Source organism: Thermobia domestica, chromosome 7 (assembly GCF_964235325.1).
Source record: "Thermobia domestica chromosome 7, izTheDome1.hap1.1, whole genome shotgun sequence".
Lineage (NCBI taxonomy): Eukaryota > Metazoa > Arthropoda > Insecta > Zygentoma > Lepismatidae > Thermobia > Thermobia domestica.
Window position 1 is genome coordinate 31,694,622 of NC_137460.1, and position 72,089 is coordinate 31,766,710.

A 72,089-nucleotide genomic window follows, 5' to 3' on the forward strand; every position below is an offset into this window, starting at 1 on the left:
TAAACTACAACCCACAACAGATATAACAATCTTAAGAACAAACGAAACGTAACAATCAAGAATCCAGAAATTATCCTACACCTGACACACAATCATAGTCGTACGTCTTGCAAATAAAATCAGAAAAATAAACACACTGCTGAACAAAACTGCACTTACTTAAAATAAAAACACATTTACACGTGACGTTTCGATCTTCTAGCCAAGATCCTCATCAGACGTACACTCTGATGAGGATGAGTGCACGTCTGATGAAGATCTTGGGTAGAAGATCGAAACGTCACGTGTAAATGTGTTTCTATCTTAAATAAGTGCAGTCTTGTTGAGCAGTGTGTTTATTTATCCTACACCTATACTATCGTAGTATCAACGTGTACTGTAAGTAGATGGAATAGTGGAAGTAATGATCCTAATAATACAATTAGAGACAAATTTACGTACAAAACGTAACAATGAGCTGATATTGTAAAAGTTGCAAATAATAATATAACCGATGCGATTCTTAAATGTATGCTCTATGTTTTCTAGAATATTTTTGTTCGGTTCATATTCATATTCATATTGTCTTTATTGCAGAAACTTCAGAGGACATCTAAAGCATTACAATTGTCAGATCTTAAGTTACAGATTAAAATGCATATACAATATTTACAAAAGGAAAAAATTGGATACATAATATTTACAAATATGGATACAGAAAAGAAAGAAAGAAAAAAGAAAAAAAAAATATATAAAAATGTATATATATATATATATATAAAGATATAACTGTAATACATATCAATTGTAATTCTAATACAAAGAATAACGATCACAACACAATACAATAGATAACTACTCGTACTATACATGTCTATTTATTTCTCTCATAGTTCTTCAATTTTTCACTTTAATTGCTTTGTAATTTCGTAAAACTCTTCTATATCATATATTGGATTATCTAATAAGAGTGATTTGAGTTTACTTTTAAAAGTACCCACTTCGGTATCTCTCAGTGCTTTTGGGAGAGAGTTAAATAATTTTGCGGACGTGCCAATAAAACTCTTTTGTGTTTTGGTATAATTGTAATACACTGCCATTATATTATCTTTGTATCTTGTGTTATATGAATGATACCTGGAATGTTCAGGGAAGTTATCTCTATTCTCTTTTACATACATTAAACATTGAAAAACAAAAATAGCAGGAAGAGTCATTATTTTGAGTAGCTTGAAACTAGGTTTGCAGTGACTACGAGAAGGAAGACTACATAACAATCTGACAGCTTTCTTTTGCAGCTTTAAAAGCTTATAAATGTGACTAGATCCACCCCAAAGAATAGTACCATATGATAGAAAGCTGTGGATTTGGGCAGAGTAAACAATTCTTAAGATTTTCAAACTAACGCAACTTCTTAATTTTCTCAACATGTATATACCCTTTGTTACACTAGCTGCTGTGATTTCAATGTGATTATACCAGTTTAATTTTGAATCAAGTTCAAATCCCAAAAATTTAACTGTAGAATATTTTTCTGTGTAATCTAGATTGTTATATGTAACATTAAGATCTTGTATTTTACTCAGGTTTAAACACAAAAGGTTTGCAGTACACCAATCCTCAACTACGGTTGTTATATTTTGGGTTAACTGTTCTCTTTCGATAGTTGATTTAGAACTTACACAGACTCCAAAGTCATCAGCAAAAAGATAGCCTTTAGCGGGAAAAGTAGCTACTTTGGGAAGGTAATTGATATAAATAAGGAATAAAATGGGACCCAGAACAGATCCCTGTGGTACCCCAGAACCCACTTGTAAGTATTTGGAGTTCGAATTATGGAATTCTACTTTTTGATATCTGTCTGATAAATATGATTTTATAAGGTTTAACGCATCATGTTGAAAACCGTAGTATTTTAATTTACTTAAAATAATCTTATGAGATACCGTGTTGAACGCTTTTGACAAGTCATAAAATCTAACTTTAGTAAAGTATTTACTTTCTAAACTGTCTAAAAGAACTTTAACTAAAGAAGTTGTTGCTTTAATTGTACCTAATCCTTCTCTATACCCAAATTGGGAGCTACTAAACAATGAATTACTCTCAAAATATTTAACTATTTGATCATTGAGTAATATTTCAACAAGCTTGGCAACTACAGGGATTATAGATATAGGTCTATAGTTGTCACATTCTGAATTATTGCCCTTTTTGTGTACTGGAATTACTTTAACATATTTTAACATATCAGGAAATATCGACTCTAATATGCAACTGTTGACAATGTGTGTTAAAGGTTCAGCAATAAAATGTATGTCACTTTTAAGTATAATAGAATTAAGACCATATACATCACAGGTACTACTATTTTCTATCTTCAAAATTGCTTTTTCAACGTCCTTAACAGTTACTAATTTGAAGCTAAAAGTACAAGATGGTTGAGGAATAGAATTCAGATAATTATAAAAATTTCTACTAGGAGTTTTTGCCTTAATCTTCTTTACTATTTCATTTATTTTATTAATGAAAAAATCATTCAAATCAGTAGCGGTAATTGAAATAGGTTCATTTTCATTTTTCCTATTTAAATTGCATTCCCTTCTTACAATATTCCACATGGCCTTACTTTTGTTTCCAGCATTATTTATTAGTGAGTCATTATTTTTTATCCTGGTCTCTTTCAATAACTTCCTAAATTGCTTTTTATATTTTATATGAAGTTCTTTAAATGACTTATCGCCAGTGCTTATGTAGAAATCATAATACATGTTACATAGATCTTTAACTCGATCTAGTTCTATGCTTTTAACTTTGTTAGCTTTAGGCATCGTCGATTTGTCTTTTAATGGCTTTAAGGGAAATGCAGTCTCAGCTGCGTAAATCAATGAATTTAACAAAAACGTAATTTTAAAATCAATTGAAGGTTCTAAATACATATTGGTCCAATTAACGTTACTTAAGAGATGTCTGAAAGTAACTTTACTATCATCAGTGATGTTGCGTACCAGTTGCTTAGTATGAACTTGAGGAATAGAACTAGATTTTTTGTACCTGTCATTTTTCGTAACAATTAAATTTAAGCTACCTATTACTGGCCAATGGTCTGAAATCCAAGTTTTTATCACATAACAACCCATACTACTACTACTGTTAGTAACAATATTGTCTATGCAACTCCCTCCATTAGGTGGGTTAGGTCTAGTCACTTGTGTTGTTGATATGCTTAGGCCGAAAGAGGATATGATATTATTTAAGTCTTGGCACTCTATACTTTCTCTTTTTCTAAAATCAACATTAAAATCAGCACACAGAAATATTCTACAATTGTTCTCACCTTTGGTGTTTCTCCTGCGCAATTTCTCATATGGTTAAGATTATTCATGGTATCTCACCTGTCTGAATTTAAGTCAGATGGGTTTTATTTGATTAGATTTGTCTTCCTACAATTAGCCCCATTCACTTTAACATTCGGTGTCTCTCCAGTGATAATGTACGATCTATTTAGTCCCGCTGCTTTTGCGGAAATATCAATGATTAGTTAAGCACTAGAATATTTCTCTTCTGCTTGTCTTTTTTACTATTGTTTCCAGATTTCGCACTTGTAATATGATTATATTTGTATTTAATAATTCAGTTATGTTTATATTCTGTCACTTATGACTATTTCCATTAACATTTACTAACATACTTAATATTAGAATATATTATAACAAAAACCCTGATTATATTGAATAATTGAGGGTATTATAGATTAAATATGTGAGCACAGAATTCTACTACGGGTTATACCATCCTACTCTTCATTACCACCTATCACCAGTCAATTGACAAATCTTGACAGTTTTTTATTACTCCTTTAGTACTTTCGGGAGCACGGTAGCTCAGTGGTAGAGCGTTCACTTCCGGTGCTTGGGGTCCCTGGTTCGATCCCAGCTTGCGCCGTGTGGAGTTTGTGGTGAACAAAAACCATGCTCGTGGGTTTTCTCCCACCTTCTTCATTCCACCTTTTTATTCATTTCTCATCACCGCCGTCCCCTTTAGCCTAACCAGCATATCCGTGGGACGTAAAACAAAGATTTCATTTTCTTTGGGTACTTTTGTATTTTTATTGCGTTTACTTGAAACATGAAACTACTTTCGACAGTAGTTTCACTACCACATTAGCCTATGTTCCACCAACATTCAGAATGATACCTTCCTTGCTTTGGTAGCAACGAAACTCTCAACTATATTATCAGAATCCAGTGGATGCTATTTCATTTTCGATAGAAAGAATGGCCAGATTCGTGATGTAACACTATGGATTGACTTGGATTTTTAAATCAACCCTCGTATTTCCCCAGCGTCAATTCTTAGAAATGATACGCAACCAGTTAACATTTGAAGGAGAACAATGCTCAGAAATTTGTCACCCAAAAGGTGCCTCACTTTTCCAGACAGTCCTGCTTCCTCCCGTCAGCCCATATAAGGAAGAGGAATTTTGCTACTCTCGAAATAAACGCCCACGCATCAAGCCCTCATGACGACGATAGATTTTTACGTGACAATGTAATATCTATCAATAATCGTCAATCCTACGACTTATTGAAACTATCAGTGTTTTTAATGTGATTTCTATTAACCTATGAACCATTCATTATATATTATTAACAATATAATAAAGCAAAAACTTAATGTTTTCTACGAACTATATTTTAATTTGTTAGTATATTCTTGCGCTGCTAACTGGCAACTATGCGACGCAGGAAGAGGACCGGGGAAAGGACATCCTCCTTTCAAGATGTGATGATAAGAGCGTTTGTACCTTGAGAACAAGCAAAAAACGTTCTACAGTTGTTCTCAAAAAGAGAGAGTCCAGAAAGTTGCTACATGAATTGAGTGTATCAAGTATTTGTTTCCACCAAGATTAGAAGAGTCTCCAAAATTATAGTGTTTAAATTATTAAAGCATCACAAGATGACTTTAGCAACGTAATACTAAAACTTAGCCGGACAGACCATGAAAACCGCAAGATGAAACAATGGAAAATGATCAATCGCAACCCCTTGCAGCTTAATTGAAGTGAAGTGTCTGTAGTGAATTTCATACTCACTAACCGATTCATTATATTGGTTCGGTTGTAAACTTCGCGTATTATTTCGGGATCGTATCGGTTCGTATACCACAGTGATTGGGCCATCTTTTTCTATGTGAAATCTTGTGTTTTGTGTTCTTATACGTGTGTAAATGCTTTATTTTCATTGAAGTTAAAATTTAAATATAAATGTTTTGCAAAATAGTTCTTTCTTTAATACGCAATGAAAATTAATCTTTAATAATTTCAACGTGTGTGATCTACATTGTCTTTTTCGCAGCGAATGGAGGATATTACCTTCTAATAGTGTACATGGCTTAGAGTAGAATTAAACAGGTAAGGTATTTGTGAAATGGTGAAATTCAAATGTTTACTTTCGAATCGACCCACTATCCATCTGGCGTAAATCATGCATTGCTGTCCCACCTTGTATTTTTTACAGGTATTGACCGGTGTATCTTGGAGCTGACGTACCAGCGACGGTGGGTATACGGCTTATGCCTCTGACATGTATAACGCCCGAATCCCAGGACCGTCGGAGTGAGACTATTTGTTTACTTGCCCGTTCCTTATCGGATCCATTAGTTTTTTACAAATGAATGATGTTTTAAGGAAGACTCATAAAAAGATCCAAGGTTCAAATCCCAATATAATCAATTGGTCTTCCCTCACGGGAACAAACTCCTTTTATAAATGTCACCCGATATCACAGGGACGATACTATGAGTCGAACCCCAATACCTTCATAAATGACGCACCGACAAAGACAGATGTTTTAGTGGGGAGAAAGCGAATTTTTGAACTCCATTGTTTCGTATTCAATGCCAGTGTAATGATTTGTGTGTTGTGTTTTGTAGTATAATATTTTACAATGTCAACGCTTAGTGAAATGGAAACACTGCTCGAAGCGGTGAGAAAGTTATCCACAGATTTGGCTGCAACTAATCAAATATTAAAATCAAATCAAAAAGAGTTGACCAAACAATTTGAGAATTTAAGAGCAGATGTGGTTGAATTACGCGAAAAGGTTGAAAGTAATTCTCAGGAGCTGTTAAATCAGCCAAACACTGGTGCACAAAAGCAGGTAGGTCCTAGTTTATGCATACAAGAATGCGAAACAATCATTGAAATTTAAAATGTGAACTTAACAATTAATGTTCTGCGAAAGAAATATATCCTTGCATTTTTACATGTAGTGTTACGTACATTTTTATATTTTTGTGTTCGTTTTAGAATATATAATTTATAAATCCACGTACAAAATGCTAGCGCTGAATTTAATGAATGTAAGAGCACAGATAGAGTTAGAGTACGCTAACGTAATAAATAGAATATAAATATAGTACTCTTCTATTTTGTTTAGAAGAGTTTCAAAATGTTTTATTTATTTATTTATTTATTTCATTTTCCGCCGTAAGAACTTAGCGTTCATGGCTTCGTCAAGAGATACAGTTACTATTACAAGTTATAATAATAATAATTGCAAGAGATACGCTACAACTAGTATTACAATTATTAAAAAATAATATATAATAATACAATATATAAAGTAATAATATAAAATATATACGTAACAATAAAACAAACTAAGTGTACTTTTAGAGAAAATATAAATTTACCTTGTTTTATGTATTTTAAAATTCAAATAAATTTTGATATTTAAATTATAAAGAAAGATCACAGTGAAGATATTCATCTAAACCATAGAAAAGATGTTTGAGTAACAGTAACTTGAGGTGTCTTTTAAACTGCAAGTTTGGCATTCGTTTGACACGATCTGGTAATTTATTATAAAGTTTTATTTCTATGTGGTGTAACGAATTTTGAGTTCTTGTTAGACGGAAATTTTGGATATGAATATGATTGGTTGTTCTTGTGTTGTATTCGTGTAGGTCCGAGTTGAGTTGAAAGTTTCTTTTATTCATATGTATAAATGATGTTGTTTCCAGAATGTATATACACGGCAATGGTAATATTTTAAGTTTCTGAAACAGTGGTCTACTTGGTGTATGAAACGGTACTGATAACATTATTCGTAACATTTTCTTCTGCATCGTAAACACTTTCTTTGCATAACAGGTATTACCCCAAAAAATGATTCCATACGATAGAATTGACTGAATCAATCCGAAATAAATTGTTTTCAATGTTTCTGTAGTTAGAATCTTACTAACTTTACGTATAAGATATATTTTTGCACTTAGTTTCCTCAACAAATCATTCACGTGATCGTCCCATGTTAACTTAGAGTCCAATTTTATCCCTAAAAATTTACAAGAGTCAGATACCTGTATGAGTTCCCCGTCTATACGTATTTGATGTATATTTAGAGAGTTCAGTTTTCCTTCATTGAAACTCATTATAGTTGTTTTCGCTGCATTTAAGTTAAGTTGGTTTGCTTTTATCCATTCTGTAATTTTATCTGTCGTGTTCTTAAATATGATTTCCTCGGAGCAAATGTTCTTTGGAATTTCAACTAAAATATTTGTATCATCCGCAAAAAGTACGCTTTTGTTTGGAACTATATAATCAGGAAGATCGTTAATGTAGATAAGGAAAAGTATAGGACCTAATATTGATCCTTGTGGAACTCCGTGCCTAATGTGTCTTACCTCTGACTTGGTTGGACCTATTTCTACATATTGCATGCGGTTAGTCAAATAGGAGTGGAACCATAAATTAGCATGACCTCTAATACCATAACTATGCAATTTATTCAATAAAATTTTGTGATTAACAAGGTCAAAGGCTTTTGTGAGATCCAGAAAAATTCCATATATTTTATTTCTTCTCTCTCTCGCTTTATATATATCACTTAGAAAAGCAACTACAGCATTGTTAATTGATTTGCTCTTCCTAAACCCGAATTGGCTCTTCGTGAAGATATTATTCTTTTCCAAAAAGGGCACCAATCTGTTATACATAACTTTTTCTAAAATTTTGGAGAAAACAGATAGAATAGAGATAGGACGATAATTTCCTGGGTCAGTAGTTGATCCCTTTTTGTGTATAGGTCTTATTTTTGCAAGTTTAAGATCTTCTGGAAATGTTCCCGTTTCAAGAGAGGAATTGCATATATCAGTCAACGGTATAAGAAAATATTCGGCACACATTTTAAGCAAGTAATAAGGAATATCGTCGGGCCCAGAAGATTTTTTCGTCTTCATTTTTTTAATAATCGATCTTATTTCTAACTCTGTGGTAGGTATTAAGTATATAGATACAGAATTACTAGATAATTTTATGTTGTTAGTCTTTTCAGACTCAGAATTTGAGTATGTTTTCGCAACGTTGGCAAAAAAATCATTAAGTAGGTTTGCAATATGTTGTTTATTTGTTATTTCTCGGCCATGCTGAATTATTTTTTTAATTTCTATTTTTTGCGTTTTTGATGCGGTTGATTGTTCATTTACTACTTGCCATAGTGTTTTGTTCTTGTTATCAGATTTAGATATCCTATTTGATGTGTGCATTTTCTTTGCTTCTTTTATTACACCTTTAAGAATACTTCTATATTTATTAAAATATTCTTTTAGTTTCCTATTATTCGTCCTTTTTACAATTGTATGTAGTTGTTTCTTTCTCATGCAGGAATTAATTATGCCTCGTGTTATCCAGTTGCATCTAGTTTTGTGAGAATATACCTTTATCTTTTTAAGTGGAAAGGCTATTTCGAAATAGTGCCTAACTGTATTAATGAACTGTCTGTATTTATTGTTTACGTCATTTTCTAGTAGTGTGTCCGTCCAGTCTTCCTTGCTAAGAAGATATTGAAAGTACTCCACGTTCGTTTCATGAAAGTTTCTTGCCCACTTACATTCTTTTCTATCAATTTTCCGATCTTGGGGTTGAAGTGTTATGTTTATTTGAACTGCATTATGGTCGGAGAGTGATGTGTTAAGATTATTTGCTTTAAAGGAAGTAGTTTCATTATCTATTATAATTTGATCTATACAAGATTCTGAGTTTTCTGTAATGCGGGTTGGAGTGTTTATAGTGTGTTGTAGGCCGAAGGATTGCAAAGTGTTTGATAATAATGTTAGGTGATTTGATGGTGTCAGGAAATCAATGTTTAGGTCGCCACATAATACGATTGGTTTACTTTCTTTCTTAACTAGAGTTAACAGTTGTTCTAATTTTTCAATAAAACGGGGAAAGGAGCTGTCAGGTGTTCTATACATGACTATTATAATGAACCTATGTCCTGATTTTTCGATTTCTATTACTGCATGCTCAAATGTCTGTTCCTCATTCAGATACATGCTGTTGTTTTTTACCTTATACTTTAATATTTTTCTCACAAACATTAAAGCACCACCGCACCTACTGAATGTCCGGCAAAATCCACCAACACATATATAATTTGGTAGGACTGTATACTCTATTTCATCTTCCCTCAACCAGTGTTCGGTAATACAAATTACATCTGGGTTCATCAGCTCAGTGTCGTTTCTGATTAGTATGTCTAGTTCATCTATTTTATTTCTAATGGATTGTATATTCTGATGTAGTACCTTTAGTTCAACTGTATTATATTGGTTTGATTGATAGCATACTGACCTAGAAGAGGTATCAGTGTCGATGAGTGGAGCATTTGTTATCTCTTTGATGCTTAGATTTTCATCAAACTTAGATACATGTTCCCCATTAACTACTTTATAAGTGATATTATTGTCTCGTCGCATAAAAAATCATTATTCCTGAGTTTCTCGGGTAATCGCCTTTGTCGATTGGTCACACGCGTACTACTACTTGGGGCGCCTATTGTTGAATGTGTATGTTTCTTTTGTGGTGTCATGCATTGAGAAATTGGGAGGATAACTTTTGCGTTTCTTTTGTTGTGTTCCGAAACGTTTTCATTGCCTTCTGCGTTACCATTAAAGAAAGCCAAGGATTGCGAACTCTCAGTAGATGTATATGTACTCCTTTTTTTAATGTTACATGTTTGGTTATGTACTGGCTTTTCACTATTAAGATTTACTAGTGTCACTGATGTACGCCCCAAATTGTGAAGCATCTCTTTTGCTGCAAACAACATTTGGCTATCCTCACTGTGCATTTCAAGCAGTCCATTCCCCATAGCTAAACTAAAACTTACGTTGGAGAACTGAAATGTGTTCAAAGCTCTAGAGGCATCTTTTACAACTGTACATTTAGACGTTACCTTTGTATTATTAGTAACCTGTTTGCAGGCTAAAGATTTTGTTTGCCCATTTCTATACTGTACTGTACTATATGATTTTGCACTGGACTTATTACTTATTAATTGATTTACCTTGTCTACAATGAAAAGCTTACCTCTGCGGTTTAAATGTAGACCATGCTGAGTATGGTGCGTTCGGTCGAGAGACGCAAAATCGACAATATGTACATTAGTATACTTGTTACATAATTTCATGATTTCCTGATTGGTTTTCCTCACTTCTAAATTGACACAAGATTTATCAATTAAGTCGTACCGGTGAGGGACTGTACAAGCCAGAACATTGGTATTACCTAATTTACCTAATACACTTTCATAAGCAGCTATTACACTATTTGCTTCGTTTTTAGATACATCATTAGTTCCAGTGATTATTAACACAAAATCCTCTTTTGTGAGTTTTTCTGTTTCTTGTACGCAGTCCTTCAACACTTGCTCAGATCGAGCTCCTGGCTTAACAAAGTTAACTGTTCTTACCTTGTTTAGTTTGTTGCTCATAAGTGTACCTAACCCACGACCTTGGCTATCTGATAATATAACTAGTTTCTTCAGGTCACTTTCCTGTCTATTACTCCCTTCAGCATTCCTATTTCTTCTGTTGTTTTGTCGAGTCACATTTACGTCTAATTTTGTTCTCAGCTTGTTATGGGTTTCACCATCTTCAAAGAATTTCGGAATACTTTTCCTGTCCTGCGACGTACTACTTTTAAAATGTTCTTTGACCATTTCACCTTCAAGCACTACAAATCTATTCTGAGTTCTAATGCCTTCTGGTGAACCTACCTGTTGATATTGTGTGGTTTTTACATTACGCATAGTTTGCGACTTCAGATTATATCGCGGTTTACTTTTATTTGTTTCGACCTTTTCTTTGTCCTCCAATAACTGCGTTTCGTATTTACTGTTGTATATTACATTTACATTGTTTTTCTTCTGCCGAACATTTCCAACAAATTTCGATGAGTTTTTAGCTATTGGTTGGTTGACACTATTATGCACTGAATGAGGGACATTGTTTCTTTTCACCTGTTCAAGGGTGTTGCTTTCTTGCGAGTTGGGGTGTACATTAATATTGCGTTTTACAATTTCACTCCAGGATGCACTTGTATTTTCTTTTTGAGAGATCTGTCCATTATTTTGCAGAATGTCTTTAGATAATATGTCTATTATTAATTGTTTCGATAGAATTTCTTCTAGTTTTGCATTCAGTTCTCTTTGCAGTTTTTCACAATTAATACAAAATGAACCCTCCATTGTATAACATAAACAGAATTCTAACACAAAGAAGCTATAATTTTCAATATCAATGCGATTTTTCTGAAACCATAATTTTAGCGTAAACCGTAAAGTTAAAACAGGGTAAGCTGGCAACGCTGACTTTCATAGAGATTGCAGCTATGAGATTGCAAATGGCCGCCAATTTATTGTAATATATTTTTCAAAATTCTGAGAATCCACTACGAACTAATAAAATGAAATCTACACAGCTATTATTGTTTTGGCACAGCTTTACACTTTTATCCATTGGAGACTGGATTCAACATTTCTTTTTCCTCCAGAGGGCTAACTCGCATTTAAAATACTAACATAATACTTCTAGTGGAAGCACAAATACAAGTTTTGTTTACGTTTCACAAATTATTCATATCTCAGTTTCTATCACTACGAAAGTACATTTTCGATGTTCTTCTTACCACTGCATAATTCACAGATAAAATAGTGTAGAGTAAGTTCTTCTTAGAATAATATTACCACTAAAATTCTCGCAATAAAGCGGGAGCATGTCTCGACGCGTTTACTCTTGGCGACACCTTGGCGCAGAAACTCATAGATTCAGTAGAGCAGCGAAAATTGCAATTTGTGAATCTGTATTTAATTTTAATTGTGAATATAGGAGAGCTATCGAAAAAGAGATCAATCTCCGCGTACGTGGTATTAGGAAATCAATTCGGTACGAGAAATTGAAAGAGAAGTGTGCTCGCGGCATGTATATAGATTTTAATTATGTAGCTAAAAAGTTGAAACTTCAATGTGATGACGTTAATGTCAAGAATAAAGTTATTGAAATAATAGTTCAACGGCTACAGAAAAAGTATTCTAATAATGTCAGTTCTTTTAGTGATCATGATAGTACGTTCAATGGAGAGGAGAAAGAATTATTTTCAAGTAATGTTGAAAATTCTCCTGAAATTGTTGTTAGTAGTATCAAATCTATCTTCAAAAAACGTAGCAAGGATGTCAATTTCGATACTATGTCAGGTAATGTGGGTCAAACCGAAAAGGAAAATAAAATTCCGAAAAAAGTTAAATTTGCAGATGAATTTAATGTGGACCCGTTAGCACATGTTCGTCATAGTTATTCTTTTGAGGTTAGAGCTAAAAGTTGTAAGAGGAAATTGGAAAATGTTGCCGATGATACTGATTTATATCCAAATCCTGTTAAGAAAAGTAGGTTATGTGAAGTCGAAGAGTCGCATTTTGTTGAAATTAATGAAAGTGAAAATGTTAGATGGAATGAGTTGTTTCAATTGTTGGATAATAATACTGTACAATTACAAAGCATTACAACCAAGCTGGAAAGTATATCTGTTCTACATAGTAATAATGTATTTTCTCAAGGGAATGAAGTAAGTATTAAAGTAGCCAGTGTAAATACAAACACCGTGCAGGTTGACTGTATGGGGGTTACCTCCAACAGTAGTACGAGTGTGGTTAACGTAACCACCACTAGGGAAATAAAAAGTGATACTGTTGTAGTATTTTTAGACGAAAATAAAGTCTGCACTTGTCCCTTAAGTGAAAGGAAGTGGGTGGATCAGCTGTTCCCCCCCTTCGGCTCAATGCTATTTGTTCATAAGAAATGTTTGTCTATAAGTTCTGTAATTTTTGTGGTGTATACATGGCATGATACAAGTTATCCCAGAGTAAGATTCATTAGGCAACCAGTTCAAAATAATGAGTTGCGTTATTTTTCCATTGGTAATATATCTTTAGTGTTGCTAGAAGGTACAGTATGTACACTCGTAATTGTATGTTTTAGTAGAAATGAAACCATTCCATGTTCGACTGGCATACATCGTGCAACTTGTAAATCCATAAAATTTAAATTCAGAAAAGGTGAGAAGAGGCGTATTGAACCAAATCAGAACGTTCAGATTGACTATCCACCAACCAACATTTTGTACTCAACTCGAAATGTCATTGAGAAATTTATAAACAGAAATTTTTGTTTAGACAGCAAAAAGGGTAAGCAAAGGTTTTTCCACCGTGCGAAGATGAAAAATAACTTCAAAATTGGCAAAAAAAAGTGCGTAAGTTAGGTAAGGTATTACGCCTACGTAGAAAGTATAAATTCTTCGCTACCAATCTTCGCAATGACACTCAATGCATAAATGTTCTGAGTGTACAAACCAATCGTAAGAAATCTGTTAATTCTCATAGTAAGGTAGCACAAAAATCTACTGCTTACAGAATGTTGCGGTTTTGCAGTGACAAACTTCATTGGATGCCGAGTATGGAAGTTAAAATTAAAGTCTTTGAATGCATGAGAATTTTAATCTACGATGTTGTGTTAAATCCAATACGAAAAGGAATTGGGTAAACGACATTAATACATAGCCGGATTGCCCATTTTCCATATTTTGACATGGCAATGAAAAATAAATCTTGGTAACATTGCAGAAATTTTTGTACAAAATTCTTTGATATTAGTAATTATTTTTCATACTATAGATATATTTCAACACTGTTAGCGTTTTACAAAGTTTTGAATGTTTAGATAAAAGCAATAATATTTTATCGTACATATCACGTTAACGGCTATAGCCAATAGATTCAGAAAAAATTTGAATATTATTTTTTTTTACTTCATATATTGTTGCACCTCATAATATATTGAAAATGTTGAATGAGAGATACCATTAAAAAAAATCTTGATATTTCAAGCATACGTAATACGAAAGTACGTATAATAGTATATTTTTTTGATATTGCTTCACAACGAAATTTGATTTTTTGAATCAGAAAATATAGTGTTTCTTTTCGAAGTGCAAGAGTGAATTTGCGCAATGAAAATTTTCAAATATAGTGAAATGAAATAAATTTAAATTGTGAAGATGTGGAAAATCTATACAAAATATTCCATCACAATGTTGTAATTTTAGAAAAATAAAAATGTTTCGAATCACAAATTTAGATATTTTGGTGAGAAACCGTTCGGTAATAAACCTGAATGATTATATTTTCAATTATGTTAAATTTCTCAACTCCTAAATAACAACCATGCGTCAATTAATAGTAATGTATACTTACGATGTGTTATGTCAAGTCATTTGTTTTAACCAACCAGTATGCCTCTGGGATTAGTAATCAGCTGAGGATACTTTAATTTTGGTGTGGTAAGTTATTGTAGTATTGTTTTGCACCTGTACCCACCTTCATGGCTCGTTGTTTAGTTGAAAAGTAAATACAACGAAACATTTTACTATAAATGAGTACCCAGTAAGTTGTGTACATGATAATTATTAGCAACTATTGTAGCATTCACTTTGTATTAATCTTTTCGTTGAATACGAAAACATTTCAAGTAGTAGTCCTTGAAAACATTGAAGCAAAGGTTCCTCCATTATTATGGGTTATTCACATTATGTAAAGCCCGGAGTAGGAAATTTTCTTATTAGTCCTCTCTATATTATTTTTGAATATTAACCAAACATCCTATCTTTTCACTTTCCTTCGGGGATGGAAATATATCAACAAATAATTGGGATAGGGTCTTGCTAACTTAATGCATGCAGTATATTTTTATATACTTTGAGCATGACGAGCTCACATGTGCCCAGTCTTTCATTTTGAATATATGAAATATTTTTAGTGTTACATATACACATGTACTTTTAATATGTAATCTTAATAAAGTATAAATTAATCTGTGCACTATATCATATATTTTAGTTGTGTTGAATTATTTTGAATATTCTTGATAAATATTTTGTGTTGATATGTCAAGGAACATACACCTTTGAATTTTATGAGTAATATTGATTGTTCAAATGTAATAAATTTTTATGCATTTAGCAGTAAGGAATATCTTATTTTCATGAAAAATAAAATCATGATATATTGAATTACTTACTGATATATGTTATTCTTGAATGATATTGTGTGTTTAATTTAGAAATTAAGAAACATTATTGCAAAATATTAAAGTAATTTTACCATTTTAAATTTATTGGTATACAGTTAGTTTGTACTATTGATATTTTGTTGTGTATTCTTAAATATGGCATTGAATACAATACCTTATTGAATACAATACCTCATTGAATACGATACCTTACCAAACATAATATTTTATTAAGTATGATGTTTATTCATTGAATACATTATTGCATTGAATATATTAATATGTTTGTGTAATTTGGTTTGAATTTTGAAAAACATTATGAAGTACAATGTTGAATAGTATTTTGAATTACAAATAACTATTGATTTATATTCAAATATTGAAATTACATTTGTGTTTACATTTCAAGGAATGATTAAAATAAATGGAAAATATAAACCAATAATAAAAATAAAAGGACTTGAAAGACATTTACGAAATGGCCCACGCGTTATCGTAAATGGCCTTCGCGTTCGTTATTTTTCGAATGTTCGCGATCATGTGCGTCCGAATGAACTTACAAACAGTTATTCTTCAGTGTGAACGAACTTAAAATGACATTAACCCTTTATGGACTAATGGAGTGTTGTGATTGCTGTTGTGTTGCAATGTGATTACGAAGACTTGGATTCCAGGGTTCTTGCCCACTTTTGTGATACCTTCAGTGGACATTCCGTTCGGCACCATTTGTAACAGTATGGATTGACTTGGATTTTTAAATTAATCCTCGTATTTCCCCAGCGTCAATTCTTAGAAATGATACGCAACCAGTTAACATTTGAAGGAGAACAATGCTCAGGAGTTTGTCACCCAAAAGGTGCCTCACTTTTCCAGACAGTCCTGCTTCCTCCCCTCAGCCCATATAAGGAAGAGGAATTTTGCTACTCGAAATAAACGCCCACGCATCAAGCCCTCATGACGACGATAGATTTTTACGTGACAATGTAATATCTATCAATAATCGTCAATCCTACGACTTATTGAAACTATCAGTGTTTTTAATGTGATTTCTATTAACCTATGAACCATTCATTATATATTATTAACAATATAATAAAGCAAAAACTTAATGTTTTCTACGAACTATATTTTAATTTGTTAGTGTATTCTTGCGCTGCTAACTGGCAACTATGCGACGCAGGAAGAGGACCGGGGAAAGGACATCCTTCTTTCAAGATGTGATGATAAGAGCGTTTGTACCTTGAGAACAAGCAAAAAACGTTCTACAGTTGTTCTCAAAAAGAGAGAGTCCAGAAAGTTGCTACATGAATTGAGTGTATCAAGTATTTGTTTCCACCAAGATTAGAAGAGTCTCCAAAATTATAGTGTTTAAATTATTAAAGCATCACAAGATGACTTTAGCAACGTAATACTAAAACTTAGCCGGACAGACCATGAAAACCGCAAGATGAAACAATGGAAAATGATCAATCGCAACCCCTTGCAGCTTAATTGAAGTAAAATGTCTGTAGTGAATTTCATACTCACTAACCGATTCATTATATTCGTTCGGTCGTAAACTTCGCGTATTATTTCGGTATCGTATCGGTTCGTATACCACAGTGATTGGGCCATCTTTTTCTAAGTGAAATCTTGTGTTTTGTGTTCTTATACGTGTGTAAATGCTTTATTTTCATTGAAGTTAAAATTTAAATATAAATGTTTTGCAAAATAGTTCTTTCTTTAATACGCAATGAAAATTAATCTTTAATAATTTCAACGTGTGTGATCTACATTGTCTTTTTCGCAGCGAATGGAGGATATTACCTTCTAATAGTGTACATGGCTTAAAGTAGAATTAAACAGGTAAGGTATTTGTGAAATGGTGAAATTCAAATGTTTACTTTCGACTCGACCCACTATCCATCTGGCGTAAATCATGCATTGCTGTCCCACCTTGTATTTTTTACAGGTATTGACCAGTGTATCTTGGAGCTGACGTACCAGCGACGGTGGGTATACGGCTTATGCCTCTGATATGTATAACGCCCGAATCCCAGGACCGTGGGAGTGAGACTATTTGTTTACTTGCCTGTTCATTATCGGACCCATTAGTTTTTTACAAATGAATGATGTTTTAAGGAAGACTCATAAAAAGATCCAAGGTTCGAATCCCAATATTATTCTATTTGGCTTTCGTCACGGAACTCGGCACCCTTATATCTGTCGCTCCAAACAGAAACACACTACAATTCATAGGAAAATGCGTTTCGACCTCCCAAACTCCCATTACAGTGAATCTTTCCTCAACCATTGTGGAACGCTAGTAGGATTTTATCAATTTTATTTTGGTGAAAAACCTTTCACATGATGCGACAGATACGGGCAGTGTTACCAAATCTGAAGAGCGGTTGCCAAACTTTAGTAAATTTCAAGATTCATTGAAGATACATATTTAAGGATACCTTCTGGTAAAAAATCAAGTTGTTGTTTAGCTTTTTGAGCACAACTTAGTGAACGGATTAAATCCTTACGATCTTGAAATAATAATAAGCCATCCAGGTAATTCGGGTAGAACAAAGCCAAATCAGAGCAACATGCTTTTAGCGTTTCCTCGCTTTCATCGTCTAACTGCTGCACAACGTTGGCCATAGAACACAGGAATCTAAATCTGTCGTTCAGATCATGCATCGGAGTAAAATGATAATTTTTTGTCTCATCTCATCTAGAATTTCATTGATAGAACGCTTCACTTCGGCCTGTACAATCAGGTTTCATTCTTTGCTTCTCCAGGCATGCATCTCCTTCTACTGTGTATACCCACAGTTATGTTCCATGCCCTGCAACTTCTTTCAACTGTGGATATAATTTCCTTGCCCACCTCAAGTCTCCAGATATTAATGGTGTTAACCAGGCTCTGTAACTGAATAAGAGTTTGATTGAAACTCATATCCTGAGATTGAAGGCATTTTTGGATCCGATCAAAATATGAGAGATTTGCAGACTAGAAATATAGTAAAGCGATGAAGTTAAATTACTGGATGCTTGCAAGAAGAAGACCAGCATCTCCTGTAGTACCAGGCGTTTCAATCAAAGTGTCACGCAGATCTTCCAACGGATCAATTACTTGATCAAATTGACTAGAAGTTGCCTTTAAAGCTTCCGCTTTTGATCTCCATCTAGTGTCATTTTGACGTTTCAGACCAATCTTTACGTGATTTTGCAGCACATTCCATCGGTGAGTAGATCTAGAGAAGAATACCAACAAACGTTCCATTGCTCTCAACAAAGTCACCGCCAGAATGTTAACATGCGCAGCATGTAAATCACAAGGTTCAATTATTGTTACAAGGAACGAAAATGGCCAAAGGACTTATATTCCGTATCAAAGTTTGAACTCCAGAATATTGCCCGGCCATTGTAGCCTAATTATCACAAGACTGGCCTCTGGAATCTTAATACCAAGCCTATCACATTGAAGTTTCTTCAGTATTTCAGCAGAAATACTCTCAGCAGTCTTTCCTTCGACAGAGATTAAATCAATAAATGCTTCCCGTACTTGAACAGAATCACGTTGTATGTCAAAAAATCGAATGTTTTGTGACAACTGTTCCATATGAAAACAATCAAGAGTTGAATTAAATATAACGCTGAAGTATTTTGATTATTTGAACACTTGTTTTCTTATTGAACATTTTCTTCACTTTAAATTTGTGGGTTGAAATGTAAATTCATACGCCAAAAAACAAGAGCAGAAATGGGGAAATCAGGTAAGCAAAAGGGTTTCGCTCGCTGAAAATTCGACTTGTAAAGGACAAAAGAATAAAAAGAGAAGGAAAACAAGTGAATCAGCGGCTATAGCGTCTGCACCAAAGAGGTTTTAATTAGGAACAGAATGCTAGTACCCCAATATAGCATTATATACGTTGATCCCTTCTTTCTACCCTTCTCTTGAACTGATACATGAATAAATAAATTAATAAATAAACAGTGATAGTTTAGGAAGTAGGCTAGCAGACGGCGCCCCATTACTTGCATCATAAGACCTTAGAATGTAAATAACACTATAATTTGAATTTCATTATATTTAATATACATCCAGCTTTTCGTTTAAATTTCTCTGAGGTTATTGAACAGAATGAAACTTTTATTTAATTCATATTTTAATCCACATAATTTTTTCCTTTAAATTTCTTTGGGTCCCAAGAGAGTAAAACTTTTATTTTATGTATTTTTCACCTACGTTCATCATTTTTTTAATTTTCTTGGGTGCCCCAAGAAAGTGAAACGTCTGTTTTATTTTTCCACCTGTATTCAGCCTTTTCCCTTAAAATTCTTTGGGGACCCCCAAGACTATGAAACATTTACTTTATTTTCCAGCTATATTCAGAGCTTTTTGCTTTAAATTTCTTTGGGAGCCTCCAAGGTAATGAAACTTTTTTTATTTATTTTTAATCAACATTCAGTTTTTTCTTTAAATTTCTTTCGGGTCCCCAAGAGATTGAGGTCCGAAGCGTATAGTTTGTTTAGCTTACACTGAAGTCCAGCTCTGATTAGCTTTACTAGACAGACATTTCTGTTGTTTCATCCGTTATTTGGTGTAATATTGATTGACAATTAATTGCGTTTACATTTAGAGAAGGTGTGGAATATAAATCTTGACGGCCCTTGTACGGCTCATGCTAACAAGGTTCCTTAGTAATTATTTTTTTACCTACCGTCGTGGGCCCCCACAAAGTGGGACACCGCTCGCCTCGTCCTTACGCCGCCACTGTATATATATACATATATATATGTTTCGATTATATATCACTACATGCCAATTATTTTTATTTTAATCGTATGATTTTATGTTTAGTTAAGGCCCTTCAAGCTTGTGCGCGGTTGTCACGTTCGTGCAATTTCTTAGCGGAAAAAACCCTTTCAACCGAAAATTATTTGAATGTATTGGTTCCTGTCCATTGTCTTCATATAAAGGCCTAATTTTTGCGATTATTCCTGCTCTTGTCTATTGAAAAGTTTTCTTTTTTCTCATTATAGATTCGCTTGTCACGATTACTTTATAATTTTCATACTGAAGACTTAAATATGTTGACGCAGTGAGCCACTGTCAAAACCGCTTGTTTTGTTCTTTGGGTTCTTGCCAGAATGAATGCACTGTTGCCAGTCACTTCTCACAGAGGTGGTTCCAGCCACCAACGCAACACAATGGACAACGTAATATTTAAAAATAGTCATGAAGCACTATGGTTAAGAATGCAAAGAGAGGAGATTTCCTCTTTGGGCTACATTTTATAACCATATTTAGAGAAATGAAAGGATTTTCTACGCCGCAAAGATGCACACATACATGTACACTTTTGTCTGTTTGCGAAGAGAAATTTCTCAAAGCTGTCTTTATACGAGATTCACTAAAAAAAATTAAATTTTAGTAACTAATTATAAATTAGTTATCTCTTAGTGTTATGAAGGCGTTCGACAAGACGTTTATTTTGAAGGAACTGAAAAACAAACAGAACCCTGCAAGAATGTTCACTTCACTGCACTAGTGTATGCAATATTTAAGGAAATTCTTCAACATTATTTATCCATTAGTATTTAAAGGGTTAATCCATAGTCTTTTAAGTTGGGTGACGTAAAAAGTTCATTCGGAAATATGACTAAAAACGCAAAAATCATTTTTGCACGGTTTTCGAAACTTACGGGGGCCATAGAGTTTTTCAATTTTTTTTTCCTTTTTTTTATTAAGATTATCATGTTAAACACATTAATATGCAGTAATAACTTCCACTCACGTTATTTCTTACACAGCATAATATCATAAATTTATTGTCTTTGTTACGACTGAAAACGTACTCAATACCTTCATAAACACTATACTACTGTGAGAGCACTCTATTCGACTTCAATAAGATTCACATATGTACTGTAGGGTTTTATTTCCAATTAACTTCGAACAACAGAACTTTACAACCAACTGTAAACTAAAACTACATCCCTTTCAGATATATTTTAGTTCTTGACAAAACTACAAGCATCTTTCCTCTGTTCTCCTGTCTCAAGAAAAAAAAAGCAAAAAAACTCATCATCCAAAATCACCGTCCTTTCTTCTTTCTTTCCGTCTTCTCAGAGGATCCTACATCACTCCCACCTTTTGTTGACCATCAAAACAAATTACTCTAAGTATCTTGACGGAACTTTCACTTTCCGACCACACCTCGTAGATAAATCACCAACTCGGCTGCTCTTCACCACAGGAGATTGTGACTCCACTGATTCCGCCACAGCATGTTCTGACTCCATTGGTTCCACCAGAGCATGTTCTGACTCCATTGGTTCCACCATAGGATGTTCTGCGTCATTAACCAAATCCCCAGGCACCGATACCTCTAGACGATACAGTCTCTGCACCGGACGAACAAGGATCCCGTTTTCTGTTTTCACTTTCACCACTCTAACATGATCATCTTGACCCGGGAAGAAATCAACTACTCTCCCTAATGGCCAGTTAATCCTACGTTTTTCTTCAGTTTCAACCAAGACGACGTCACCCAACTTTATGTTCCTAGCATGCCCTTTCTCTTGTTGTCGCTGCACTAATAGTCCCAAATATTCAGTCCTGAATCTGTCCCTAAATCTCTTCTTCAGGTCTTGTAGTTTTCTGTACTTCTTTGTTAAATGAAAACTTCCAATGTCATCCAAATCTGGCACACCTGTTTCCCGATTATCTTGAAGAAACATGGCAGGTGTTATCGGCTGTAGATCATTATCATCTTCAGATAAGTAGGTCAAAGGTCGGGAATTCAAAACTGCTTCACAGTCACATAGTAAGGTCATCAGTTCCTGATAGTTCAACGATGCCCTCCCAGCGTTTTCTTTAACAAGGATTTCAATGTTCGTATAATACGCTCCCACCAGCCACCCTACCAGGACGCACTAGGAGGTATAAATTTCCACTGAATTCTCTTGATTGAGGACTCAACAGCTATTTCCTCCCACTTGATAGTGTGGAATAGATTACTAGCCCCCACAAAATTGGTCCCGTTATCACTGTAGATGATTTTAGGTCTTCCTCTTCTCGCTATGAATCTTCGTAAGGCTAACAAAAATTCACAAGTTGACAGGGCTAGAACCAATTCAAGATGAACAGCCCTATATACTGCACATGTAAACAACACTATCCAAGCCTTCGTGCCATCCTGCAGAATTAATGGTCCAGTTAAGTCCACTCCAGTGATTTCAAAAACTGAGGCATCTCTTACTCGATCTTCAGGTAAAGCAATTGGATTTACGGAAATTTTCTTCTCATCATGTCTTCTACGCCTAACACACTTGCGGATAACAGAACGCACCGTCTTTCTTGAGCGTAGAATCCAAAATCTTTCCTTCAGTTTGTTCAATAGAATCTGTGTTCCAGCGTGTAACATTTCCAAGTGTTCTTGCATTATCAACATATGCACCAACTTGTGGTCCGATGGCAAAATAATAGGATTTCTAAAATATTCATCATCATCTCTTCTTGATATCTTTGTTTTCACCAGTAGCAAACCATCACTGTTTTGAAAAGTAACCAGAGTCTTCAATCTTGTGTCATTTGAACTGAAAGATTCCTTTTGAACAATGCGTAGTAACAGTCTTTCTCCATTTGCCAATTCACCACTTGTTAATTCTCCTGAATATTTGTCCCCAGGATTCAAGCGACAGTTCTCTACGAACCTACAAATCCAGGTAACCATTCGCAAGACCTTCTCGTACGTTGAGAAATATCGTAGGTACCATTTCGTATCCTTCACTGGCCAATCGGATTCTTCCATTTTCAACCAACCTGGACCCTCCCACCATCTGGAATTCAACAAAGTAGTAGCATCACAGCCTTTGCTTGGAAGATCTGCTGGGTTGAATTCACCAGGGATGTGTCTCCAACACGAGATGTCAGATATCGATCTTATTTCTTGAACTCGGTTTGCAACAAACACGCCCCAAGGTTCATCTCGTCTGATCCAACTCAGAGCAGTAGTTGAATCCGTCCAATAACAAACAGGAATGTCCAATTCCAAACTATCAATAACTTCGAGCAAGTCGTGCACCGATACAACATGCCATTAGCTCGAGTCGTGGTATTGTAACCTTCTTCAGTGGTGCAACTCTAGATTTACTCGCTAGTAACTGAACTTCAACCTTTCCAGCACTTTCACTTCTTAAAAATATTACACACGCATAAGCGTATTGACAAGCGACTTTCTACACGGATCAATCGTGAAGCGTCTGGGAACTTTTATCTCCTGTAACACTCTGATGTTTTTAGACCACTTCCGGAACTTCCGTGCAGTGTCTTCTGGAACTACCTCATCCCAACTAGCTTTCGCGTTATAACTTTCTTGTATTAGTAGTTTGGGGATTAGTGTCATAGGTGACAAGAATCCAATCGGATCAAAAATCTTGTGCGCCGCAGAAAGAATGGACCTTCTGGTAACGGTCTCTTCAGTTTCGTCGAAACAGTGTAGATCACAGCTCAAAACATCTTTGCACTTTTCCCAAGCTACGCCTAGTACCGGAATACTCTTTTCTTCCTGACTTTCTGCTTGTAAAACTGTATGCTCCCATCCTCGCAGGTCAAACTTTGCTTCAGCTAACAACTTAGTAGAATGTTCAATGAAGATACCCAGTTCTGCCTCACTACTAACGGAAGTTACACAATTATCTACGTAAAATGACTGCTTCAGTCTGTCCGCAATTTCCTTATACATCGGAGGGGCATTGGTTGAAAGGTGGTTCAACACAGCTCCCAGGAGAAATGGACTACAATTCAAACCGAACACAACCCGATTGTGTCAGTAGAATTTCTGTTTCTTGTTGGAGAAGTCCTCCCACCATAGGAATCTTAAAAAATCACGATATCTTTCGTTTACCCAGGGGCGGATCCAGGACCGACTTCTGGGGGGGCGGTGGGTTGTCATACTGCTACTTTTAAGGGCTCTAAACTTTGGAATGGATTTTATTTATATATATAAAATAAGAAATTTTCTTCTTCTGGGGGGGGGCGATCGCCCCGATCGCCCCCCCCCTGGATCCGCCCCTGCGTTTACCACTATTTGCAAAAAAGCTTTCTTTATGTCGGAGACAACCCCAATCTTTTTCTCTCTAAATCTCAATAATAAAGCTGATATAAGTTCGACTAGATTTCGGCCTTTTTCCAAACAATCATTTAATGAAGGCGCACCTTTCACTTTACAAGAAGCATCAAACACTGGTCTGATTTTAGTTGAGGAATTCTCCTTAAACACAGCACGATGTGGTAACTAGTAACCTGGAGCCAAAACTTCATTTTTATGGACCTCTTCTATAATACCGTCCCTTTCCCATTCTTGAAAGACTGCATCGTACTCTTCATACTTCCTCTGTTGAACTAATTTCTCCGACACCATCAGACATCTCTTTTCCGCAATGCTTAAATTATCAGGAAGCGATTGATGATATTCACTCCAAGGCAAACTCACTTCGTACCTCCGTTCTTCATTGATCCTCACGGTTTTCTCGAAGTGCTCGATATCTTCCTGTTCCCGTTCTTTACGTGTTACACTCTGCACCGGGTCTGTGATTCCTAATGTATCTAACCTCCACAGATCAGCTATTGTTACGTTCTGTGACAACAGTGAAGTAACGCACATTGCTGTCACCCCTTGGTAGTCTTCCTTGTGGGCAGGGATCTTCCCCATCACGACCCACCCTAGCTTCGTTTCTACAGCAACAAGACCTGAATCTAGTTTATGCACATTATTAGTTAACAATTGTCCGGCCATATCAGCTCCAATAAGTAGTTCAATTTCACTATCATCCCCACCAAAGTCTGTTAACCAGATCTTCTTCGCTTTTATTTCCTTTAACCACGGACCCCTTTTTAAACTTTGAATATTGTTGCAAATGATCGGTGTCTCCAACACTTCTAGTTTTGTGGTAGAAGTTCCACAGACGGCACGCACACAGATTTCATAACGTTTATGCTTTTCTTTGTTTGAATGAACACCCCCAAACAGGATATGTACTAATGTTTCCTCCCCTTGTGAAACAAGACCAATTTCACGCGCGGTTCTTTCTAAAATATACGAACGCTGTGATCCCGTGTCAATCAACGCCCTTACCTCACGTACTGTTCCATTTACCAGTACGCTAACCTTAATCGTCTGTAATAGATACTGTTCGCTAGAATTTTGATTTGTTAAGGTACATGTGGCAGATTCTTTACCATCCCCAAGTTTCTTATTACTTTGTACCGATAATTTATTGCACATAATCGCGAAATGTTTCCCCTTGCACTTGAAACATTTAATGTTCAATTCACACTCGCGCGCGTAGTGTTTTGGCTTGAAACACGAAAAACAACGTTCGTTCTTTATCAACAACTTTTTCTTTTCTTCCAGTGTTAAGTCTCGCGCTTTCACACAATTTTGTTCCGCATGCATTTCTTCACAGAACGCGCACCTATTTCTGACCGGTACTTCTTGTTGATGGCTGGAAAACAGGTTGTTTGCAGTTGGAAATTTGTTTTCTGTAGAACTCTTTTTACTTCTAACCGTACTACCACTGCCTGCTAGCTTAAATCCTGCTTGTGCCAATCTGATTCTTTCCTCACCTTCCACTTCATTTCTTAAAAACACTAACAACTGGTTCATTTTCTCACTGTAAAAATTGGATCCATTTTCATTTGCATTGTCACTTCCGGTGTGTCTTAACCAAACACGTAACACATCCTTTGGCAAACACGACTCTACCAGAGGAAACAGCATCGCTGCGCACTTATCACTAGTCACTCCTATTGTTTCTAAGGACCGCAGGTGTGATTCCAGTTTATCATATAACGAAAATAATGGCGAACTTCCACTGTCCTTTGGCGCCGACACGTTCTGGATAACTAGTCCGAGTAACTCGCGAACGTAGTACTCCGTTAAAAGTTTTTCCCTTCCGAATCGTGTTTTTAAACTTTCAATCACTTTTATCATAGTTTTCACCGGTAGGCAGGTAACTGGCTACAGCATCCCAGGCCCTTGTACCTGTTACGATTGCCTGACGAAGGTATTGAAACTTGTCCTCTTTCTCTAACTCTTCGTCTTCATGTATACGTTTAAACTGGCTCTAAAAACTTAACCATTCATTAATTTCACCACCAAAACTCTTTAGTTCTACCTTTGGCAACTTTAGCTTTCTGCGTCCTGCAGTAGAACCTGCCTGGCTACCACTATTACTGCTTTTGTCCGTTTCTCGCCTTAGAAATTTGTCGTATTTCACGCGCACTTCATCCACTTTAGTTCGGTACTCTTCTATTGACCTGTATTCTACTTCGTACCGGATATCACAGTCCGCACCTGTATCACAAAGAATTTCACCTAAAATCTTTTCATCGAAAGTGGAAAGTTCGGTAAACAACCTTTCTAATTTCGTAACGTTTAGTTGTAATGTTTCTTCATCTGGATCGTCCTTTTCAAACTCACCGATTAATAGTTCACAAGTTCTTATTAATGAAGCTCTTACAGGTTTCCTTGCAATAATTAACTTGTTCATTGTATCCATTATTTGCAACTAATTCGAACAAACTAAAACTGGACTCTTGTGCTCTCACAAACTACAAGTCACTGCTCCACGCTGTGGCGCCAGAAATGTTACGACTGAAAACGTACTCAATACCTTCATAAACACTATACTACTGTGAGAGCACTCTATTCCACTTCAATAAGATTCACATATGTACTGTAGGGATTTATTTCCCAATTAACTTCGAACAACAGAACTTTACAACCAACTGTAAACTAAAACTACATCCCTTTCAGATATATTTTAGTTCTTGACAAAACTACAGGCATCTTTCCTCTGTCCTCCTGTCTCAAGAAAAAAAAAACAAAAAAAAACTCATCTTCCAAAATCACTGTCCTTTCTTCTTTCTTTCCGTCTTCTCAGAGGATTCTACAGTCTTAATTATCACTATTTAATATTATTCAATAGTATTTAATATTGTGTAGTGTTATTTAGTATGCACTAACACAAACACTTCAAAGAATTGCTAATGCGTTATTAAATGCTTAACACTAGTATATAACATAATTACTTACACATACTAATACATTATACTTATACAACAGTTAACTCAGTTGTAAACTTTTTTTTTTCAAATATCCATAATACAATGTTTAATTACTTTCAATTATATTTACTAAAACACATACGAAAGTATTTCAATGCACTATTCAAAACAATAAAATTTGCATAACTACATGTATATATTTCACTATTTCGTAACTAAATGAAACTTTTATCAATGAAACAATATCATATTTCAAAATATTTGCAATTACTTTTAATCGACATGAAAAAACAATAACATGGTGATAATACCAGACAAAAATAGCTTTGCTTTATAGAACTGATATTTTTTAAAGAACTACCAAAATCAATGCAGGTGTCTAAATTCCAAATATACTAACAATACGGCTTAATAAAATTACATTTTTATCCGACACCTACTTTTGATTTTTTCAACACAAAATCAATTTTAAATGGTTTCATTAATAAAAACGCGGCAAGCGTAAAATCACAAGTGTTGATGTGGTTTTCGCACATTGCATATTCTTTGAGAAATAATCTTTTAATTCCTATTCTTGGTTTTCCGATATCACTCATTGCAATATTGCGCACGAAATTACTTTTCTTTCTACATTTCCATCCAAAACGATTCACTCTTAATACACCATCAATAAATTTTGCCTTAGAAAATTGTTTCACTAAATTTTGATTTATGCCACAGGCTTCACATCAATGTTGCATAGGTTGCGGAGGACGCGGTGTTGCATGGTGGTGGTGAAGATGTTGTAAGCCTAGCTATAACATAGGTTTAGGAATAATATTCCTATAGTTTATTTTGTAAACTCTCTTGTAAGACATAACACTGCTAGAATAAGATAAAATGGAAGTTGTTGTGCAATTCAGCCCAGAAAATATGCGAGCTTTAAATTCAATAGAAACAAATGACAATTGAGGTAGGCCTACTAAAGAAAGTGATAAATGTGCGTGTACTGCATCTGAATTTTTGAGTATATTCTTTGAGGAGTTGTGTGCCTTAAAAAGTGAAATGGTTTATTTGAAAACCGAAATTGCTGAACTACGATCTAATGTAAAACAAATAAGTGAACAGGTTAAGTTTGCAGTGCAAGGTGCTACTCAAGCAGTTAAGTCGCAGGCAAGATGTGGTAGCAGTAGTGTAATTAAAACTAAAGGTTGAAAAATAGTGAGGCCAATACAAAGGATGCATTAAAAACCAAATACTCAATTCCCGTGAAAAACCGGTATGAGCTACTGGACATCGAAGTGACAACAAATCAAATTCGAAAAGTGAAGAGTGTGCAAGGGAAACAAGAAACGGTACACATACCTACGAAAACAATGCATGAGGAAAAACGTTACCCTAGACAGAAGAATAGCAAACCAAGTGGAAATAAGAAAATATTAATTCTAGGGGACAGTCACGCCAGAAACACAGCGGTTCTCTTAAAAGACGTATTAAGCAACAGTTATGAAGTGTCATGTATCACGAAGCCGGGTGCCACCATGAGTGAAACAATAAGAGACTGTGGTTCTTTATGCAAGGTTATGAGTATGAAAGACACACTAATAATCATTGACGGGGGAAAGGATGTTGCACGTGGTGAGGGTAACAAAGCTGTGGTAAATCTGTACAAGTGTCTAAATATGTTAAATAACACTAACGTAATTGTAACAGGTATTCTACATAGACATTACAGACGGTAACTCCTGTGTTAATATACATTTAAAACAAACAAACAGCAAAATTTCCAATATATGCAAAGGTTATTGTAATGTAAGGTACGTTGATTTGGACTTCATGGAAAGGGATAATTTTACTAGACACGGACTACATTTAAACAACACTGGAAAACGTTCAATGTGTAATAAATTCGCTGAACTTATAGAATCATCATCTCTAGTCTCGACAAGTGTCATCCCTTTGCCATGGCAAGCATCGTTAGACAATAATGAAAGTCTAAGACCTGTAATAAGAGACAGTGGCAATAACGTATGCAAGACCCTTGATACATACTCCAGTATTAACGTAGAGTGTGGTAGTGTAGTTGTAGATCGTATTGATAGGATGAGCTTAATACAAAGGCAAAGTAGTTCAATATATAAAGCAGATTCTAATAACATAACTGAAAATGCTCAAAAGATAGAACGACGGAAGAGAATGCGTAGAATGTTATTCAATGATTTTCTATGGTACGAAATACTGACTCTTTACACCATCTTTTTCATAACGTGCAAAGTTTAGGGAACAAAATTGATCTTCTGGAGCTATTGTTGGAAAACGAATTCTCAAATATACAGCTTCTTTGTATATGTGAGCACTGGTTAGATGGAAATATCGTTAATATGGTTAGTTTAAACGGTTTTAACATTATTACTCACTATTTTCGGCATTTATTCCGAAGTTGGGCGTCCGCTTTCGCCACGTTTTTTCGCTGTTATCTCCTTTGCACACTTTCTGCATATTGTTATTAGGTTCATTAATCCGTGCTCTTCACAAACTTTTAAAAGATTTTGCTCGTTATCAACGTATTGCTTCACAAATGTTAAAACTGTTAGTTCATTGACCTTGTACGTTCGCCATGTTCATAACATAAATACTCGTTTCTTTTCCAGAATGCAACTGTTCGGTTACCTTGCGCCAAGTAGTTCCCTCCGCTCGCCGTATAGTCCCATGTTTATAATCGCTTATATATAACAAATAAATAGATTTTTAGAGACTCTTATATATTATCAAGCACACAAACGTTCAAATTATCCATATATTTCCTGTAAATTTTAAAAAGTTTGCTGGAAACGGACGCCCAACTTTGGAACTTAACCCCTATTTTCGTACAGTCAAAAATCGAGGTGGTGTTGCAATTTTTGCTCGCTCTTATATACATGCAACTGAGATTGACTTTCGGAATTTTTGCGTCGAAATTCATTGTGAGGTAGTCGCATCAAAACTTCAGGAGTTCAATATTTGTGTTGTGTGTATATGTAGGACCTCTTCTAGGGATTTTCTTTAAAAATTTTGAGAAACTTCTAGCGAACTTACGTACAAAATTTAGTAGTGTAGTTATCTGTGGGGATATAAACATAGATTGGTTAAAGAATTCAACTGATAAATCTAAGTTTCAAGATGTGTTAAACTTATATGAACTACGAACTATTATTAACGTACCTACTCGTCAAGGAAAGACAGCTATCGACCAAATTATTATTCCAAAAAGTAATCTTAAATGTTTGTTTGAAGTTATTGAACTTGGATTTTCTGATCATGAAGCCATTTGTTGTAGAATAGCTACCGAGAAACTGGTGAAAGAAAGTCCAAAAGCGATAACGAGAACAACCAGATTATTTTCAGCGGAAAATACAATTTATTTTTGTTTTTTATTATCTCGTGAATCTTGGAACTCCTTGTACGACTTACCTAGTGTTAATGACAAATTCAATGATTTTGTTGATGTTTTGTTACATAATTTTAACATAACATTTCCATTACAGTTACGGAAAGGTCTTAATAACATGAAAAACTGGGTCACGCAAGGAATAAAAATTTCAAAGCAAAAGCTTATATATTATAATAAACTTAAATAACCTGTGTTAATTTACCAGCTAAAGTTATTTCCCATATAAAAATATACCAAAGATTATATCAGAATGTTATTTGAACAGCCAAAAGAATGCACAATGACACTATAATACACGGATACAAAAACAAAATGAAAGGTGAGTGGAACGTAATAAACAATTCATCAAAGACTGTTCCAATGCGCAAAATATCAAGTTAATTATAGAAATAATTCTTTCGCTGATCCTGCTGCCATTACTGAAGTCTTTAATCAGTATTTTCTTACTACGAATTTACAACCTGGAAAGTCGGATCTCACTGTAGAGCCAAATATTAAATGCAACAAGCATAGTATGTATGTAACTCCGGTAACTGAAGAAGAATTGTTGGACTGTATCAAAATGCTTTCTAGTACCCATTCTGCGGGTATAGATGAAGTCCCATCCCTAATTATAAAAAAGAGTGCGCATTTAATAGTGAAACAACTATGCTTTCTTGTAATTATATCATTTGAATCAGGCGTTTTCCCCGACAGATTGAAGACTGCAAAAGTTGAATTGAATTGAATTGAAAAAAGCTTTATATCTTTGCACAAAAAAGGAAATACTTATGATGTTCAAAACTATAGGCATGTTTCTATTTTGTCTGTTTTCTCGAAGATTTTTGAATCACTAATGTTATCACGCTTGAGAAATTTTATATCCTGCCATAACCTTCTCAACATGGATTCCGAAAAAAAATCAACTGATACGGCGTTGTTTGTTTAAATTTACTAAAGAGGTTTCTACAAAATTTGATAAGGGAAAATATGCAGTAGCTTTATTTGTTGATTTCTCCAAGGCATTCGACAGTGTTCAACATTCTCTTCTAGTGGCAACACTCCAAAAATATGGTATTAGGGGTGTAGTACATGAATAGTTTCGCTCGTACCTGACACACAGAAAACAAGTAGTAAAAGTACAAAAAATAATTAACAATAAACAAGTCAGATTTTGATCCAAAACTGCTACTATCTCTGCTGGTGTTCCTCAAGGCTCAATTCTTGGGCCAATTCTTTTTTTTATTTCACATAAATGATCTTGTTCAATATATGTATCCCCAACATGTTACTATATTCTGATGATGTAAATGTCCTTGTAACAGCGGACAATACAATTGAACTAGAAAGTACATTAAAACAAACTGGAGCGTTTGATAAAATGGACATATCAGAATCAACTGCTGATAAATGCAAAGAAAACAAAAGCACTAAATTTTCATTACTCATGTACACCTCTAACAGTACCTTCAAAATCCACTAAATGTTTAGGTGTAACAATAAGGAACAGGCTTACATGGGATGCATATATTACTGAGTTAAACAGCAAATTAAGCCGTATATGTTTTGTTATTTATAGACTACGTGGTTCAGTGTCAAAAGAAACTTCGCTGTTATTGTACTATGGTAAGTTTCAAACTTTGTTAAATTATGGAATAATTTCCTGGGGAGCCTCCTATTTCAATGTTACTATTTTTCGTCTATAGAAAAAAGCAATAAGATTTATTTTTAATCTATCACGAAGGTCCTCATGCAAAAGGGTCTTTCAGTCAAATAAAATTTTAACTGTGCCTTGTGTGTACATACACAAAAGTATCATATATGTAAAGAGAAATGAAAGTAGTTTTCTTCATGTTGACGATGTACATTCATACAACACACGACAAAAGAATAACATATTCACAGCATATCAAAACTATGCATGCAGCAAAAGAAATGTTCTTGCTATGTCTGCTAAGTTGTTTAATATGCTACCAAGTTATTTAAGGGATATCAAAAACACACAGAATTTCAAAAATGAATTATTTAATTTCTGGTGTAACAAAATGTATTATGATATTAACGAATACTTGGGTGATAGTTTGTAAAATAATGTAATATCAATTATATTGAAATGTCTTCTTATTATTTGACAAGTCCTATGCACTGGTCTCTGACCAATAATGTACGACATGGATGAATAAAAGAATGAAATGAAATTCACAATTTTGTTTTGTTTCTGGGAACTTTTACGACACAAAATTTTCTTTCGAAGATCACATCGCGCACCGTTTGTACTTTTCAGATAAAATTGGTTTTTCACTTCCGTATATTTTGACTTATTGATTGCACTGTGATTAACTGACAATTTAGCACTGGTTGGCTTGATTAACCTAAATTTTGGTTTCATTTTATTTTTAGCTTTTTACTTGTTTATTTGTGTGCGGTTTACTCACTTCGCGATTGAAGATTTTACGATTACATGTATGATTGCTTCTGTTATTTACTTTTGATGTGTAAGTGACTCCTCGTTTTTTGACTTGGATTTACTACTCTTTTGTTCAGAGACTTTTATTGAACAAGGTTTTTTTTTTCGCACGCTGAAAGAATGATTTGCTTACAAATATTTATATTTATATTGCGTTTGTGGCGATTGGTACTTTTTGAAAAAATAATTACTAATAGCTTTTAGGATTCAGCAAAACGAATAGATGATGCGCTACATCTTTTTGACCTTGAAATTTAATTTGTATAATTTCTGCTTATTCCGGCGACCTTTTTTATTATAAGCTTGCAAATGGACATCTTTTTTAACAACTTTATCAAAAGTACTTTTCAGCTGACTGTACTTCTGTTGACGAATTTTTGTTTGTTCATGCCATGAAACTTGATTACCATTACTTTCACTAGGCCTATGTAATTTGGAACTAGTTTCACTTTTTTCTGAATTTATGATTTTCGTGCAAATGAAGGTGCAAACCGTTATACGGTTTAACTGTACTTGATTTATAATTAACTCACAGCTGATATCATTACATTGCCTACTGGTAACCTGAACTATTGCCACGTTCACAAAGCACACATAAGTATTGCTAACGGAGATGCAATTTAACTCATTAGCCGATGACGTGCTTGGAAAGTATTCTTCTTCCAGTGAAACCAGTACCCTAGTAGCGCATATCGGCTGGCTTTGGCCTTTACTTTCCTTACAATGCACAATTATACTACTGTACTTTTTCGTCAATCTGCATGCACACAACCTGTTAATGCATTGCAACCCATTGCGCAACAAGCACCTAACTTTCCCAACGTTTGTCTGCTGATGAACGTAGGATATAAAATTAAGTACATTTGGTGCAACGGCTAAGTAATTAACATTTTTGTGAGCAGCTGGTGTGCACTGACTACTTTGTTGTTTAGGCCACTTATGCAAGTGCTAATAACAACTACATTTACAGGTAACACTACAGCACTCTCAGCTACATTTCAGATTTTATTAATGCCATTTAAACCTTTATTCAACTATTAACAAGATTTTTTTGAAAATTTTTTCGCATGAACGTTCTGCCTTACCTACCTCAATATGCAACTTTTCCTCAAATTCAGACCGTAAATTTTCTATTTCTTCCGTGACTTTCTTATTAATGGAAATGAAACCTAATTTATTTTCTTCTGTAATTCTATCTAGCCTATCGTGTAATTTCGCGTTAGATCTTACGAAATTTTCTTACAATTCCGCATTCGTTTTTACAAGCTCTTCCTTCAAATCTGCGTTAGATTTTTCAAACTTTCGATCTACATTCACTGACAATTTTTTAGTTGCCTGAAGCAAAATTTGTAAATTTAGATTTTCATTCTCAGACATGTTGACAATCTAAATACAATAAATAATGAAAAAAATAACACTAATTATCAAAACACCCTTAGTGCATAATAAATCAACTCAAAATTTACCCCACACAAAGTCACACATAAACACAATGATATATGTAAATAAAGTTACATCGGTCCCGTCAACGAGCGCTATTCTGTAGCAGTGCTAGGTTCGAAATTTCACGTCCCTGTGAGGGAACGCCATTCTATAGCGGTCTTTCGTTTTCGTCCCAATGATAACCCACCGTTTTATAGTGTTATTTGGCCTTGGCGCTTTTCGCTACTTTTAACATCAAAACACAGGTTGGTGGGTGAATGATTGTATAGTGCCTCCGTAGTGGTTCTTATTTTGACTAGTAGTTAGAAAGAATACTGCTCCGATAGCCTACACAAAGCTACTGATACGCCTTGCACTATTAATTACCTTGTGAGTCACTCCGGTTTCACCCCGCCTGAGTCCACAATGCAAGAGTACCGTATTTTATTGCATAACGGACCCGTGCACAGATACACCTAGAGGTACCCACAAAGTTCACCTACCACCACCATCACTTTTGACCTGCTAAACGCAGAGTTCGGGAAATGAAACGTGCTTGTGTACCCTTGCGTAACGGCACAATACTAAGTTGTATTCATAATTTTAACACTACATTTTAAATTACACGTATAAACGGACCTTCGAGTTACCTGCTCGTATAGTGTTTTGTTTTCATGCATACAGGAATTCACAAAAAAAAAGATATGCATAAATAGAAATATATATATATATATATATATATATATATATATATATATATATATATATATATATATATATATGTATATGTTTCGATTAGATATCACTACATACTTATGACAATTATTTTTATCTCAATCGTATTATTTTATGTTTAGTTAAGACCCTTCAGACTTGCTCGCGGTTGTCAAGTTCGCGAAATTTCTTAGAGGGATAAATCCCTCAACCGTAACTTATTTGAATGTACTGGTTCCTGTCCATCCTCTTCATATGAAGGCCTACTTTTTGCGATTGTTCCTGCTCTTGTCTGTTGTACAGTTTTCTTTTTTATTATCATAGATTCGCTTATCAAGATTACTTTATAATTTTGATACTGAAGACTTAAATATGTTGACGCAGTGAGCCACTGTCAAAACCGCTTGTTTTGTTTTTTGGGTTCTTACCAGAATGAATGCACTGTTGCCAGTCACTTCTCACAGAGGTGGTTCCAGCCACCAACGCAACGCATTGGATAACGTAATATTTAAAAATAGCCATGAAGCACTATGGTTAAGAATGCAAAGGAAGATTTCCTCTTTGGGCTACATTTTATAACCATATTTGGAGAAGTGAAAGATTTTCTGAGTCGCAAAGACGCACACATACATGTGTACTTTTGTCTGTTTGCGAAGAGAAATTTCTCAGAACTGTCTTTATACGAGGTTCACTTAAACATTTTAAAAAATTTCTAACTAATAATAAAGTAATTATCTTTTAGTGTTGCAGACTTATAATGAAAATAAGTATTTCTACAGTTTTGCGCACCCCAATCCGGCGTCCAAAGCAAAAGCTCGTTTTGCCCTTCCTTAGTTACATCACTGTAGATGCTCCGTACTTGAAAATATTACAATTTTAAAAGAAACTTTCCGACGAATATCATGTACCATTACTCACAACCCATGAATTAGTTTTCCGCATATGAAAATTTAATGAAAATTAAGAGCGCCTTTGGAACCTATATACATTTGGGTTTCCTCTAATCGTCCACAGGGTCACTAAGACAACTATACATGCTCTGAATTATTTATATGCCGAATACCGATGTGCTACCGTTAGTTTAAGATACCGGTATCTAGAACACGTATCGGGGAACATCATGGAATGTGTATGGATATTATTTTCCATAGAAATTACAGATACTTGAGGTGCCACAGATTTCCGAGAAGTATCGCCAACAGAAATTTTCAGAACAGGAAACAAGATTGGTATACTTTCTTTTAAGCAATGTTTAGCCACGAGAATGGAAGTACTGAACAATGATCTCGCGAACAGATTCTTTTGTTTGAAAGGTAGGTATTCTCTATTCCAAGCACAATCATTACACGCTTGACACAAAACAACTTTAATACCGTAAGGAACTATGCGTCATAGCTTTCCTTGCCACAGTTATCACAAATACAGCTATCACATTCTACAACGTTGGATAGGATTAGAAGTACTGACACTTGAAACAAAAATGGGGGCATTAAATTTCGTTACAAATTTATGAAACATATATAAACTGAAAGTAACAAACACGACTAAGTTGAACTTCGTTTTGACCCAAGCTACTTCGATGAAACGTTCGTATTTTAAATTTAATTCCTTGTACTTAATTTTTATGCTACTCTCGTTACTGACGGCTGGATGCTAAAAACAGATGCCTCCACCTATGGTTCGATCGCACCGTAAATCACGAACATGTAGGATTGCCAGCGACGCGTATCTCTCCGGAAGTTGCCTGAAAAAACCGAAAGTATAATTAAGTAATGACCAAGAGAATATCGTTTGAATACCATTTACTTACAGGATAATACAATTATAATGCAAATTCAATCAGCATTGACTTACGAGTACCCAGAAATATGTGCCAAAACTTTGTGTGGCAGTGGCATCTCAGAACGGTTCACCAGTTATTGTGAAGGCCAACAGCACAGAGCTTAATCTGAGCACTAGGACAAAATAACAATAAAAGCTACTGCAAGAAAAAATAAACTACTAACAGGACTATAGCTTGGCTTAACAACCAGCGATCAGGCAATTTCTACACTTCCAATATTAATTAAGTCAAAACTAATACATTGAAAAGGTTCAATTAATAATACGGTTATTCAGACCACAAAATGTAATTAACGATAGAGGGTCAGGCTCTGATTGTGTTTAGTTAATTAAAAGCAATTTTTAATTAGTCTGCGGCATAAAATAAATTAGCCTAGTAATAATTTGTTAACTAAGACAATAGGACGGAAGAGAAATTTATCGCTAACAATCCAAATAGCTAGAATCACTATCTGAGATCAAACATTGAAAGCAGATGTTGGGTGCGCAAAACTGACACGTGCTTCTAAGAATCAGTGTGAAAGATCAAAACACTTAATATTCACATAAACAATTTAAATCACCTCACAAATATAAACATACGGAGAATGCAGAACAATTGCAGGTGGCCTAGTCTAGTCTAAAACTTTCGAAAACGTGTTAGAATTGACGTGGCGTGGCGATGATAAATGCTTCACGTAAAGTCGAAATTCCCAAAGGCGAAGTTCGAGCGGGAAACCTGGAAGACGCAGCCAATTACTTCAGAGATTGAAATCCTTTCACCATCGGTAATTTCCACTGGCGGATGCCGGAATGGGGGTAGACTCCCAAGGCACAAGGTGGTATTGGTCTACTCAGCTTCTTAAGCATAAAGAATAAAATCAATTAGTTTAGTACTGCAGTCTTCCCAAAACTACAGAAAGCACAAATAAAGCAACAAATATTTTATAAGCACTTACAATTATTCAAAACATTAATACGTCAGATGGATGAATGCAATAAAAGGTTTGAAATCTCTAAAATTTTTAATGTTAACTTCTGAATAATTCAATTACAAAAACGTTAAAAAACATATTAAAATTAACTTGTTAAATTTTTCGAAAGACAGGTACTTCAAGTTTCTTTAAAAAAAAAAAAAAGTGTGGTTTGAACAATTCTGTTATAAGTTTAAATGATTACTATTTAAGCTTATTTTCTATTTGCAGTCTCGTTAATTATAAATTCAATTCCCCAAAGTTTAACAGCAAACGAACCAATAAGCCTTTAACTCAACACACCCTCATTTCATTAAGTTTACATTTAAATAAATGTCAGGTGATTTCGGTTCCACTTTACTTCAAATAGTTATTTCATTCTCTACATTACATCAATGGAATAATCTTCAATTGCATTCTTCGACCATTACTAGCTAATATATAAGACATACAAAAAACATTTGACATTTTCGAGAGAAAGTAAAAAATACAAAAGAAGGGCTGCTGTTACTAATAACAGGTCATCACATTTCCTCCGTTTGTTCAGTCCTTCTTACACTACTAATACATGTGCAAAGAATGTGCAGTATTCAATTCTAACTTTCAATTTTGATTTTCCTTTAAGGCTTCTACTAAATCTTTAATCTATCAGACTGTAATAATAATTTAGAAAAATTCAGCACTTAATACTGGTTTAATACTCCAAATTATCAAATATCAATTTACAAAGTTCTAAAATAACGATTGCGCATCAAGATCCAACTCTCACGAACAAATCTGATACGACCTCAGCAGTTAAGAGAAAAAAAAAGAATTTAAATATATTTGTTTAGTTGGTTATACACAAACATGTTAAGTCAAAGAGGGTCTAAAACTTCCACGCTAGTAAAGTTACACTTGTAAACGTAAAACACAGTCCTTTTAGGCTATGCAGATATACTACACCGGTAGGATATTGTATCAAATGTAGCCGTTTTTTACATGTATTCTCAGTTGTGAAACACTTCTGATTTTACACCAGCAATCCTCAGCTTGTAGCAAAAAAAAAAAAAAAAAAAAAAGGCTTTGCGACTTACAATTAAATTCTACTGCATGTAAAATTCTCTTTTTTTTTTACTTAAACATACTTAGACACATATTCATTCCATGAAGAGTATTGAACCTTACCTCTAAATTTTGCTAAATATTGTGTGCATACACATGACAAGCACTAATTAACACTGGCTTCTCACATTATATAAAAAAAATCCTTTGCCAATAGAATTTAATATATACAAATCCTCTCTCATATGCACTCGCTCATTTTAATCGCGTAATTATTGTTTTCATTACGCATTAATTTCATCAGTATCGCATACTCTACTAGCATTAACTGTAACCAACCCAACCTTATGCCATACATCTGTAAAGATCGATACATTTGTAAAATTTACGTTAGTAATGTGTTTCGTTACGTTGAAACACAAATTTGTAAGTTGTTAAAACATATCGGGATTTTAACAATAACGACTATAGTAACATAGAATTACGTAATGCAAATCGAAAAGAGTTTTCATACAGTACATTATGTTTTCAGCTAACCTCGTTTACATGTATTCTCACTGTCGGTGAAAAACTTGTCTCGTACATATGCAATTTTCTTACTATCACTCGCGCTCATGTGCTGTGTTCCTGCTCTTGCTCTGTGAGACGCATTAGTGCTCTTTAGTGGCCACCTAACCCAACTTGTTTAGAGTTTTTCTCCAATAGTTCTTTTAGTATTGGAACGAAAGTGTATCTGAACATAGGAATGCAGGTCTGCACCCCAAAGAGTGATTGTTGAAATAGACAATGTGGATTAAGTAAGAAAGAATTAAATATACAATCAAATTAGGCATGGGTCCGTACACCATTTCCGCACAATAATTTTATAAAATGGCACCCACATTACATCTGACCGACTGTAATTTAATGTAAAAATATATTATGAAAAATTTACACTAAATAGGGTTTAACTGCTGCATCACCTGACAAATTTAGAAAATTTACCAGATGGATTGGAGATTTATTTTGGATTGTGAGGAAGAGGGGAACAGTTGAAGTGAAGTGTGTTAGTTTTTGATGTTATATGTGGTGCTATATATAGAGGTGGGAGGGGCTATTTGATAAAGAAGTACACTTGTTAAGATTTGTATGAAAGGCAGTGTGGAAATGGTGAGTAAATGACAAGGTATCTTTTGGGAGTTTTGTTCAGTTCTACAAAATTAAGCAGTGTCAGCTGTTGAAATTGCGTGAAAGCCATACAGTCTACTAAACAGTACTTCCCCGCATGCTGTGCAACACATAAGCCATGCATTTTATGACATATAAAGTGTTTTTCCACTGTTCTCGATTATAAGCATACCCACTAAAACTGACACACCTGTTACCTATAGATACAGCTCTTCTCTACCGCGCACCCTTGGTAACCTGCATTCTCTCGGTTTATAGTATGCATGCTTTTTAGTGGCCATCTAGTAGAATTTGGTTTGCTTTTCATGCACAAGTTTTGATGCTATACATCCACATGATATCAAACAATAATCACTACCAAGACAGCCAGGAGGGATTTATTCCGAAGTTTCATGTCCATTTGATTCTCCACTGAAACCGTAAAAGAAGCAATAAAACTTTAAAATTTTCCATTTCCCTTTGTCTACTAATGTTCTGTTCGCTTTCGTTAACTTACGAGATGGGAAAAAGATTAGGTTGAGAAGCTTGTAGAAGACTAATATCCTATATAGATTAGTAGCTTCGTTGGTTCCTGTCTGTACCAAACTGTAATATTTAAATCACACTTTTCTGGCGAGCCAATGTCAACGAGTGTAGGCGGGCTAAATCCACGCAGAGTAGGTTGTTTTCTATCTTTATTACAGCTAAATGGGAAAGGGATCCATTACACTGAAAAATAGAACTTTACCCCGTGGTTCCTCGCACTCACTTTCTAACCACATTTCCATTTTGGGTTTTACAATATGTTTACAGATTCACTAATCTATGATTTTCACAAAGTTTTAAAAGATTTTTCTCATTATCAAATCATTGTTTTACCAATTCACATCAAGCGCAACATTATTGTATATTTGCAGCCATGTTGACAACACAAATGCTCGATACTATCCCATTAGTGATGGGAGTGGAAATATTAACGGTGGGAAAAAATTTAAAAATGGGAATATTTCCGTGTTCTTTCCCTAGCCTATAAATTCCTGGGAAGAAATTTATTTCCATTTTTTTTACATTATCTTCCAAATTATGATGACCGTATGACTAATTATATTAATATATTATGATTTACTTCTAGGCTTTAAAGAATTTGGATATTAAAAGATTTAGATTCTTTGACTGTACTGTATATAGCTAATAATATGAGTTTTGAGTTCCATTTTTATTTGCACTAAAAAGTAGAATAATTGTTTAATAGTGGGGGCCAAATTTGAATGCGAAACAAATTTCTTGTACGACAAAAGTTTTCCAGCTGTGTAGTTATATGTCTTCCTAACTTTGAATACAAACTAAATCCCTTCCCACAGTTTCCACTTCTATGACAATTTTCCACTCTCTGTATCAAAATCTGTAGCCAAACTTGAACGCCGATTAAATCACATTCCAAGTTTATTGTACCTGTGAGGTTTTTCTGCTATGTGGATTAACATGTGACTTGACAAGTGTGAACGTTGTTTAAATCCCTTACCACACTCTTGGCATGTGTAAGGCCTTTCACCTGTTTGGATTAACACGTGAGTTGACAAGTGTGAACGTTGTATAAATCCCTTACCACACTCCTGGCATGTGTGAGGCCTTTCACCTGTGTGTGTCAACCTATGTTTAGCCAAATTTGATCGCCGACTAAATCTCTTCTCACAACATTCACATTTGTGAGTTTTTTCTCCTGTGTGAATGAACATGTGTGTAGCCAAACTTTTAGGCTCTCTAAATTTTTTTCCACAGTTTTCGCATGTGTGATGCTTTCCTTCTGTGTGGATTAACATGTGTCTAAACAGACTTGAACGTACACTAAATCCTTTACCACACTCTTGGCACGTGTGAGAATTTTCTCCTGTGTGGATTGTCATGTGCCTTGACAAGTCTGAACGTTTACTAAATGCATTTCCACACTCATGACATTTGTGAGGTTTTTCTCCGGTGTGGATTAACATGTGCACAGCCAGACTTGACAGTACGGTAAATCCCTTTCCACACTCTTGGCAAACAAGAGGGTTTTCTCCTGTGTGGATTATCATGTGGCTTGACAAGCCTGAACGTTGACTAAATGCCATTCCACACTCATGACATTTGTGAGGTTTTTCTCCTGTGTGCATTAACATGTGTCTAGTTAGACTTGAACGAACGGTAAATCTCCGACCACACTCTTGGCACGTGTGAGAATCTTCTCCTGTGTGGATTATCATGTGACTTGATAAGCGTGAACGTAGAGTAAATCCCCGTCCACACTCTTTGCATGTATGAGGTTTTTCTTCTTCGTGGTTTAACATATGTGTAGTCAAATCCTTTCGTACTTTAAATCCCTTTCCACACTTTTCGCATGTGTAACGCCTTCCTCCTGTGTGGATTAACATGTGCAGAGCCAGACTTGACCGTACGGTGAATCCCTTACCACACTCTTGACAAACATGAGGTTTTTCTACTGTGTGGATTACCATGTGATTTGACAAGGTTGAACGTTGTCTAAATGCCTTTCCACACTCATGACACTTGTAAGATTTTTCTCCTGTGTGGATTAACATGTGTCTAACCAGACTTGAACGTACACCAAATCTCTTACCACACTCTTGACACGAGTGAGAATTTTCTCCTGTCTGGATTATCATGTATTTAGCCAAACTTGAACGAGAACTAAATCCCTTTCCACACAGCTTCGTAAGATCAGATTTCTCATCTGAATGAGAAATTGCTTCCTTTAATATAATAAACGTATTGTCTTCTCTGCGAAGTTCATATTCATTGTAGCGCCTGTAACACGTTCAATAAACAAGGAAACGTGAATTGAGTTAATTAATAAGTAACAAACAAAAATGAAATCATTCGTAATATTTCAACATAAAATTACGATTATTTTTGTTCTGTTACATGAAATATGGAACCGAGAACTATCGACGTGTTTCCAGATCTGTCTATTCTCGAAATAAAAGTGCGTAATTTTCTTTAAATGTTGAACAATTATTTATATATACGATATCAGAGTTAAGTACATACGAACATACGTATATGTTGTGCTTGTTGTGCTATGGAATAAAAATTTCATTATCAGTGAAAACAGAAATCTATTATCACTCAAATATTTATATATAATTAATTTTTGTGACACAAAATTATACAATCGCAAGAACTTGTTGCAATTACAGCTACAAAAAAATGTGATGATGACAAAGAAACAAAGGAAAGGTATAAACAGTTTTATAATAATGCACAAAATATGTCATTTGAATCAGTATAAAAATCTCTACGTGTGTTTCTAACATAATGTAGCCTGATACTTTGAGATAGTAAACTTTAATACAAAATACAATCTTTGCGTCTATTGATATATAGCTACGCGGTTACATGTTATACATACTTAAGCCGTCCTATTAAGTAAAGAGGTTTGAGAGTCGGTGAGTATTTAATTTCTTGTAATTTTTATCTGCTTATTTGAAATACCATTATAGCTGCAGAAGTCCACGTTAAGATAATGTGGACAAGCATTAGCACCTTCCTCACCCTTAGATTATTATTACTGCTATTGTACGTTTCTGCTAAAAATATTTTAAATTTCTAATAACTTGGTGTAATTCCATTCAAAGAAATCAAAACTGTGTACTCGGTTTCGAAACCTAGTATTACTTTTTTTGTGTTATCAGCATCGTAAAACACTTTAGTCATTATTGTTTATTATATTAAAAGGTAAAATAGCGTTTAAAGATAAATGATACACGGTGAATAGCAAAAAAGGTGTTATGCATCACACTACAGTGTTATGCATCACATTACATAAGACAGGAAGCTGAACTGTGTGAAATAAAATATTTAAAATGTTGAGTGTCTACACTTAAGTGGCATTTTATCATGTAACGTTCATTCAAATGGCTATCATAACGACGGGAAGAGGATAAAATGTTTACGTGAAAAATTATATTTTGACGGGACTCTCTCTTTAGAGAGAGGACAGTTTCACACAAGCTTATTTACTTTTGAAAAACTGTCGCGTGCCCCACTGTTTTGGGAAATACAAGATTCCAAAAAGACAAGATAAACAATCTGCATATCGTCGCATAAGAACCAGAAGAATGTAACTCCATTTTCGTAGCTTTAAAAGCCAGAAAGCAAAATATTGCTTTCTTAGATGTGAATTTAATACGATGGTAACTGAGCTACATTGCAACAGACAATCGAGGAGAAGAAGAACAGATGACGTTACGTTCCGTTTACAGCAAGTGGGGATTTCAAATTGTGTACAAACATGAAGAAAATGAAAACCGCATTTTTGAAGTTACGTTCCTCTGGTTTTCATGCGACAATATTATATCTCAGTAAACAAACTCGACATCTAGCTAATGTGGCATTAGCTACGGAAATGAGTAAATCCATTGAAATTAGATTTTACACTGCTGTAAGCCAAACATGTACGTTAGCTAGAAAACTTCTTCTTTTCTTTTTTCGTTACTGTCATTAGAATGAAGATCCTACGAGTAAGAGAACACATTTAAATCTTAGGCGAAAAGCAATGTATGTGACGAGTGGATTATGGTAGGGAGGTGAAATATTTTATAAAGTCTCTACTCAATACCAGTGGGCAAGTGATCAACGCCTTACGACAGCGTTTCCCAACCGGTGTGCCGCGGCACACTGGTGTGCCGCGAGTGGGTCGCTGGTGTGCCGCAAGGAAATTGAAACAAAATTACTAATTCTGTATCAATCAAATTGCAAGACAGGGAAAAATGTATATTTGTATTTCACATTACTATGAACCTCTACTATAAATCTACAATTTTAAGCTTCATACTGACTTACTTTTCTGTACATTTTTAATGTTCAAAAAAGTACGTTATTATTATTATGACTATTATTGCTTCTTTATTGTTGCAGACAATTTCGTAACTTGAAATTTTAAAATATCATTCAATCTTTTCACAAAGAAAACGTGCATACAAATTACCTACATTTGTGTTTTAAAAGTAAAAAGAGATTTATTTGTTCGTTCATTATTTACTGATCTTCCTTCTTCGTGAAAGGCTGGATACAGTTTTTGAAAAAGGAATTGTACTTTTAGAAACCTGAGTCCTATATTTCATTGGAATTGTTGTCAAGTTTTAAATTAGAATGGAAAATATGCATAATGATCACGGGGAAAACCAATGATTGAGCTTTCTTCTCTGCGAAAGATCAGTAATCACAGCGAAGAAAATACCACTGTATTTTATATTTACAAATAATAATAATAATAATAATAATAATAATAATAATAATAATAATAATAATAATAATAATAATAATATCTATGAGTGTTATCACGGGGAAAAACCATTGATCGAGCTTTCTTCTCTGTGAGGAGATCAGTATTTACAGAGAAAAAATACCACTGTATTTTATATTTACAAATAATAATAATATCTATGCGTGTGCCGCAAGAATTCAAGTTACACCTGTAGTGTGCCGTGAGTTGAAAAAGGTTGAAAAACGCTGCCTTACGACATGAAAACGGGAAATTTCCGTAGATTTCTTTATATATAAATTTAACACATGACATAAAATTAATATGTAATGTATAGAACTCCATTATATATTCTCTGATGCAGTTCAGTGATCACAGTCCTGCTAGCATACAAGCAATTTTAAGAAAACTACGTTTTCAACCGGATGTTGTGACATTACCCTGTAAATCCATGTAATTTCAAATTAACTTATAGACTCGTACATCTGTTTTAACACATGCAACGTCAAAGACAACAAAAAAGCTTGTAGTATACGACTTAAGAATTAACTAATGAGTAGCAAACCATGTTTATGATATCTTTTTCAAATAAGGCTTTTATAGTTTTCGAACGTGCTTCTTTACTTATATAGAGCATTCTACTTCATGGGAAAAACATCGAGAAATCCCTACTTCTTCCTCCGGAATTCACATTAATATTACATTTTTCATTCCGCGTTACTACAATACAATACGCAAAGGAGAAGACTATGGGCACTCTTCAGTAAGTATGTCTACTTAGTTTTAAGAGCTTTATACATATCTTCTTTAAACATAAACTTGAAGGAATAAAAATTATATAATACTATATGCCTAATATTATCATGAACACTGGACATTTATAAACCATTACAACATAAAAAATACAAAAGTAATTTATATTTAACCAGAGAAACCCCATGGTAATTTTATCCTTAAAAGGCCCAAGAAGTGCCTCTGAGGCTCCATGCTGCATATACAAGCTACCTGAACTCACCGTGACCATTTGTATTTTTGTCATTAATATGAAAGGCTAGTCACTACTTTCCTATGAAATCATTTGTCAATGGTAATAAACAATGAACAGTATGAAATAATTAGAAAAGTGCATACTTGAATAGGAGCCCCAGAGGCACCCCTTGGGTCTTTACGTTAGTATAAAATATAACGCTATTCTTTCTGAGGTAAAGTAAAAAAAATGCTTAGGAAACGCATTCAGAGGGTGTATTTCAAAGGGATAGAAGAATTCTAGAGCACAGGACACGGGGCGAATTATCTATTAAGAATAATGGCATTAAAATTGACCAGTGTGCCTCTGAGACATTACTTGGGTATTGATGGGCAGTGGGAATAGTTTTTCTTAAAGCAGTTTACATCTTTTCTCTCATAAAACTTTGGATTCATGGCCATTGTAGTGCTTTTGTAATTAAACCTACATTAAAGAATGAAATGCCGCTTAGAAGGTGTATTTTTCTATGCTACTATGAAACTTTTGTTCGAAAGGCGGGCTGTACTTATTAATTTTGTATTTATGATTATATTCTTAATCTGGACTGAAGAGGGATTATTTAGAAGTAAATAAACAAATAAATAACGCTTTGCAGGCATTTTGTGGGTACAACAGTACACCGCAATGCAAATTGACTTAACATCACTCTACAATCAATCTAAATAATAACGATGATGTCTGCCTAAAGAGTTCTAAATAGAAGAAAGAAAAGCCGTTAATAAAATACACTTTTCAAGTGTACTAGGGGATATTGTCTGAGAAAATGCTGCTGCCCTTAAAAAAATTGAGACTAACCTTGGTTTGAAATCGATTTGTAGTCATAATGACAATCTCCTTTTAAAGGAAATACGCAGAGCGAGAGAGAAAAAAACAAACATCGTCGGGCACCCTTTTTAAAGGTATTAAGATTCTACTTTGTAAAAAAAAAAAATACCTTGCATAGTTATTTTGTATTGATAAATATCCTCTTAATCTTCTATTCCAAAACAATTTTTAAATGAAAAATAAAAAAATCTGCGGGACTTGTATCTAGGGCCATTCTCATGTCTGTCTAAAATCTAAAAGCAAAGTAACAAAATTTATTTCACTCACTTAATAACAAAAACAAGATCTCAGATTACATCCTCTGCAGTTAAAGCAAAATAGCTGCCATTAGCTATTAAATTTCAAAACATGTTTCAAATAGAACGATTGGGATTTTATTATTTTTTGTACCTAGGATATTCTTACATTCCTTTATATTCTCAAATAAGATCTCAATTCATTCCATACGCCTAAAATGAATGAACGATCTCATAAATAAACCATCTACAGTTAGAATCAGAGTAGGACCCGTTCTCATCAAAAAATTTGAAACAAGTTTAATGCTACAATCAATATTTCTTTCATTGTTTATCAGTACGGACATTAACATTTCCTCCTTCATTCCAAAAAAAAAAAAAAAAAAATCACGATTTACTTCTCTCTTCTACTAGGGGTAGCACGATATCAAAAACATACTTCAGAGCAACCCAAACAAATTTCGAATCGGAAAGCGCTTGAAATAATACGAAATACAACTTTCTTTGTATTTTCTGGTTAGCACTATTCTTATAAATTTCTGAATTCTAGAAAGCACAATCTCTTAATTTGTTACACTTGTCTACTAAAAATAAAAAAATAAATTATTCATTCTGCAAAATTGATTGTAGAGTGGTTGTAATTAAAAGGTACAAATCCGAAACATGTTATGAAAATGTTTGTAATTCTTATTCTTGAAATATTATCAAACTTGTGATTGATAATAGTTTTTCCGCTTCTCAACGCAAAGGATATAATTTGAAATTATCGTATCCGTATTAAGTGAGGGAAACACATTATTTGTTGTTATCTGATACAATATAAAGGATACAAGTATGTACGCAGATAACAGAAACTAACACTATCCACTTTTTCTATTTTTTATCTATTGAAAATTTTGATCTCTCATTTACGCGCTCTGAGGAGCTAAGGTTTCATCGGTATTAATAAGTGAAATAATTAGCTATTATTTTTTACAAACTAAGAAAGATAACAATATTTTAGGTATGAGCTATAAAAAAATCCCAATCGTTATTTCTGTACCATGTTTTGAATCTGGATATATTAATGGCGACCGTTCGTCGGATCTTAAAGAAAGAACGGACCTAGATATGAGTCACACATTATTTCCTACTTTTGTATTTATTTGAGAAGTGTTTCGACACTGTAGGAGCACTGATGCCTAAAAATTGTTATAAATAATTTTATAAATCAGTGGAATAACTGCAGGGGCGGATCCAGGACCGACTTCTGGGGGGGGGGCGGTGGGTTGTAATACTGCTACTTTTAAGGGCTCCAAACTACGGAACGGGTTTTATTTATATATAAAAAATAACAAAGTTTCCTCTTCTGGGGGAGCGATCGCCTCCCTGGATCCGCCCCTGAATAACTGTGTTTTGTCCTGGATTACTCAATACGTTATTACTAATAATGTATATTTTGCAGTTGTATTTCTTGTATGCTATGTACAAAAATTGGCATATATATATAAGTTTAGATAAAAATTAATTTTATAATACTGTACAAGCTTGTATTTTTCCATGTATCAATCGAAATAGCACTAGCTTGAGGAAAATATAATGCTTATAGAAAATATTTTGAAATAAGGAACTGATCAGAATAAATAAGAAGAGCAGCGTTCTTGGAATTTCCATGTCCATTGCCAACAATTTCCATTTCTAATCATAATTATAATAATAACTATGGATTCGATACTGATAACGGCTCTATTTGATTAATTCCTCATCTCTTCTTTTCCTAAAATGTTAGGCTCTTTCACCTATAAATTTCCCTTTTCCATATTGTTAGTCATAAGTCCATGTTAACTTGCTGTTATAAATTACGAGGCGTGATTTTTAAATAAGGTCCGTTTTGTTGTAGGCACTAGTAGTTCGCGCGCATACCGCAACGAGCGTGTGCGTCGTGTACCGACATGCCTCGGGAACAACTGTGCTCAGTTTCAGCTCCGTAGCTGACCTGGACGTTTCTGTTCTGTGCTTTCACAACGTTTAAGACTATCAAGTCGCCAGCCGCGTGTGAGGTTCGCTCAGTGATACGGTTTTTGTCAGCAAGAAACCTGCCTGCTGCAGAAATTCATCGACAAATTTGCGAAATGTACGGTGATACTGTTATGAGTGCAGGCAAAGTACGTAGGTGGATACTAGAATTCATAAAATAGCCGTGACAACGTCCATGATGAGGACCGCTCCGGTCGCCCTTCTACGATTACAGACGATTTGGTGGCTTCTGTTAAAGCCAGGGTTCGTGAGAACAGGCGCTTCAAAATAACAGTTCTCTGAAATGAATTTCCTGACGTATCGAGATCAGTGCTTTACAAAATTGTTTCTGAACACCTAAACTATAGGAAACTGTGCTCCCGTTGGGTTCCGAAACTCCTAACAGATAACTACAAAAACCAAAGATTTGAGTGTGGGATGAAGTTCTTGACTCGTTATAACGAAGAAGGTGACGGCTTCTTGAGTCAGATGGTAACTGGAGACGAAACATGGGTTTCACATATCACGCCCGAATCGAAGCAACAGGCGAGACACACACACTCGCCTGTAAAGGTGATGGCCAAACAGACTCTGTCCCAGTGCAAAATCATGGCGTCGGTGTATTGGGATAGGTGGTGTTTTGTTGGTAGATTTCATTCAACGAAGAACCACTATGAACGCAGAAGCATACTGCCAAACCCTGAGAAAGCTACGCAGAGAGATTCAAAACAAAAGACGCGACATGCTGACAAAGGGCATTGTTCTTCTCCATGACAATGCAAGACCTCACACTGCAGGTCAGACCCGCGATTTGTTGGACAGTTTTGGCTGGGAAGTTTTAGACCGCCCACCCTACAGTCGTGATCTTGCGCCAAGCGATTACCATCTGTTCCTCCACCTCAAACAACACCTCAGTGGCAACGGATACAATGATGACGACGATGTGAAAACGGCAGTGAACTCTTGGTTATCGGAGCAGGCGGCTAGTTTTTATGAAAGGGGTATTTTGAAATTGGTTGATAGGTATGATAAGTGTTTGAACTTGGCAACTATGTCGAAAAATAGAGTAAAGTATGTACTTGCTGAAAATACATTTACTTTCTTGAAATAACCTTTCGTTTTGTACTAATGTTCAAATGGACCTTACTTAGAAAACACGCCTCGTAGTATACAAACCAAGCTTCATCCTTCTACCGTGATGACGGAGAGAGAGAGAGGGAGAGAGTAAATTTTAACATCTTTTTTAACACTTCCTTTTCCCTAGTAATGGTAAACCAAATAATGATACATAGACTACAGTTTCTTCAAAACTCTGATGTCTTGCATTAAAGCACTTTGAAGTATCCAAACTCTACGGTGTGAAGTTCTATACAAGACCAACCAATATGAAAACATAAACTGGTCGAGGTTTACTATAAAACTTAGAAAACTAATTTGTAATAACATTTAAAATAATACCGTATTGTGCATGTTATACATAAATTCGTTCACAAAGTAGCTAGCAACCAACACAAGCGACATGAATAACACAATTCAATGTGCTAAATCATAACACGGAAATAATATTTTGGAGTTAAGGAATCCATATAGGTGAGAAATTTACGTTCTTAATATATTGTGTTACTTTGGAACACAAATATGCAAGCAATGAAAGCATTTCAGGATGTTATTCATAATATCTTTAGGAACGTACAAATACATATTCAGCACGTATGATATGTAGGCTTATCAGAGGTGGCTTGTCTATAAGTGCTGCAGAACTACCAGCTATTTTAGTGAAATAAATGTATTTTCAATTGAGTTGAATTGTGTTTATTTTAATCAAAATAATAACATGTAATGATGATATTTGGTCTAACAGTGTCCTGAAATTGTACTGCTAGATATGCTACATAGCGTAGAATTACTGGAAGTACCTTCTGAAGCTTAATAATATTACAAGGACTGTGCACGGATTAGCCTACTCTTTACCATTCAGACCAAAATCTTCACCAGCCGCACTGTATTACGTTTTTCTGGTTTGTTAGATAGGACTTACTGGAGCTGCACTTCTAGCAGCTCAGAACACACGAATACTTCCGAAGAAATCGAAGACACACGACGTGATGTACATGAGGCGCCGTTCTCTTGTTTTTGATAAAGTTGTTCAGTGTTGTGCGCTTTAAAAATATTAGTATTCCATGTTTGAATTTGTGCCAAGTTTCTGAACAAACACAATTTGTGTGGCAATTTTGAGCAAACCGTAGAATTTTAGAAATTCTTCTAACTACCCAAATGACAATAGCAGAAGCAGAACGTTACTTCTCTAATTCTAAAATACTTAAAACATTTCTGAGAAGCACAATACCCAGTGCTTTGGCTGCCGTATAAACCGACTGTGATTTCATATTCACCATGTCAAATTTTAATGATAGAGTATTAGGACATTTATATAGCAGATGGACCATTTACAAACGATAAATTATCTATATTTCAGTACTGATAATAACATTTCTGGCTGTAAACATTACGTGAATTTGAAATTTTTATGGTATTTGAAACAGAGCTTTTTTTCCGATATTGTATTTTTAACCCTTTCCGGATCCTTAGTACAATTTGTACCATACGCATTTTTCATTGTACATTGCGTTATTTCTCTTCTGTTTGTGCTTTTTCGTCCGTTTTTTTTTTTTTTTTTTTTTTTTTTTGTTTGTTTGTTTTTCAAGTCCAGAGACATTGTAGAAGACATTACATATGGTTTCAGACCGTCCTGCGTCCAGACATAGAAGTTGATGACGTCATAATCTTAAAATGTATTTTTTTCCTTCATTATTTTTGGCGGGCTTATTTTTGAACATAGAACATTGAAATTTTGCACAAACATTCAGTCCACCAAGTAGTATTTACCAGATTTTTTGTTCCGATGTCAGTGTTAAAACAGGGGAGGAACCAGAGGGGCAAAGGGTTAAAAAAAAGGATATTTTTACCCCAAAAATCCCGTTTTTCGTCATTTTCCCGCCTCACATACACGATGGGGACACGCGAGTCATACCGTCTGAAAGGCAGTTCCATTCTGAAGAGATCAACGGTCGAATTATTATTCTAGGGTAATTAGGGCCGTCTCAGTGAATTTTTATCCAAATATACTTCTGTATAGGGTAAAAGTGGGGCATGGTAGGGAAATTTTTTCTGGCGGGCCTATTTTTTCACGTAGAAGATTGAAATTTTGCACCAATATTCAGTCCACCGAGTAGTATTTACCAGAAGTTTTTTCGATTTCTGCGTAAAAACAGGGGGCTCCAGAGGGACTAAAAGTTGAAAAAAGGGATTTGTATACCCAAAAAATCCCTTTCTTCAGGATTTTCCCCCTTTACATACATGATAGAGACACGTGAGTCATACCGTCTGAAAGGCAGTTCTGTTCTGAAGAGAATGATGGGCGAAACATGACCCTAGGGTAATTAGGGATGTCTCAGGAAATGTTTGACTGAAAGTCTAAAAAATAGCCCAAAATGCCAGGATCCGGAAAGGGTTAAAGTTCGTTCCACGCAATAGTGGCGTATTAAGGGGAGAGCTATCGGGTTCAAACTCTCCCGAAAATCATTAAAACTTGTAGGCATTCAAAAGAAAAACATTCAATGATTATTCATATGCTGTGTATAGCTCCTACCAAAACAAAATCCTAAATACGCCACTGACAACCAATAATCAAAACAATAGCGTTTTGGTTGCATGATACAGTCAAATTGTATATATATTTGTTAATTTCAATTATAATTGTCATTTATAAGGATTAGAACGCTAAAAAGTTAGGCTGGTTGGTGTACATTTTATAACTAATTACTGCAAATGCGAAATTTAATATAGAAAAAAAAAATCTGTGCAGAACTATCTGATTATGATATCGAGCCGCTACTGAGTCTAATGCTATATAGAGTGTTTTGCGCTATCCTCTTTTTCATGTATACTTATTTGTGTTGACCCAATTGATTCTAACTGACTCATCCCTTTGCTTCCAGTCGTACCAACACCCTTCCCCTTGCCCTAATTTACATAGCAATCATTTTGTTTTACCGACAATCTAGCACATATTGGTTAGCGTTGTTTGTACAATAATTCTTGTATCGCCTACGTGCAATAGGACCCTAAAGTGATCCTGTATGGAGAAATAGATGTCCATATTCTAGAAATGATTGCTAAATATATAAAAAGTCGACTTTCTTGAAAGAAATGAGTACCAGTATGAAATGAATTTATGTATGTATGTATGGTCATCTACAATTAATGAACATCAATTGTTGGCTAGAATACTCTTTTATCTTGTATTTTGTTAATGTCTTTCGAAGCCCTCCGGAAAGGTGAGGCTAGACTCATTCAAGCTAAATCCAGAATAAAATAACAAACGTCCATAGTTTTTGTTCCAGTATAACCATTTCACGTTTAAATTTCGAAAATTTTAGGATAAATTTCATTCTCACGATCTGTTATTTTACCTGAGTCTCCATATAAAGAAAACACTATCGTCGAACACTCATATTATAAATATATACAAGAATAAAAATTTGGTGAGAAATGCGTACTTAATAATAAAGAATCATTATTTTATCAAGATACAAACTACATAAGATTTGTAACGATGGTATTGGGCTCATTATTATAACTTTGTATACAGTTAGTATATGTGTGCCATGTCATTTCCAAGTTGCACATTAGTAAATTACGTTCGAGATATCTCCAATATCTAAATAAGTCTATGAGGTATTGCTTTTAACCTACAAACTTCCCGAACCCATGTATCCGTATTATTAATCTGAATCAATTACTTCATGAAAAATTGAACGTTACCTTTCTGGCCGAACTGAATTTAAACTCTTTGTTGTTAATTGTTGGGACTCCTTAGAGTACGACGTGCAAGTCTCTTGAACCACTAGTTTTCTTGACGTTTCTATATCACTTTCAAATGCAAGATGTTCTATGGCAAATTCTGATTTCACCTTATCAACGTTTAGTTTCTCATCCAAAGCATACATAGCTGCATCCTTCTCCATTGTTTGCTCTCCTTCCGTTGTAGATAATACTAATTCTTTGTTGTCAGTCATCAGTTCGTATGTCCACCCTTTCCATTCGAATGGATCTTCCTGAAGTAAGTCATAATCGTTTTCTTCTTTGCACATCAATTCCAACTTAACAGATGCCTCACCAGCCATTATAACTTCAAATTTAATAAGGATTTCACACTGTTCTTATGCTTTCTTTGTCTTTTCAGCTGCCAGTGGTAATGAAATGATTCACAAGATCGTTCACTGCAACTTTACACTTGCCCAATCAAACATACGGTCAGATTTTAATGAAATACAAAATAAATGCAGTTTGAAAACAGTAAGTTCTTCTTCACAATTTTAATGTCGCACGTAACAAAGACCATTCGGCAGTTATTACGTGTATTAAGCGTATAATACATTATCAAAGCGAATTACTTAATAAAAGATTTAAAGTATAAATTAGATAAGTATGCGAAGAGAGGTGTTACCAGCTCCCACGCCGCGCCATGAATAGTGTTGGGCCGGGGCAGCGTTGCCAGATTACACAAACAAATTTATTATCACGATAACTAAAAATTATCGAATATCAGAAGAAATTATCGTATTTTTCATGAATATATATATATATATATTGATAATTTAGCTTACTTTGTGTTTAATTTGGGGATGTAAAATTGAATTGAGATGAGCGTCTTTTATTTACCATTTAGAATGAGTGGGCAAGTTTTTAAATTTATATGTGAAAGGTTTGTAAATTTTATATATATTAATTGGGGATTGAGTTTTAATAATAAAACATTGACTTTAATGACTAGATAACAATTGTATTTTTTATTTAGTAAAATGTAATGAATGTAGATGTTGTGAATTTGATTATGGATATTTAGAAATTTTGCCAGAGGAGTATTGCTTATTGAGCATTGAGTAATTGAATTTTGAATAGGAGAAACATATATTTTTTAGTTTTTTTTTAGATGACGTTTGTTGATGACTTTGGTGTTGATGAGTTGAATTTAGTATTGCTAAGTTGATACTTTTATGGACAGGCGTTGTTGTTTAGTATTGAGTTTGGTTTTACTTTTAATGCTTTAGATGAATTGTAGAATTTTTTAAGTAAGATACTGGAGCTTTTTTTAAAAGCTGAAGCTTTTATTTAGATTGCGATGACTTTTTTTAAATAGAATTTATGGTTTTTATTTTTATTGAATACACGGTTTTTTGACTTGAATTTTTGGTTTATTATTTGACTGTTTGTTACCTTTACTTTTTGTTTTGAAGACCTTTTGTTTTTGGTTTTGTTTAATTTTTTTGTTTTGGAATTTTTTGGCGTCGTTTGCTGTTTGGCAGGTGTGACCTCCTTTCGTTTGGAAAAACAAATTTTTTTGTGTGTTAATACTTAAAAATTGCAACACTTGACACACTTTGATTTTTTGATTTTAGGCAATTTCCTTATATTTGTGAATGTGTGAAATGTTTACAAACAGATTACAATTACTTTTTGTGATTTACAGAATGTTGTTTATGTAGGAGTTAACGCATTACATATGTTGTTTTCCTGCATTTGCAGACTTTTCATTTGGGTACTGCCACAATATATATATGTGTGTGTGTGTGTGTGTGTTCGTGTGTATGTGTTCGTGTGTGTGTATGTATGCAGTGGCGTATTTATGATTTTGTTTCGGTGAGGCTTTGCCTGAAAAAGTGAAAATTCTGCCAGATATTTCATAGACTTTACTATAGTAAGTAAGATTTCGGAGAGGGGGCTTAACCCCGAAGCCCCTCTAAATACACCACTGTATGTATGTATGTATATATGTTTTACACATAACTTATAAAGCTGTGTAATGGTAGGGAAAGGTGAAAAAGCAGTTAGGATAATCAATTCCCTTGTTCTCCTTGCTCACCAAAAAGAAAACCGAGTTTCACTGTGATTTTATGGTCATCTTGCTAACCTGAGATTTGTCCGCTGAAGCGGTTGGGGATTCAAAAAGGAAAATGTCATTTTGTTTGCTCTTTCGTTTTGCAGTCGATATTTTTGTTCCTGCTCATCTCCGCACAAACAGCTGTTCTTCCTTAAGCACAAAGAAAATACCAGTGGAAAATGTTCATTCTATTCAACTCTAAACTTATCGTACGTTCTATAATTATTATTTTCTATCAACTGAAGCTCAAAATTATCGTATGTTTTGATAATTATCGTACAGTCTGGCAATGCTGGGCAGTGGGAATATTCCCGGTGGGAAGGAAAATAAAAAATGGGAATATTCCCGGTTCTTTCCTCTGACATATAAATTCCCGGGAAGGAATTTATTTCCGTTTCTTTACTTTATCTTCCAAATTATAAGAACCATATGAGCAATTACTTTACTTTTATTATAATTTACTTCAAGGTTTTACATAATTTGGAAGGTTAAAATGTTAGAATTTCTTCACTGTACTTTATACAACTAATAATATGACTTTTTAAGTTCCATTTCAGTTTTTACTAAAATGTAGCAAACAACTAATTTACAAATGATTGAAAGGAACACTTTTGTAAAGTAATGCAGAATTTCTGTAGAAATAGGGTGTAGTAGCATCAATATACCCCAAACTTCCGTTAATAATAGGCATCGGTCTGTCTCCTATCTCTGACTAGAATTTCTCAAGAGGTACTCGGACTTCTTTTATATGTGAATTGATGCATGACATTTCAGGAAATAAGTAGGAAGAAAGGTAGTAAGGTCGTGTGGCAATGTTACTTGCAAAGTTATAAAGATAAGTCAGTATCTTGCAAATATTGTGAACATAAAAATGGATGCGACAATGTTTATAAAATGCTGAGATATGTATCTTCTGGTAATTACATAAACTAATTTCTTTATATCATTTTAAAATGTAATATGTTTATAATATCAGTAGTAGAATCAAGTTTAGAAAATCCACTTACATATAAATTTAAAGTTTTTAGCCGTGTAAAAGTATGTGGACTTACTATATCATGTTTCCCACATATTTACTTGTGTAGAACATATTGTAAGTAAATATACATTGATGCGTACTCTTTAAGTATAATAAAATATTAATAAAATAACATAATATCTTTCAGAATATTCATTTTAAAGAATCCTCTGGAGACAACAGTAATAATACACTGTGATAAAGAAACAAATTTAACTTAGAAATAGAATAATATAATAATAGAATGCACTTTTTGTGATTGCAAATAAATTCCCGGAATAATCCCATTTTTGGGAATTTTCCCGAGAATATTCCTGAAAAATATCTTCCCGGGAATCTACGTATCACTATTCCCCACAATGCAACCATCCAGTAACCATGCGCGATGTAGTACCCTCCGCTTGCCAAATAGTTCCATGTTTACAACCGCTTATATATATATATATATAATCGATCTCCTTATATATTATCAAGCACACAAATGAGCAAATTTGGAATTTCTTTACGGTAAATTTTCCAAATTTTGCTGGAAACGGATGACCAACTTTGGAACCCCACCCACGGTCACAACCTTGTACTTTGGGTGAGAAACTAAAAAACTTTCTCTTTTTTCGTTTTAGTGTGGTCGCGCGATCCAGCACTAATGCGCTAATTACCAATAAAGAACTGATTAACGAATTATGAAGGAACAAATAAAAGCAACGGGGACATGAATTATTAGAACTTGAAAAGAAATGTATGTGAACCATAAACTATAATAATAAAGTACATATTTTTTTCACTACTGGTATGGCATTTAGTATCTCCTTCAAATCCATCGACGGCTTGGAGCCGGCCCGGCTCTGTGACTTGGCATGTCTTGTCTCTTGTAATTTACCTCGTTTATGGGTAGATTGACCTCTGCTGCGCTCCTCCCTAGACTCGGTTAGAGAGCATCCGTGCTTTCTACAGCCCAGGTTGTATGCACTGTAGTTTTTTTGCCACACGTCCATACTGGACTTATACTCTGAAGAATTACAAATTACAAATAGTAATCACTACTTGGAGTATTACTCGAGCAGACGTTCCTACTAAATTTAAACATATTTCTTACATTTCATGTTAGGTTAGAAATTTGTATTTCTTTTAGCAGAGCATGCGGAGCTCTATTACTACTAAATGAGGAGCTCTATTACTACTCCAGGAGGGCTCAGTGTAAACGGAGTTTGGACGTATTGCATATAAACTACTGTGCATAAAACACGAACCAACTTGGCTCGGTGGCCGCTATAAAGCAAGAATGTTATATAATCGAATACACGCAGAAGCCAACAAGGGGTTCGAGTCCTAGCAAGAGGGGTGCGTACGTAGGGAGCAGGCGCATCAGCGACGGGGAGTATACACATAAACGAGGATAGTAGAAGAGCACACTTACATATACAATACTTTCAGTATCACTCAAAATTTATTTCAATATGCTGTGACAGTAAATACTTATCTTCACATTGTCATTCCTTCACAAAAATCGTTTCACATCGTATTTTACCTTTATATTTTCTATTTGGTAGAACCGCCTGCTCGAGAGAACCCCTACTTGGTGCGCCAGAATAATTACTAAGTCATTTGGGGAGGAAATTAAATAATTCCCTCACCAACGTAAAACCTCCATGCAAGATACATATCTCTGAGGTTATCAAGGTTACAGAGACAGCTTCTTTTACACCCAGGGTACCAGCCCATGTAAGTTATTGGGTCCCGATAGAGAAATCTTTGCAATGGCAGTAGAGTGACCTTCAGTAATGGTTTGCGTAACTGCAATGCTAATCTTACGATAATCTATATAATAGTTATGATAACATTTAAGTCTTTTTTCTGGACGCAAGGAGTTACAAATATATATTATGCAATGCCTTTCACATCGATTAACTTTGTTTATATATTTTATCAATTACAGGGCCAAAGCGGACTCAGTTATAAAGGTGGCGCATTTCCTCCTTTGTACAACCTTCTTGTGAGATTACCTGATCTCGAACATGAACACATACGTCGCCTAAAATAAAAAGGGAGAATCATTTAGAATCGATGGGTGGAGTATAATGCAAAACGAAACATATACCGTAAGACAGGGTTACTTTGCAAATCAGGATTTACCTTGCACAAAATATGAAAAGAGTTTCACAGTCCTCTGTCGGAACTGTTAGAATTCCATAAGAGGAAATTTCAAATGCCCAATAACATCCCACTGTATTTTGGCTATAATGCTAGAGGTTAACATCAGCTCTAATTACCCGGAGCGTTTGTCTTTGTAGAGGTGTGGAAAGCAGTCACTCTAAAGACCGTCAAATTTGAAAGATATCACCTACAAGAATTTCCGTCAAAGTTAAGTTAGTTTTGTAGAATACTTGTCTCTTTTTGTCTGCTTAGCTTGTTAAATTCCACATGACTTAGAGAACTGCTCGCGCTATATTTTAGCGGTTGTCACAAAAGAGTTATAATTAAACTACATCATGATTTTCATGGGAAAAATGGACTAATCTAGGGGAATAACAACATAACTTTTTATAATATTTAAGCTTATTACATGCTTAGTATGGTAATATACAACAACATATGATGATAGTATAATTCATAAGATTTGATAATGTATTCTATAAACTGCCACTTTAGTATAGATTGCTTTAACAATGACGTTATTGGAGATTAATGATGAAATGCAAGTATGCGATAACAGTTCTTAATCTTGAAAGTTTTACGGTCGGTAGGCAAAACGTTTTAAGATACTGCATGTCATCTCTACTTAAGAAATTTCTGATAGATTTTATGCGAACGTTGGTAGATTGTAATAAGGATTGTGGTACATTATGTTGGGTTGCGAGGAAGATATTAGCGGGAAATCGCAAAAATGGAAGCTTCTTACCTAGTTCACGGAAACTGGCCTGTCATTAATGGCAGAACACTGAGGAGGAGGAGGAGAAGGATAATTATACAACAAATAAAAAAGCCAAAACAATGGTTTATGCATACGAATTGACCAGCGTTTTCTTCTGGCGGCAGCTTTGTAAGGTTCTAGTTCTCTCAAACTGGTTAGATTGCAAGGTCAGGTCACTCGGGTCGGTTGTCGGGGTAGGTCACCTCGGGTCGGGTAACTTCAGGTCGGGTCAGTCTGGTCAACTCGGGTCAGCTCGGGTCGAGATGTCCGGACGGGTCAATCGGGCCAGCTCGGGTCGGGTCAATCGGGTCAAATCAGGGTCGGGTCAGTCAATTCGGGTCACGCGTCGGTCTTCAACACATATAATTTCCACGAAAATTACAATATATCACGGTTTATACCTCATTGGACTTCCAATAAAACATATTTTCAATTATGTGTACACCATGTCGCCATTTTGTATGAGGGAATTTCTAGAGGGATTTTGTGGGAATTTGATGGAGTGCAGATTTCTGTATATGTGTGTGTGTTACCTTACAGGATACAAGATGCCGAGGAAGTGTGTAAATCAACCCAACAATTTCTGTTATGTATAGTAGTGTCACGCTCATCGACAACGCTTCATAATTCTGACAAATCTGACTTTTATTTTGGAGTTATGTATAGCCCGAAAACTGAGTCGCCACCACGTTTATGCAAAACGTGGAAAATAGTGTTTAGTTCCAGATCCTTGATTTCGGAAGTAAGTAACACCATGAAGACCTATATGATCACATTGCACGGTGCGATATGAAAAGAAACCGTGACTAACTGATTGAATGTATGGAAATATTCAAGTAAAATTCGGATTTCCACAACTAAATTTAAGACAAATCAATAATACTGTTTGGTTACCGAACTTAATTAAGAATTTCCGCATCTAGCATTTCCATGATCAGAGTTTATCTTGTTATGACACTGAAGTTACTATTTATATAATCAGCATTACCCAAAGCTCATTAATTCCACAAAGGCAACGTATATTAAATATAAATTCTGTCATATATTAAGTACATTCTTTAAATCTTCCATAAATACATTTATCTTCCATAAATACATTTATCTTTAAATATTCATATTTATAATTATCTCTTTTATCCCTTTTATATAGCCTCTGTATATATAATAATCGTTTTGGCATTGCTGTATATGATACCTAACTTCATGATTCAATATTCAGACTTCGTTGACTAACTCTGTTTTATACAATGGAATAGATTATGTTTAATGCTACGCGGATTCATATGACATTCAGTCATGCAGATAAAGGTTCAGTAACATAATAGACATTATGATTATTGTAAAGTCGTGCCGAGACAAATAACTAATTTCAAATGAGATTTATATTAATTACATTGTAGAAGATTACTAAAATTTGGATTGTATACTTGCAGATTACACAATAGTTTACATCAAAACAATTTTAAGGTAATGTGGCGGTATGGAAGAGTAAGGGCCTAAGCCCCAGAAGAAAGTATTTAACTCTGCATATTCATTACTTTCCTGGCACTTTTAAAATATCCACAACACGTTAGAAACTTGAATAATTACAAATTAAATTATACAACTTTTAGCCGATGACGATTCAAACACATTAATAACTTCTGAAGATTATTATTTTTATTAAATTTGCAGTTAGAAGTTAACGGATTAACAATTTCAATCACAATTACAATTCTTTCTTCTTTCTTATATATTCAATATCTTTCTTCTTCCTCTAATCTTTTAAATAAATTAAATTTAGTTTTCCAATGATTAATTTCTGATACCGACCAAGAAATAAGTTGACATATGACAAAACATATAACAAATAAAATCTACATAATGGACAAAACACGAATATAAACAAGGAAAGCAAAGATACAAATAAACAAATAACAAGAAAAGCAAAAGGTATAAACAAGAATAATTGTGGGGCATAACAACTTTCCCCCTCTTCAAGAAAAAAAAATTATCGGTGATAATTTTTTTTTTTTACTTTTGAGTCGCCTCTATAGCATAATTTTCTATTCTGGTGAACATTTGAAAAGTTTCTTGAATTGCAAATTATTTGGCTTCGTCAATTTTTAGGTTTCAAAAGCAGCATAATTTCTTCAGAATTCGGTTATTATATAGGGACCAGTCAACTAAAATATAAGTGTGTAATTAGGAATTCAATAAACAAAATAACAGAAAGAACAATGGCAATAACATATAACAACAAGAACGAAAAACAACCATCATCCATTTATCGTTTTTTTTCTCTTTCTTTTCCATCTTCTCCCATCACTTATTCTTTCCTTATATTTCTGTTTCCTTTTTTCTTTCTTTCTATGCTTGTTTTTCCCACTTATTTCTTTTTTTCCTTTCTTGTCTTTCCTCCTATGATGTTTCCATCTCTTGTCCAGTTCAAATTTCTTTCTTCTCTTCATCTTTTTCTGGAGGTTCCATAATTTTTCTTGAGATTTTGTGCTCCTCTTCTTCCAGTACTTCTCTCTAGGCTTCTTTCTAGATTTCTTTCTGTTCGAACATCCTGTTCTTCGTGACTTCTTCTTCGGCCTGTTCTTCAAATAACTTTTCTTATCGGAATTCTTTCTCTTCCTTTTCTGATCTCTGGTGTCAATTTCTGCCATTGTGATTTTTCTTCTTTTTCTTTTCCTGCTTCTGCTTTGCCTTTTCGTCTTTCTTTTTCTCCAGTTTCTATCTTTGCATATTTTCATATTTGTTTTTCTATCTTTGCATGTTTTCATATTTGCTTTTCCCAGCGGTCGTATTTTGGTTTCTTCTTTTGATTCTCTTAACTTCTTAGAAGGTTTCTCAATTAGCAAATTCGAAGTTTTCGAACTTCTACATGAGAAAGTTTCATATTCTATTCTTTCAGCACACATACTAATATCTTCCATAAATTTCGTTACTCCCTCAGTGGTGTTCTTCTGACTATTTTCTATCAAACTGTCACATGGTTGCTGCTCTTCTTGATCTACACTTTCTTTCTTCAGGTCTCCAATAACTATATTCAAGTCCTCACGTATTTCTTCCTTCAACTCTTTTCCAAATGTTTGCATATTATTAGCCAATGTTGTTATATTATTAGTAACTTCTAATCGAAATAGGGATAATTGTTGCATAAGCAGTTTAAACATTTCTTGATCACTTAGCTCTGATGATGGCATATTCGGTTGTTCCTTGGCGTCGTGTAAAACAACTTTTGTTTTATCTGCCTGCGCTTTTTCTTCAATTTCTCCTTCTTCCTTCGAATTCTGCAATTCTTCCTGTCTCGTTTCTTCGTTTGGCACTCCTTCTTTTTCTTTTGAATTTTGTATCTCTTTCCGTTGAGCTTCTTCTTTTCCCAGCTCTCTTTCCTTTTCTTTCTCTTTGTCTTCTTCTGTATCTTCAAAATCATCCTCACTATCTGTCTTATTATCCTACTTATGTAGGAAGCACATCTACATTGGATCTCCATCTGATGACTCAGGGTGAACTAAATGATTTCGTACGGGATTTAAAACTCTCCAAGTTACAGACAGAACTTCTTGCTTCTAGACTTAAAGGCTGGAATCTGCTCCATCGTGACACTAAAGTGTGTATTTTTCGAAACCTTCATACAGAGTTTAAAAACTATTATTCTCAAGAAAATGATTTGGTGTATTGTAACAATGTCTGTGCTGTGATGCATGCACTTGGACATGCACATATAAGTACACAGTGGAGATTGTTTATTGACTCTTCCAAAACTAGTTTTTAGCCTGTCCTTTTGTACAATAGCAACAAATTTCTTCAGTGCCTTTGGCTTATGCAACTAATATGAAGGAAACCTATGAAAACATCGAAATATTGTTAGAAAGAATTCAGTATGAGAAATACAAGTGTATTCTCCTCGAAATATTGTTGTCTCCTCTGCGAATGGGGCAGCAGGAACAAAGCGGAACATTACATCTAGAAGGAATGGCCAACGTATTAACTTCTGGACAGAAGAATGCTGTTTATTCCTCACTGGTGAGACCTCATTAGATAATTCTACCTTCTCTTCACATAAAGTTGGGGCTCTTCAAAAACTTTGTTAAGGCAATGGACAAAAGTAATGAGGATTTTGTTACCTCAAGGAAACATTTCCTCGGGTTAGTGACTCTAGGGATTCTTGTAGACCCCCAAATAAGATGTTTGATTCGTGACCAAATGTTTGAGGATCTCTTAACTCTGGTTCAGAAAGCAGCTTGGTGTTCATTTAAATGTTTAACAGAGAATTTTTTAGAAAACAAGAAAGCCCAAATTACCGTGAAATTGTGAGTGATTTGCTGCAATCATTCAAAGAAATGGGTTGCAACATGTCCCTTAAAGTTCCCTTTCTAGGCTCCCACCTGCACTTCTTTCCTGAAAACCTTAGTGCTGTTAGTGATGAGTATGGGGAACGTTTTCAGCAGGACATTTCATCCATGGAGAAGAGATACCAGTGAGAGTGGAGTTCAAAAATGCTAGCTGATTACTGTTGGACACTCAAAAGAGATGTTCCAGAAGCCAAACACAGGAGAAAGTATACAACTAAAACATATTAGTTGAAGTAAGTAAGTGTTCATTTATTAAGAAGATACCACTCACTTCTTCTGTATTATTTATTAAGTAGATATAAAATGGTGACACGGTGTATACATCATTGAAAATATGATTTATTGCAAATCCAATGAGATATAAACCGTGCTTATGTTGTAATTTTCGTGGAAGTTATTTGTAATTTTATCTGCACTAATGAATATTGTAAAATGAACAGTACACATAGCATATTTTTTATATAAATATGTTTATTTCTCTAGAAAGAATAATGCTATTCTTATGAAACTTAGAGGGCTTACTAAGTATAAATCAAGCTAACACACAATATAATTCGCGCATTTATATACCTAAGGTACCCGAGCTACAGGAACGAAAATGGTTTTAAAGAAACAGAAAAAAAGGAAATTTGAGGGGAAATTTCCCAAAAATCCCTCTGTCACGGAAAAACTGAGGATGATGGAGAAAAACTGATTGCAGATTCGAATACTACGTGAAAAGTTCTATTAGAATCAGGTATTTTCTTCCGTGTGCCAAGGAAAAAGATTTTTTTTTTTTTTTTGTCGACTAGTGTAATAGGTATTATCTGTCAGGAAAGTAAATGTACACCTATTTTTCGAGTCTGGCATTCCTGCGCTCCATCCGTGGAGAGTATGAGAATTAAATCAATCAAATATTCACTGAGGGGCAAAAAGAAAAGTTTAATCTGAATAAGACATTGCAGAGGGGCACAAGCTCTAAATACGAATACTGCATAGTGTAAATAAAAGACGACACCGAAAGAAAAAGCCAGAAACAGCTGTTAAACTTAGAAAAAAGAGTAAAAATTGTCGAAGTGGGAACATAAAACACAAATACAACAAATACGCCTATAACTAAACGTTCACCATGCCATGATCTTGGTGTAGTAGTTAAGGTGCTGGATTACAACTGCAAAGGTTGTCAGTTCGAATCCCCGTGAAGGACGTTTTTAAAAATGTTTGTGGATAATACATACAGCTCATGAGAGGGTAAAAGAGGTCGTATTTAGTTTTATGTAGCAATTATTACACTAGTTAACAAAGGTTTTGTTACATAAAAAACACCTGTTCTTAAAGGAACTTTTTGCGCTGAATTCGAATATGCACTCGGTTTTCCTCCATCACGTACGATTTTCCCGTAACAGAGGGATTTTCGGGAAAATCCATCAAAAATTTCCCTTTTCGTTTATTTTACACCCCAATATCTTGTCCCCTTGCATATACTAACATAGAAATTATACCTAAGTATACTTTGATTCATATTTAACAAACCCTCCAAGTTTCGTAATAATCGCTTCATTCTTTCTAGAGAAATAAATATGTTTGTATGTATACTGTGTGTACTGTTTATTGCACCTTATAGTAATGCTTTCAGATCTCTTAAGTTGAGGTAAAACGTTTTGCTTTATTACCACAAACACATATATAAAATATAATACAATATAATTTACAAGTGTGACAATTTACAATAAACAATAATACAAATGTACCAAAAGGTCATGAAAAGACAATCAAAACTATCACAATATATGAAACTTCCATTGGGTTACAAAAACGTACACTACTTCCTTGTTTTGTAAGAAATGTTGCATTCTCTAACAAGACCCCAACAATAGTCCCCCATCATTGAAGGATCCCATCGTCCCTGGTACCTTTTCTCCATTGCCATTATATCTTGGTGGAATCTTTCCCCCTGTTCTTCGCTGAGAGCACCTAGGTTAGCAGGAAAGAAGCTGAGGTGGGAGTGCAAAAAGTGGATTTTTAAAGACATCCTACAACCCAACTCTTTGTATTTCTGTATCATGTCCTGTACGATTTCTGTGTAACTCTCAGCTTTGTTATTGCCCAGAAAGTTGCGCACAACACACTTAAATGCTGTCCAGACAGCTAGCTCAGCACTGTTTAACTTGCTATCAAAGCTATCATCAAGCATTAATTTCCTAATTTGGGGACCAATAAACACTCCCGCTGAAATCTTAGCATCACTCAGGTTAGGGAACTTATGTCGCAAATACTTGAAACCTTCACCAGATGTGTCCATGGCTTTGACAAAGTTTTTCATAAGTCCTAACTTGATATGAAGTGGCGGTAGTAATATCTTATTAGGATCTCCAAAGGAGCGTATTTGACGTTGCATTCTCCAGGTACGTAATTCACTTTAGGTTCCCATTCCTTCACTTCATAATGTTTGTCATCAGCTCGGCTATCCCATAAACATAAAAAACATTGGTACTTCGTGTAACCGCACTGCAGTCCTAATAAAATACCAACTACCTTGAAATCACAACATATTTGCCAACAATGGTCCTCGTAATTTATAAGATTTAGCAAAGTTGACATGGTGTCATAGCATTCCTTAATCTTCACTGAGTGCGCAAGTGGTATAGAAGGTTTTTTATTTCCATTATGTAAAAGGACAGCTTTAAGGCTGACCTTTGACGCGTCGATAAATAACCTCCATTCTTCTGGAACGTAAGGAATTCCTAGCTCCGCCATCAACCCATTTATATCCGTACATACGCACACATTATCTTGCATTGAGAAATAGCTTGAAAATTGAACATGCCTTTTCCTGTACACTGATATGTTCGTTTCTGCATCCAATAAGTTCCACTGCTGGAGCCTTGATCCCAGAAGTTCCGCCTCTTGTTTTGTCAGGTGCAAATCACGGACTAGGTCATTAATTTCACATTGCCGGATGAAATGTGGCTCGCGAACACAGTCAGGGATGAACGTTGGATCCTTGGATGTACATGTTGATGTCGATGGTTCATCAAGGTCATGATCATCATCAGAGTCTTTGTTTGTAGTAATAAAGCAAATCGTTTTTACCCCAACTCAGGAGATCTGAAAGCATTACTATCCGGTTCAATAAACAGTGCACACAGTATAGATACAAATATATTTATTTCTCTAGAAAGAACAAAGCGATTTTTACGAAACTTTTAGGGTTTATTAAATATAAATCAAGGTATACTTAGGTATAATTTCTATGTTACTATGTATAAGGGGACAGGAGCTAGGGGAATAAAATATCTGAAAAAAGGAAATTTTTGAGGGAATTTCCCGAAAATCCCTCTGTTACGGGAAAACTGTACGTGATGGAGAGAAACCGAGTGCATATTCGAATTCAGCGCAAAAAGTTCCTTTATAATCAGGTGATTTTTCTCATGTAACAAAAAAAAGTTTAAATTTGTTAACTAGTGTTATTGGTAATGTTTAGTACTGATAATACTTTTTGTCTTTGCGTATTGCTTTTATTCTTTTCTTCATTTCGAAAGAGAAGAATATCCGAACAAATGCCACCAAAATTTCTCTTATTTTGAATGTAAACGCCATTTGCGATCAGTGAAGAATAAAAATTGAACGTTCCGAAGTACCTGCAAAAAGTAAAAAGAAAAACAATGAAATGGACCATACTCATGGTTACTAAAAATACAATTTCTACATGCCTTACACCTCCCGACCACATTTCTACGTTAGCAAGTAAGAGGCTTGTGTTTAGGTTAGGCTGGTCAATACGTTTTGAAAGGGGCCCGGTTTAGCTCTGACGCACCACAGGTGCGAGAAGGGAGCAAAACACTTTTTCTCTCTCCCTCTGTGTGTCTATTTATCTATCTATCTGTATATATAAAACGCTATTTGTGAATGCCATAACCACCCTAATTTACAGCGGATTGAGACGAAACTTGGCACAAACATTAATTGTTGAAATATCTTGATGCGTTCGTTAACCAGAATAATCAGATGAAAATGTTCAAAATGGCGGCCCTTCAAACTCTAAAAAAGTTCCAAGGGAACCAAATTTCGCCCATAAATAGGTATTCAGAAAGTTTGAATAACTTTTCCTCTTTTACTGAAATATTTGTGTGCAGGGACTTATTGAAATATTGGACCCGATTAATCGCCTAAAGAAGGTTCACGCCCTTTCGCTACGGTCAGGCTTTTTTTTCAGGAGGGGGTTATTTTCGTATCGGAACAAGAAGTTGTTAGTGATGATATGAAATTACACATTGAAAGTGAAGTAACTTGTAAAACGTGGTATTTGAAAGAATAATAGAATAAATGTGCTTTCCTCTAACACAGAGAACTGTAAATCATGTATTTCGAGTTGAGTTGAGTTGATTTTGAGTTTTACGGCCTTTTTCAGCAGCGAGGCTATATGAGACGTGGACCTACTAATTAACGTGGAATCCGAACTACATGAGCTCCCGCTGGGAATCGAATCCAGGCCTCATGTATTTCGACTTCGGGAGCGTGAATGGCGAGGAGTGTTATTTGATTTGCTTTTTAGTAACACATTGCAATGCAAATAATGGTAGGCAACATTAGTGGTAAGTAAAACAATAATAATAATAATAATAATAATAATAATAATAATAATAATAATAATAATAATAATAATAATAATAATAATAATAATAAGTGTTGTTTGTGGCAAGGCAATATCTTACTCAATTCTTCTTCAAACGTAATGATTGTAACGCCATATCTCCTTTACAAACAAAATATTAGCAATTTATATCGAGAGAACGGGAAATTGTATAGTGATGGGAGCAAAGTTGGACAGTATGCACTCATAGTACTCAGAAAAATAAGCGATTTCAATGCAAAATGAACGAAGAGTAATTGTCATGCGGAGTCATGGGGCCACGGCAGAGCCCTCTTTAGGCAAAATGTCGATAACTTATATCGAGAGAACAGGAGGTGGTGGGATGGGACCAACGTTGGACACCATGGACCCATAAGGCGCATCGAAAAAATTCGGGGGCGGACGCCAGCGAGCCTTACTTATTTCCACGTAATAATACAAAATTATATTGTCGAAATACACACACAAGTTAGCTACTAATATTTCATATTTTTAATATTATTATTATTATTATTATTATTATTATTATTATTATTATTATTATTATTATTATTATTATTATTATTATTATTGACAGCGTCTTTTCATTACGTGAACATGTTTGACATAAAACCAAAGAGAAGACCCATCATTCGTAGAAATAATAAGAATAGCCAGTTACTTTAACTGTGAACGACGGCGAAAAATACGAAAAGAGTGATTACCTGTAGCAAAAAGGAACAATGCTTTCTCTCAAATGGATAAAAAATCAAGCCAAGATAGATTCGAACTCGCATGAACGGTGCGAAAAGCCAGTGCTTTGTCCACTTTTTTTTAACTGACTCACCGAACGTGTTTTAGTAACTTACTTATTGCTAATTTTACTTGCTTCACTCGTTTAACTTGCTTTTTCTAATAACTTATAACGACAGGGAGACGAACACAGAAACATCAAGAACAGTTAAGAACCATAGATTCTCTCCCGCCGGGAATCGAACTCGGGACACCATACACCTAAGGCGCACGTGCTAACCACTAGACCAGCAGGGACAGCACCGCTCACCCCCTGTGTCGTTAGGGATTACGTCCACTGTATTGCTAGCTACCACTGCTGTGGGTTGTATACTATGATCACATATTTCTTCTTTGCTGGAAGAGTTAGACCTACATTCTATGTAATACATGAAGTATTTAGACCTACAAGCTCTTCATATAATGTAATAAAAGGGTCATGCTGGGAATAAGAAAAAGAACATTCCTTGGACAAAATGGAAACTATCGGCATCAGAAATATTTATCTACGAGGCATGCGCAGTAGTATATTTCAGAATACTTACTGTTTAGTTCAGTAAACGAAGAATGGGGTATAAAAAAGCAAATATGTCGCGTTAACGAGATCGACTAGAGTTGACTGAGGCGGAAACAGATGTGTACTAATATAACAACTTGGTAAAATTGATAATTGGTTCTTTATTCTGTAGTAGAGCGTATCACAACTTTACGGAAGAGCAAAGAAAGACTTACTGACGCTATAATATAGTAAGCTTTAGTAACGCGATCATATAGACACAAATGGATGTAACTGTGAGTACTACAACTTGGATTTAACGAAAGCCGTTTAGATATTCTGCGGTTTGCAGGGTTGTATAAGACACAATACAATTCTTCATACCTCAGCTTCCAGTAGCTAGATACATGCAATTTCTGGTTAGATACTGAAACTGCTGTCGGATTTTAATACATGGCGTATTGCAGGATACAAAATGCTTTGCATTATTTGTTTGTTTGTAGACAGCTACTACCTTAGTGTTCTGAAAGATTGTGTATAAACTAAGGATAGCCAATTCCGGAATTATTACTTTCCGTATTCCCGAAAGTAAAACCGGACAAATTCCGGAATTCGGAAAATTCCGATTTTGGAATAGTTCCGAAATTCGGAAAAATCCGGAATTTAGAAATTTCTGATTTCGTTAATATTCCGGAATTCGAAGAAATCCGGCTTTCTTTCGAAATCCGGAGTTTTTCTCAATTCCGGAATTTTCTAAATTCCGGATTCTTCCCGAGTTCCGGAATTCTTCTGAATTAGGGAGTTTAACTGTATTCCATAATTTTCCGAAATCCGGAAAGTGAAAGTTCCGCTTCCGAAAACTTGTGAACCAACGGTTTAGGAACTACTCAAGTTTTTAATGTAAACTTTGCCGACATCATAAAAGAAATACGAAAGACATTTGAATCGAAGAAATATATCATACAAGTTTGCAAGCGGAGACAAAGAAACCTAACGTAACCAGACTAAAAACGAATCGTTTACCGCGTAGCGATCGCGGTTCAGTGGTCGAGGTGCTTGTGCGAATGCACGTTGTAATTTTTTTTTATTTTTTAACTTTAGGAATTTTGATGGCGATTGATCAGCGATAACGTACATTTTATTATAGTCACATATTTGAATACTCGGATGTTTCAATACTTGAACTATCAAATTTTCAGGAATAATAATAGTAATAATAATAAACTAATAATAATTACTATTATCT

At 34.7% G+C, this 72,089-nt stretch overlaps 3 protein-coding genes across 3 annotated transcripts; all 3 read right to left on the minus strand.

Moving 5' to 3' along the window:
* Nucleotides 1-22,283: 22,283 nt before the first annotated feature.
* Nucleotides 22,284-23,174, minus strand: LOC145689134 (uncharacterized). The gene has a single exon (XM_081763267.1). The coding sequence runs from the start codon at nucleotides 23,172-23,174 to the stop codon at nucleotides 22,284-22,286; it is 891 nt and encodes a 296-aa protein (XP_081619393.1).
* Nucleotides 23,175-24,659: 1,485 nt separating this feature from the next.
* LOC145689135 (uncharacterized) lies at nucleotides 24,660-26,357 on the minus strand. The gene has a single exon (XM_081763268.1). It carries the CDS (start codon nucleotides 26,355-26,357, stop codon nucleotides 24,660-24,662), a length of 1,698 nt encoding a protein of 565 aa, XP_081619394.1.
* Nucleotides 26,358-38,316: 11,959 nt separating this feature from the next.
* On the minus strand, nucleotides 38,317-55,285 carry LOC145689985 (uncharacterized). The gene is made up of 2 exons (XM_081764436.1): nucleotides 54,577-55,285; nucleotides 38,317-43,211 (listed from the first exon to the last, which is right to left on the minus strand). The coding sequence occupies exons 1-2, from the start codon at nucleotides 54,936-54,938 to the stop codon at nucleotides 41,840-41,842; spliced, it is 1,734 nt and encodes a 577-aa protein (XP_081620562.1). The 5' UTR covers nucleotides 54,939-55,285; the 3' UTR covers nucleotides 38,317-41,839.
* Nucleotides 55,286-72,089: the final 16,804 nt, after the last annotated feature.

Bases quoted from the DNA above. Each gene is read 5' to 3' on its own strand.
- LOC145689134 (XM_081763267.1), bottom strand. From the start codon at position 23,174: ATGGAAGAATCCGATTGGCCAGTGAAGGATACGAAATGGTACCTACGA.
- LOC145689985 (XM_081764436.1), bottom strand. From the start codon at position 54,938: ATGGCTGGTGAGGCATCTGTTAAGTTGGAATTGATGTGCAAAGAAGAA. The intron at 43,212-54,576 runs GTAACGTTCAAT...AACGTGTTACAG, and splicing joins AATTCAGTTCGGCCAGAAAG to GCGCTACAATGAATATGAAC.
- LOC145689135 (XM_081763268.1), bottom strand. From the start codon at position 26,357: ATGATAAAAGTGATTGAAAGTTTAAAAACACGATTCGGAAGGGAAAAA.